The following is a 72,089-nucleotide window of genomic DNA, read 5'->3' as shown; positions in this document are numbered from 1 at the left end:
CCTTTCTCTTTACTAGCTTCTATGGGCTGGATTTGCTACATTTTATCCCGAATATAAACTAAACTCATAAAAAGTATAAAAGTGATAGATGACCAACTTAGGTATCTTAGAGCATTCACAATGACTTCTTCATCATATATTTTAAAATACATCACTAAAACTTACTTTTTCCATTTTAAATATTGACATTTAATTTATAGTACAACAATTTATCTTTTTTCTTTTTATATAATTTAAATATTATACTTTTTAATATTTTTTATTCATTTCAAATATTTTCTCTAAGTACCAATGATATCCTCATATCTTTTGATATTTGTAATATTTCCCTATATACAAAGTCATATAATTATGTTCTATTTTAAATTAATCCAAATTATAAGCTAGACCAAAATATAAATTAATTCAAAAACAGAAAAAGAAGAGATTATATGATGAAAATATTCTCAAAGTATATTATGAGAATATTCATTTTCGATAATTGTGAAAAAATATTCTCAAGATATTGAGAGAGAAGAGGTTGAAGCATACCCAAAATCTACTCAGAAAATGAGCTACAAGGAGAATTTTTTCATAAACTTTACCTCAGGCAGGCAACAGATGCTTGAACTGTGTTGTAGATTTGAAGCCCTTTGCAAATCGTGATTGTAGAAGATCGACGAGTAGTTGAACCAGTCTTGTGACGAAAGGAAGATGATGCAAAATAAACTAATGGGGCTGAAACAAAATAGAGTGGCTTTTCGGCAATGAAGACAAAAGTAAAAGGAAGGGAGAGAAATGAATTAAAACCTTATACATTTGGGTACATTGTCCGCTAGATGTAGAGAATGTACCGTAACAAACTGTAAATTAGTTATAAAATACATAATTTATGGATGGGAGTTTTGAGCTATTTTCTTCAAATTTTACATTACCAATGGGATTTTTACATAACCCATTGGGAATGCTCCAAAGCTTACCGAGCATAGGCTTGGTGAGTGACATAACCATGCAATAATCCCTATTAGAGAGCATTAAAATACAGTTTTCTTTAAAATATAAAGAATGTCGATTAAAGTAGAGATCTAATGGATGTTGTAAATCATCTTTATTTTCCAAGTAGTTACAGTAATCCCGCTACATTTAGAGAATACTATTCATACATGTAAAATATTTTTATTTATTTCTCTCTCCTCTGTATTCTTTTTTTCCCTTCATCCTAATTTCATTTCAGCCCATGTGTGACATTGGCCATGGTCATATATATTTGCTTATCTATTTGCATTTTTCTACTAGAGAATCTACCAAAGTGTATAGAAAAATGAAATTGGGTTTCTCAATTTTTTTTTCTCCCTTTGTTTATAAGTAATTTCAAATGGGTTTGCTTCTTTTTTTTTTATTATTAGATGGAGGGCGCCCACGTGGGGCTGACCCCCTCCTGCTTGTAACGCATGGCTTTAAGCCATGCGTTACTTGTAACGCATGTAACGCATGGCTTAAAGCCATACGTTACTGCCGTTACATGATACAATTGAAGGCTGGCCTTTAAGGCCAGCCGTGCAGAGGAGGACTATATATAGTCCTCCCCAATTGTGTTTTTGGCACTATCTGAAAAATAGAAAAATACTCTCTCTCTTTTTGTTCTCTCTTGATAAAAATACTTAGGCTGTGGATTGATTAAGTGTTACTCTAGTTCCATACTACGTAGTACACTTTCGCCACTAAGAGAAAACGCTTGGAGTTTATCAATCTGGAAAAACTTGTGGAGCAATTCTTTAAGTTGAGCTTGAGGTACTTTTCCGCTGTGCATTCTAACATTGGTATCAGAGCAATTTTTTAAATTGCTTCCATTTTATAATATTTTCTCGCATATGCTTGAGATTTGTATGGCGTTCTTTTTATCCTCTCTTTTTTTTTATCTGTTTAAAAAAAAATGCGCACCAGGTGGTGTTGCGAGCACCAATGCAGTGGTGCTGCGCGCACCACCGCAAGGCGCTGCTCGCACCACAGTGGTGCAGCGCGCACCATTGCGGTGCAGCGAGCACCAGCAAGGTGCTGCGCGCACCAGAGAGGTGCTGCGCGCACCAGAGAGGTGCTGCACGCACCACGGAGGTGCAGTGGCGTGCTGCTGTGGAACGGCTACTGTTCACGTGAACAGTAGCCGATGGAGGAAGAAGATGACCATTTGGTCATTTGACTTCCATGGGCTTGGGCCGTGAGGTCCAGCTCAAACGTTTTTTTTTTTTTTTTTTTTTAGATGACTCGGGCTGGGCTTGGCCCAATTTGTTTTTGGGCCATTCGGCCCTTCAGTGTTTAATAATAAAAAAAAAACTGGGCAATTTTTTTTTAAAAGCTCAACTTTATCAAGCCCATTTTTTTTTAACAGAAAATAAAAGGAGGGGATGAAATTTGCATGACTTAATATATGCTAAGATATATTGTTATATTACATGTGATTTTTTATTTAATGTTTTAGATTAAATTTGATCACATGTGAATATATAGTTATATTCATGCTTTTTTTTTTATTCCATTATTTTAAATTACATGTGATCTTTTATTTAATTTGTTATATTAAATGTGATTACATGTATATGTGAATTGAACATATGGATATGTGATTATTTTATCATCTATGAATGTGAGGCTTGAATGTTTATACATTAGTCTTTATTGATAAAATAGAAAAAAATTCCCACTAAGTAGTCTTAGTTAGAATTGTCAGTGTAAATGATAGACTGAAAAAAAATTGCAGTGACCCCAGTAAGAACTGTAAATGCACTGTATAGCCAAAAGACCACAGTGACCCCAGTAAGAACTGTAAATGCACTGATGGAACAAGAAAAATGGACTGTAATGGTCTTATATGAACCATCGTTGTAGACTGGCCCAACAGGTTACTGTGGTTGGAGTAGCTGTCTTTGTAGACTGGCCCAAAAGGTTACTACAATTTTAGTAGGTTATGTCTTTACATGTGACTAGGACTAGATGACTACTTAAGATAGTGGGAGTATGGTTGAGATTTATGATTAATTCTCCTATATTTTTTTTGAATTTGCGCGGGAATTAGGTTAGAAATTTAATAATTGGATATTGTGGCGCAAGAGATGATTCTGAAGCCTAGCGATTTTTTGATCTTGCGACATGTCTAAATTATTTTTTTTTTCTAACTTGGATGGACGCGACAGATTTCTTAGGTGTGTGTGTAATATCCCTTCTTTGCGTATTGTAGTGATATGGCATCCAAGAGTATAGTTGCCGATTTAAACAAAGGGGAGAAATTGGATGGGGAGAACTACGACATTTGGCATCGCAAGATTCAATATGTTTTAGATGAGCAAGAGGTCTTGGAGGCCTTATCCCACTCTCTTACTGAGCCCGGGGAAGAGACCTCGGAACAACACAAAATAGATCAACTAGCCTATACTCAATGGGCTAAGAAAAGTCGGTGCGTGCGCATAATAATGTTAAGCAACATGCACAATGATCTAATGTGTGAGTTCGAGATCTATGACACTGCCCAAAGCATGTGGGAGGCTTTAAAGTTGAAGTTTGGTGGAACTTCAGCCACTAGGTTGCGTGGGTTAACCATGAGGTTTGACTCCTATAAGATGCGCTCTGACCACACGATGAAGCAACATCTTAGGGCTATGTCAACCATGATCCGCGAACTTAAGTCGGCAGGAAACAACCTGACTGATGAACAGCAAGTCCAGGCAGTGATAAGATCACTGCCGAATTCTTGGGAGAATATGAGCCAGAACCTAACGCATAATGAGAATATCAAAGACTTTGATGATGTCTCGCGTCACTTGGAATTGGAGGCTGAGCGCCTAGAGGCTGCCAAGCCCAATCACACGGCCTATGTGGCTGATATCGGTTCGCGTAAGGCATCAAGGCCTAAGCGCAAGAATTCCAATAATGGGGTAGCTGCTGGACAAATTAAGAAGGTGTCAGGAACTTCTCAGCGCAGCAAAAGGGGCAAGCGCGGGAAGAACAAGTCGAAATTAAAGTGCTTCAACTGTGGAAAGAACGGCCACTTCGCTCGTGACTGCACTGAGCCGAAGAAGGTACACTCTGACTTTTCTCGCATTGTTTTTGTAACTAGCCATGTGATGGTTGCTCACTCCTATCCTATGTGGACTGTTGATTCAGGAGCGACCGAACACATAGCGCGAGATAGAGTTGGATTTGTTGAGTATCGCCAGATTCCAGCTGGGAGTCGTGATATCAAGGTGGAGAATGGAGCTAGCGTTGAGGTACTGGGACTTGGTACCTACAAGCTGGACTTGCGGGATGGCCGCACTCTTTTTCTTCACAATGTCCTATACGCTCCCGAGATCCGACGAAACTTACTTTCTGTAGTCACTCTATTAAGACTTGGTTTTCGTATTGTATTTGAGAAAAATTATGTTTCCTTTTATTTGGGCCATGTGTTTTATGGTAATGCTTTTCGACAATACGGTTTTATGATATTGAATTTAGATTATTCAAATATAAATGAGTCAATTGCTTTTCTTTCTACATCTGATAATTTGGATTCATATAAATGGCATGCTAGGCTTGGCCATATAGGGCAAGATAGAATGACTAGGTTAGCTAGAGAAGGCCTTATAGGCAATCTCGATAAGGTCATCTTGCCCACATGTGAACATTGTCTAATGGGAAAAGCTAAGAGAAAACCGTTTGGAAAAGCCACAAGGGCATCTTTTCCACTGCAATTAGTCCACTCAGACATCTGTGGTCCAATGAGTGTGAGGGCAAGATACGGAGGTGTCTACTTCATCACATTTATAGATGATTTTTCACGTTACGGTCATGTCTACTTAATCTCCCATAAGTCTGAAGCATTGGAATGCTTTAGGCGATATCTAAGAATGGTTGAGAATCAGTTAGACAAGAGTTTAAAAGTTCTAAGAACTAACCGAGGACGAGAATATCTCTCTGAGCAATTTAAAAGGCTCTGTGATGAAAAAGGAATCAAAAGACAATTGACGATACTGAATACGCCGCAGCAAAATGGCGTGGCGGAAAGGAGAAATCGAACACTACTTGAGATGGTTAGGTCAATGATGGCGCAAGCAAACCTACCAATTTCTTTTTGGGGGGATGCACTTTTGACTGCTGCCTACATTCTTAACCGAGTGCCCTCCAAATCAGTAACTTCCACCCCATATGAACTATGGACCGGCGAGACACCCAATTTGAGTAACTTGCGGCCATGAGGTTCATGGGTTTTGTTCACAATCTGTCTCATAAGTATGGGAAGTTAGGCCCTAGAGGGAAGAAATGTATCTTTATAAGGTACTCAGAACACTCTAAAGGATATGTATTAATAGGTGAACAATCTGATGGAAGTGTGACTGAGATTGAGTCACGAGATGTGGATTTCATTGAAGATGAGTTTTCAAGTAGAGGTGAGGTTGACAGAAGTTTAGAACTTCATGAGATTGTAGAACAAGAGGAAAGTGCTCCAAAGAATTTAGTTGAGAATGAGGAAGAAATTCTTCAAGCTCCTACAAATTATTTGAATCCGAGTGGGAGCACATCACTTGTCAATCAATCACAACAACCTCAGCCGCGTAGAAGCACACGTGAAAGTATTCCCCGTCGTTGTTTTGAGATTGAAGGGGAAGCTTTTATGGTAGCTCCGCATGATGATGATGAGCCTAGGACAATTTATGAGGCTCTCTCATCTTCTACAAAAGATGAGTGGATGAAAGCTCTTAATGATGAGATTGAGTATATGAAGACTAACCAGGTCTGGGATCTGGTTGATCTACCAATAGGACGTAAGACTATTGGGAACAAATGGGTTCTTAAGGTCAAACGCAAGTCGGATGGATCAATAGATAAGTACAAAGCTCGCTTAGTGGCGAAAGGATATACCCAACAGGAAGGTATAGACTATGAGGAGACTTTTTCACCAGTGGTGAGGTTTGCCTCAATTCGACTGATTCTAGCTATAGTAGCAAACATGGATTTGAAACTCTACCAGATGGACGTTAAGACAGCATTTCTCAATGGAGAACTAGATGAGGAGATCTATATGGATCAACCAACTGGTTTTGTGGTCAAAGGTCAAGAGCGCAAAGTGTGCAAGCTCAAACGATCTATATATGGCCTAAAGCAATCATCTAGACAATGGTACCTCAGATTCTATCGAGCCATTCTCTCGAATGAGTTTACGATGATCACAGAGGATCATTGTGTTTATGTCAAAAGGTCTAAGAAGAGTTTCATTATGTTGTCATTATATGTTGACGACATACTACTAGCTGGAAATAATAAAGGGTTGATAGTCGCCACAAAAGAGTGGTTATCCTTTAATTTTGAGATGAAGGATATGGGTGAGGCAGAATACATTCTGGGAGTTAAGATCTACAGAGATCGCTCAAAGAGACTTTTGTGTTTGTCTCAACAGACTTACATAAAGAAAGTCCTCGAGCGCTTTCTAATGAATGGATGTAAACCCATTGACACCCCTGTTTCAAGGAGCGAGAACTTGTCTAAAGTGATGTGTCCTAAGACTCAAAAAGAAAAGGAAAAGATGGCCCGTGTCCCTTATGCTAATGCTGTGGGTAGTCTAATGTACGCAATAATGTGTACTCGACCTGACATATGCTATGCAGTTGGCTTAGTGAGTAGGTTCCAATCAAACCCCGGACTAGCTCACTGGAAAGCGGTCAAAAGGATTATGCGATATCTCAAGGGAACTGCGGACTATGTGCTGTGCTATCAGGGTTCAGATTTGCTGCTAAAAGGTTCAGTGATGCCGATTGGGGCAGCGACCAAGATGAGCGCAAATCAACCACTGGGTATGTCTTTCTGCTCAACCAATGCGCCATTACATGGAGCAGCAAGAAACAACCCTGTATAGCTTTGTCCACCATGGCGGCAGAATACATAGCATGTTCTGCAGCAGTTCAAGAAGTTGTTTGGTTATGGAGGTTCCTCAAGCATTTAGACATTGGCATGGATACATTAGATCCGGTGACAATATTCTGCGATAGCATGGCAGCCCTCGCATATGCTAAGGACTCAAAGTATCATGGAAGAACCAAACACATAGATATCAGATATCACTACATCAGAGACATGATAACGCAAAAGGAAGTGGTTCTGAAACATCTTTCTACGAGTCTCATGGTTGCTGATCCCTTAACGAAGCCTATAGCAAGAGATGTCTTCGAGGCTCATGTTAGGAATCTAGAACTGCGTAGACTATAAATATAATTTGTGTTTCAAATGACATAAAGATGTAACATTTCCTTTGGGATATTAATACAATATGATTCAGTTTTTGTCTTTATCGTATTGTTTTTAATACACACACAAGATATGTCAACAGGCTTAGATCGGCTCACTCACACGAGCGATCACCTCTAGCGCTTAAGTAGCGAGTAGAGATGAGACATTGTGTCCCTAGGTACTTGTCCAAAGGGATAAGTAGGTTGACACAAAATTATGTCTCCTTAGTGGGAGCTAAGATGAGGTCCATTGATAGGACTATGCATGGGTTACCCCACCATCCATGTAGCCTGTAGTAAGCCAGATGCGAGTTCCTCTTTGACGCCTTGGAGACGTGCAAATAGAGGAATTCGGGTTGGACGCTTAAGGAGCGGCTAGACTAAGATCTGTACAGTGTTGATATAGACATATGCTCTTTAAGAAAGAGAAATCCACCGTAGCATGTGTTTCATACTATATGTGCTTATACGACCATATGAGTAAGTGAGTAAAATGTTTCCCTCTTTCTCACTGTGTGAGTCTCATTTCTTAAAAAATGTCCTTTACTTTTGACTATGTCACGAGATGGAGGTTGTGATGTTTGCTACTTTGGCATGCTGTCTATGACCATGATAGATACGGTCTAAAGAGGCATTATTGGAAAAGCAGTTCGACCAAAATTGAGTGATATGAGTGTAGAGGAAAGACTATTCGATATAATATCTTCGATAGTGTTTGCTGACGTCATACGAATGACGCTACATCTTGGTAGCGGCTAAAGGTTGTGAACACATTGAAATATTTGGAGGTAGTCAAGCATTGTTCTGAGTTTTTTAAATTCAAGAGGGTTCGAAAATGCTTGATCTTGATGCGATCGAATAAGTCTAGGACATGACCAGACACGTTAGGGATGTTACTATGCTGGTCTTCTCTGGGAGAGATTTGGTGTATGTACTCCCTCCTTTCTACAAATGTGCTTGGTGGTCATACGGCCTATTTATTTGTATGAACAAGATTGAGAATATTAGAGAGATGCTGACCTGGGGTCATGCCCACTGTGTGCGAGTGGGAGTTATTAGATAGAGGGGCGCCCACGTGGGGCTGACCCCCTCCTGCTTGTAACGCATGGCTTTAAGCCATGTGTTACTTGTACCGCATGTAACGCATGGCTTAAAGCCATGCGTTACTGCCGTTACATGATACAATTGAAGGCTAGCCTTTAAGGCCAGCCGTGCAGAGGATGACTATATAGTCCTCCCCAATTGTGTTTTTGGCACTATCTGAAAAATAGAAAAATACTCTCTCTTTTTGTTCTCTCTTGATAAAAATACTTAGGCTGTGGATTGATTAAGTGTTACTCTAGTTCCATACTACGTAATACACTTTCGCCACTAAGAGAAAACACTTGGAGTTTATCAATCTAGAAAAACTTGTGAAGCAATTCTTTAAGTTGAGCTTGAGGTACTTTTCTGCTGTGCATTCTAACATTTTTATATATATATATTTGAATCAATGTCAATTTTAGTTTGATTTATAAATTTGGATTAATCTAAAATAGGACATAATTATATGACATGATATATGGAGAGATATTGCTAATATATAAAGATATGAAGATATTATTTATTGGTAATTAGAGAAAATATTTAAAATTGAAAAATAATATTTAAATAATATAAAGAAAAAATAAATAAGCTGATATATGATATATTATAAAAATTAATATGTAAAATAAAAAAAATAGATTTTGATAATACATTATAAGATAAAAAAATCTATTGTGAATTTTCTTACAGACCAACAATCCACGAATAGGGATCCCGAGAAAACCATATTTTTACATAGCATGATCGAGCAGACAATTCACGTCGCAGTCGATCAATAAAAAGTAAAGTACACCGAATGCCACGTAACAACAATGAAGATTGAAGATCCTCTATGAAAGAAAAAGTACACAAAATCAAAGAGCCTTTGCAAGTACTTCATTCGTGGCAACATCGAATATACGTTGGATAAACGGATTATAAGAACAGATAGGCAAATAATCTCTCTTCTCTCAACTATATGTCACCATTTCGAATGCTGCTTAAGTTGATCGAACTACTTTGGTTAGCATATGTAATCCGTAATGACAGCAGCAAATTAACACATATTTGGAAGTTCCCATATAAGTAAAAACCTTAAAAAATAAAAACACAAAAAACAAATGCCCCTTTTGCAATTTAGAGCACTAGTATTCAGGGCTGTGCATAATGGGCCGTAAGCCCGACCCGTCCGAAAGAACCGACTTTCCCAACCAGTGAAAGACGGGTTCATCGGGTCATTAGTATGAGATCGGGTTTTAGTAAAAACAACCCGTCAATCCGTCGAAACCGAAGTTCATAAAACACCTGAGATAAAAACACTCTCTTCTCTTCAGTCTCCACTGCGGAAACCCTAGTCATTGTCACCGTTCACAATCGCCATCGCTGGTCGCAGAGGTCATCGCAGACGGGTGCGTTCTCTCTCTCTCTCTCTCTCTCTCTCTCTCTCTCTCTCTCTCTCTCTCTCGTTCTAACTTCGAGCTTTGTTTAGTGCTCTGTGTGTGCGTGCGTGTGTTTGATGGGTAAGCAAGGGAAACGGATTTACACTATGACTCTGTCAATCAAACACTCCCTTGGACTAGGAATCTACATGTTTGATCCAATCAAAAAATTGTTACCCCGAAATGGTGTTGTTTGAGGAGTTTTATCCAACTAGTAATAAACGTTATTGGGATGTTAAATTGAACTGTAGAATTGTCTTTTGGCTTATTATCTTGATTTGGGTATAATGAAAATCACATAAAAATAATGAATGCTTTGAGTAGTGAGGCATGGGAAACCTTTGGTAATCGTTTGAAGGGATATTTTGCAGGGTTCTATAGAATTTTATTGTGTATCATGCATAACTTAATTTTTATCGCTATTTCTGGATAGACTAGTTGAATAGTGAAATGATTTTACGATTTATTTGCAGTAATTTCACTGTTCTTTACTCATTAAAAAATTTTAATTTCACTGTTTCGAAGCTGCACATAGTCAGTAACCATTCCGGATGAGTACATATTGCTTCTAGTAATGCTGTATCTATTACTTCTGTTATTACATTGGAATTTTACATAAGTGTGTATCCTGTGAGAACCATGGTGGGTGTGTGTATTTGTTATCTTTATGATCAACTCTGATCTTTCATCTGTTACAGGTCAACTTGACATTTAAAATTTCAGCTGACTTGCAATCGATGTTCACTTGGAACACGAAACAGATTTTTCTATGAACCATTATCTATTCTTGCTGGTTATTTTTTTTCTACTTCTAGTTTGAATTGAAATTTTGAGCGTGGTTATTTCCATGCAGCTTATATAAGCTCCATTGTTAGTATTTGAGGTGCTGTTGGAAATTACCCTTTTTTTAATTATTATTTTTTTGCATCATGCTCTTCACCTGTAGGCATGGGTAACTCAATGCGCGAATGACAGTGATTCCATGTTAAATGACCCATTTTACAACATTATTGGAGGTTTCTTTAACAAGGCCAAAACAGTAGATTCTCCTACTGCACGCTTGATACTCTTGTGCATGTTGATTTGCACCAATTCACTTTTCTTATCTGCTGCTCAATATTCCTCCCGTTTGTCATGGATTTACTTACTGCCATCCATCTTTGTTAACCCATTATGCCGGTAGAACTCTGTACTTTGTTATTAGCTAGTTATCTTATCATGATGGATGAGTTTACATACCATTAGCTAGTTATCTTCTCATTTTTTTGGGCAACATCATGAGAATAAAACCCCCAAATATAATTAATAGACATTTGAATGGACACAAAACGGAAACATGTTTTTGGGTCTGGTGCTTTTCTTTTTTTTATTTCAGCCCAAACTATAATTGCATCTTGTCTTTTTCAGCCCAAACTATAATTGTTATTTAATCATATTAAAGTAATGAAAAATATACGTGAGTGATAGTGGTTCCTCTTTCTTTGAGTTTCTTTAAATAATAAAAATAGAGTAATTTTCAGTTCATATCCTAATATCTTGATTTTTATATGTTATATTATATATCAGCTCATATATGGATTGCTTCGAAAGCGACACTCATACAAATTTAAGAGATAATGAGACTGATATTCCTTTGGAACACCGATCACAAATGGCTTCAAATATTAACTTATCTAGTGACACGAGTCTCTCAGTCCCTCCTCGTAAAAGGAGGGCAAATAAGGACCCCACAGGAGTGTGGGACCATTTCACTAAAATAGATGGATGCCCTTTAAATGACCCAAAAGTGAAGTGTAATTATTGTCACAAGATTTACTCTTGTCATCCCAAAAGACATGGTACATCAAGTATCCTACAACATCTTGGTACTTGTAGCAACATCCTCATAGAATCAGATTTACGGATCAACAGACTATGAGTCGTGAGGGGGCTCTTGAGGGAATTGGAGATAGTGATGTCAATAACTCAGCAAATGCACATAAGTTTGATTCAGAAAATGTACGAATGGCAATTGCTGAAATGATAATTTGTGATGAGCTTCCATTTAGGATAGTAGAAGCCTAGAGATTTAGGAAAGTATGTAGATCACTTGAACCAAGGTTCCAAATGCCATCTCGAACTACTGCAGCGAGAGACTATATTAATCTATTTAAAATGGAGAAGGAGAAGTTAAGGAAAATATTTAATACGGTTGGGCGGGTTAGTTTAACCACTGACACATGGACGTCGATTCAAAACTTAAATTATATGTGTCTTACTGCACACTTTATCGACTGTGATAATTGAATCTAATTTGATGAACAAATCGGAGATCGATCAATACTTGGAACATGATTGTGAGGCACGAGCTCCAAATTTTAATATTTTAGATTGGTGGAAGATCAATGAAGTAAAGTTTCCTATTTTGGCAAGAGTTGCACAGGATGTGATGGTCCTTCCCATTTCTACTGTTTCTTCTGATTCAGCCTTCAGTACAAAGGGTCGGGTGCTTGACCCATTTCGTAGTTCACTATCTCCAAGAACAATCGAGGCACTGGTTTGTACACAAAATTGATTGAGGGATCAAATACCCATTGATCTTTGTGCCTCCTTGGATAATATTGAAAGCTTTGAGGCGGAATTGGGTAATAAACTTATTTCTTATTTACATATTTATTAAACTTTTTCATAATGTTTATTTTAATATCATTTAATAATTATCATGTGTTTTTTTAGAGTTTGATCCAAAATCAAGTTTTACTTATGTTGATGAGGAGTAACTCAAGACTTATGGTCTACATGATGGTATACTTTTCATTTTCACTCCTTTGTTAGAGAAACTAAACCACTTTGTGTTGCCTTGAATTATTTGATGTGCTATTATTGATTTGGTGTTAGACTTTTTTATAATGGCAGATATAGAAGAAGAGATGGGAAGCCGCTGTAATTTGATCATTGGATGCTCCTCAGTCCTTTATCAGTTGATGTTCATATTTTTGTAATTTAGATAGTTTTTGTAATAGATGGCTTTTGTATATTTTTTTTTATTAGTTCTAAGGAAGGACTAATTTAGATATTTTTGTAATAGATAGTTTTATAAGTTCATCTTTATATTTTTGAGATCTTACTGACCTATTTTGGGATACTACCGTTCATATAGTTTATACACAGGAAACAGGAAAAAAAACTGAAAACCCGACTCGTATTGTACGGGCTAGGGTCGGGCCAGGTTGGTGCGCAAATAGTAGCAGGTCGGGTCGGACCCAGTTGGAGTTGATCGGGTTGCAGCCCTACTAGTATTGGTTTAGGGAAAGTTTGGCTAATATGCCACTTTTTTGCTTTTGACTAATTATTCAAAACTTAAACTCTGCATTGGATTAACCATCTCATTGTCTATAGTAATAAAATAATGAGATTAAGGCAATATCTGTGTGCAATAGAGAGAGGGCCTGCAATATCTGTGAAAGGTTGGATAGATTTCTAGCAAAGCACTACGTGGTGTCATATGTTTCCCTATGCTAAGGTGGTTCATAGTTCAGTTGCACACTCAGACCATTTGCCTATCTTTATGCAGATAGAAGGCAATATTACAAAAAAAAAAAGGTACCAAACCTTTTTAGGTTTGAAGCTATGTGGATTGAAGCAGAAGATTGTGAAAAAGTTATTGTAAAATATTGGAATAGCAACACTGGACAAAGCGTTATAGGGGATGTTATGATGAAACTCTCTATGTGTAGTGAAAATCTTACAAAATGGAATAAACAGTATTTTGGGAATGTTCATATTTGGGATTGTTCATACTAAGATACAACAAGCTAGGTCCCATTTGCAAAAGGTACAAAATGGAGACCCCACACACCTGAATAAAGAAGAACACCAAAAAGCTCAAAATGATTCACATTGTTGGCTAGAAAGGGATGAAATTTTATGGAGGCAAAGATCTAAGGCTCTATGGCTAAAAGCTAGAGACCAAAATACAAAATTCTTTCATAGCAAAGCTTCTCAAAGGAGAAAAAAGAATCTGATCGTGAGGCTCAAGAATGGGGAAGGAATGTGGAAAGAAGGTGATGAGAGAGACAACATCATTTTGCAATATTTTCAAGAGTTATTTACTGCAAACACACAGAGAGGAAATATGGATTTCTTGTCGTCCCTAAATGGAAGAATCACAAGGGAAATGAATGAGGAACTCACAAAGACATTCACAGAGACTGAAGTTTAAGAAGCTCTATACCAAATGAACCCTACTAAAGCCCCTAGACCTGACAGGATGGCGCCTATATTCTTCCAACAGTATTGGTACATTGTCAAAAAATTTGTCACCAATGTTGTGATGCAAGCATTGAATGAAGGTCAGTTCCTTACCTCTCTTAATCACACATTTATAACTTTGATTCCAAAAACAAAAAGACTTGAGAGAGTGATAGAATATAGGCCTATTAGTCTTTGTAATGTTATTTATAAATTGATCTCAAAGTTCGTGGCTAATAGGCTTAAGTTGATACTACCTGATGTCATTTCTAGCTCTCAAAGTGCTTTTGTACCTGGTAGAATAATTTTTGATAATATTTTAGTTGCTTATGAAATGATCCATTTTTTGAGAAACAAAAGAACATGAAAAAATAGTTTTATGTCTCTAAAGTTAGATATGAGTAAAGCCTATGATGGGCTGGAATGGAATTATCTGGAAGAAGTCATGTTGCAGATGGGGTTTGACAAGAAATGGCTTGATCTTGTTATGCTTTGTGTCAAGACTGTTTCCTTTTCTATCCTCATAAATGGAGAACCTATGGGACATATCAAACCCTCTAGAGGATTAAGGTAGAGAGATCCTTTATGTCCCTACCTATTTTTGCTTTGCACTGAAGGACTAATCGCCTTGCTGCGCCAAGCTGAACAAAACAAACAAATAAGTGGCATTAAGATTTGTCGAGGAGCCCCCTTGGTGAATCATCTTCTATTTGCAAACCATAGTGTGTTTTTCTGTAAAGCCACCCTCCATGAAAATGCAGCTCTGCAAAGGTTATTGGAGACATATAAGGGGCCTCATGTCAAAGAATTAATAGAGAGAAAACCTCCATAGTTTTCAGTAGAAATGTTCAGACAAAGACACAAGAGGAGATTCTCTCTTATTGGGGCATCCAAGAATTCTAGCAACATGCATGACAAGTATTTAGGTCTTCCTCCCATGATTGGAAGAGCTAAACATAAAACATTCTCGGATATCAAGCATAAAGTTTAGTAAAAACTGAAGAGTTGGAAGGAAAAGCTTTTGTCACAAGGTGGTAAAGAGATCCTTATCAAGGTTGTGGCTCTATCCATTCCAACATACTCGATGAGCTGTTTTAAATTACCAGGATCTTTATGCACTAATCTTAGCGGATGATGGCTAGATTTTGGTGGAGTCAGAAACAAGAGGAAAAGAAAATACATTGAGTGAGTTGGAAAAAGATATGAGCTCCTAAAAGTGCAGGTGGTATGGGATTCAAGGATCTTAGAATCTTTAATGATGCTCTTCTTGTTAAGCAAGGTTGGAGGCTTATGCAGAATGAGGATAGCTTACATCATAAGGTCTTTAAAGCAAGATACTTCCCTCATAGTAGGTTTCTTGATTCAAAGTTGGGCTATGATTCTTCATATTTTTGGAAGGGTATTTGGTCTGTAAAGGATAAATTGGCTCAAGGTTGTAGATGGAGAGTAGGGTTGGGAGAGATAGGGGTGTAAAAATTAATCAGGAAACCAAAAAACCGGACTGAATAGGCCTGAACCGGTGGAACCGGTTCCCTTAATTCTAAAACCGACCGGTACCAGTCTGGTTCTGGTTCTATGCTTTTTAGGACCAGATCGGAACGGTTCACTATATTATATATTTAAATTAATTTTTTAATATTATATATAATATTTTTTATATTATATAATATTTATATATAATATATATAATTATATAAATTATAATTATATATAAGATAATGTTATTATAATTTATAACATAAAATTTTAATCTTGAACGTGAAAATCTATTTGATCATATGCTTTAAACATAATATATATATATATATATTAATAACATTTTATGCCCTAATAAATTCTCAAATCTCAACATATTACTTTTGATAAATACATAATGCATTAGTAATAATAATATACATTAGTATATTAATTACATTTCACTTTAATTAATTAGTATACTAATGTATATTAGTATATTAATTTGCATTTTATTAAAATCGAAAAATCAGACCGAACCAGACCGGAATCGGTAAAACCGAAGGTACCGGTTTAGGAGAGTAACCGGTGCGTAATCAATTTTCGAAAATACAAAACCAATACATATCGGTTAGTCCTAAATTTTGTCCAAAACCGGACCAGACTGGACCGGTTACACCCCTAGGGAGAGACATTGAAATCTGGAATGACTGTTGGATTCCTTGTTTTAGAAACCCTAAAATGTATATGAGAGAAGGGTAAAGCAGAGAGTACGGGGCCAAAGTGGAGGAAGTAATTGATACTCACAGCAGATGGTGGGATGTCTCAAAAGTTAGAAGAATTCTCCCACCTGCAGCAGCAAAAGAAGTGCTAAAGATGATTACAAGTCCAAAAATTCATAAAGATACACTGACAGCTTGGGCTATGGAGAAAAATGGCAATTTCAGTGTGAGAAGTGCCTATCGGTTATTCAATGAAATGTACGCTTCAAGTGAAGAGGGTGAAACTTCAAATGCTAGTGGGAAAAAATGTATTTGGAAAGATATTTGGAAGCTGAAGATTTCTAATAAATTTAAGATCTTTACTTGGAGGGCTTGCAAAAGAGGAATGTAGTGGAAGAGGAGCTCTATCAGCTTTGTTCCAAAACTACAGAGGACACAACTCAAGCTCTATATCAGTGCTCACTTTTGAGAGATAGTTGGACCAAGCACTTACCTGATTTAATAATTTATGATCCCAATCCACAGTTTGTTGATATTGCTCGACAAGTGCATGAGAGTAATAAGAAGGAAAATTTAGATTTATATATATATATATATATATATATATAATGATGCCCTAAAAAAACCATAAACTGGTTCAATAGTAAAAGAAAAAGGTCACTTACCTGTAATTAGGATGCCCACTATCCCTTTAAGTGAGGCCTAAGATTAAGGATGCATGTTCACCATCCCTTTAAGTAATTGGAAGGATGCCCCGATAAAAATAAAAAATAAAAAATAAAAAATTGGAAGGATGCCCACAACTACCGCTCCAACTGTATATGGGCTTCACCATTTCATCTTGTAATTAAGAAAATTCATAATTGACTCTCTCAGTACAAATAAATACTAATTTTACAAATGAAGAATTGAATCATTTACTCATACATAACACAACCAGCCCAGCCCAGCACAGCCCTGAAAAACAGAGGAAAACAATTAAATAGGTTTGAACCTTCCACACTCTCTCTCTTTCTAGGCTTGTTCAAATTACTTATCTTTATTCAAGTCTCAAATAAGTGTACATTCCTATAAAGAACAATCGAAGTTCAACATGTATCAGTCAAAAAGAAAGAAATTAGAAGAAAATAAAATTGATCGACGTGTATCAACCAAGATAGCCATGATTCTCATCTTCAAACAACGTGAAAGGTTTAAACTTATATCAGTGTGATTAGAATTTCTGTTAAAAAACAATTTCTTTAACAAGTTGAGTAACACCGATCAAGTTTTAATCTTGGGTAATAATTAATTTTAGCCCAATTCGAAGTGTCTCTCTCAATACAAGAAATTGATAAGAAGTCGTTCCATATTATCTACAAATTTTTTCTGATGACACGGAAGTTGCAGGAAAAACTTTTTAGTTCTCATATGTTGTAACTCGTGACAAATAAAATGGTCATATATAATGTACCAAAAATCATTAAAGAGAGAAAATAAGAATATTGTATTATTTGCCTAATAGACAATTCTCAACAGATATGTGAAACCATTAGAGGACTAAAGCCAAATTTTCCTATTCGTGTCTATTTCAATGTAAATAAAAATATGATAATTTAAATAAAACATGCTAACTAAAGCAAATGGCTATTCCAATGCCATTTCTCTTAAAACACGAAGTTGCCCCCTTTCTTGTACTCCACTGCAGAGTCGCAGACGGATTAAACTAGTTGGCTTTATGTCTTTTCATTAAACGTTTCAGTTCTGAAATATTCATTATTGTGCTAAGCTGATGTCCATCAAACTACAAAACCAAAAAAAGATAAATAAAGAGAGAGGGAGAGGAGGTGGAGGAGGATACTTATACAATAGATAATAGAAAAGGCATACACGCATAGAAGTCCTGTATATTTGTATAAAAAGAAATAATATTTATAGTCTTAAAGTGTTTAAATCTCGCATATCTTTTTTAAAAAAAGTTGGCAAATATAAAATCTATATAAAAAAAAATTAAAATTTTAATAGTATCATTTTTAAAAATATGTACAGACAGCTTACACATCCTAACATTTTATCTAGTATTACTATTTTTTATAATAGTTCATCTACATGCAGGCGATTCTGCGCATAACCAGCCGCACGAATCTGACATGGCTTCTGCCACATCATCATTATTAAAAAAAATAGAACAAAAAAACACAAACAGAAGAAGGAGAACCTAGCTCTTGTGAGACCAAAGAATAGGTATGTATAGATTTCGGTCTGGACCGGAAAAATCGACTTGACCGAAATTTTCGGTCTAAACCAGGCCGAACCAAAAATAGTACCGATCGGTTTCGCTCCCACACATTATGGACCGAAAAAATTTGGTCTAGTCCCAAGGTCTAAAAATTTTGAATCAGACCGGACCGTACTATATATAAATATTTAAAATATTTTTAATAATTTAATATATTATTTTTATATAGTAATTATATATATTGATGATGTAATTTTCATCTAATTTATTATCATTAACCGTATAAAATATTAAATAATGTATCATAAATCATGTGATAATTTATGTCATTATATGTAAATAGACAATAGTAATGAAGAAATATTAGTTCCATAATTATTTTTTATTCTACTCATATGAAAAAAAGACATTATATGAAAAATACAGTACTACTAATCAAGCCAGCCAACCATCATCGATCTCTTAAAAATATTTATTTCTTATAATTACCAATTCATGCAATTTTTCTTGAAAAAAAATATAAATTATATAATAAATAATCAAAGACTTGTATATATACAATAATACAAAAAATATCACTAGCACAACAAATAGTTATATATATAAAACCACCAACACAGATTTTCAATATCTATGAGCATGCATCATTAAAACTTAAAAGACTTTTGGTTGGAATAATTCTTGCATATTTTTTGGTCTCTTGATCAATCAATCTTTAGGAATCTGCACACCTAGCTGATGAATAGATAAACAAGCAAGCATTTAAAAATGAATGATACTATATTACTAAAATAGTAAATACATCATAAATACTCTACCATTTACACTTGATTAAAATAATTAGATAATTTTTTTAAGATACCAAAGTTGCAAGCAAGTCTTAGTAATATATGCTATCAATCAATCATATATGACATATTGTTGTGAAACTAAAGAGTAAAGAGAGATAACAAAATATATAAGATAAAATTGGCTCTTCAGCAGATCAATATTATTCACTGCTAATTTTTATTTTCTTCGCGTAGACTCATAGTACACACTCATACTTATGAGCACTAGGGTTAGTGATTCGCTTGAGCGGTATGTCAAGCGCTTATCGAGCGAAATCATGGGTTGATTTTTGCTCGAGCACCAAATCGAGTGGAAGACAAGCAAACTCACGAGTTGATCTTAGCTCAAGCACCAGATCGAGCGAAAGTCAAGCGAACTCACGGGTCGCTATGGACGCTTGCTGAGTTGCAACTTAGTTTTTTTTTTAAATTACCCTTGTTGAAACAACATCGTTTAGCTTTGTTTTCAAGCCAAACGACATTGTTTCAACCTAGGTTCTCTCATCTATCGCCCCCTTTCCCCCTTAGTTCTCTTTCACTCTCTCATAATCTCATTCGCCCTCTCAAGTCCCAAGTCTCCCTGTGTCAAACGGCGATAAGAAACCCTAGAACTCTCAGCGCCTCCACCACAGCTTCCAACTGCTCCTATTTACATTGGAAAATTTTTTTTATCTTGTGTACGAAATTACTCTTGATAATTTTTATCTTGTGTTTTCCTATTTACATTGGAAAAAATTTGGAAAATACGAAGTTGTTTAGGAAACCAAAAAGATCCATAGGATCATATGAATTGATTTAATCATGTATTTTTTGCCACCTTTTTGCCTATTTTGCTTCTAGTGATGTAATTTTTTTTGGGCAATTGGGGTTTTTGCAATTTTGAAAATTTTGTGATTTGATCTTTGTAATTTTTTTATGTTTACATGTGTTTGATTATTGGTTACGACGAATTCTATGGATACTTGTTTGTTACTAATATGTTAATTATTAGTTGTAATCTGATTTGTTTGGACTTGTTAATCTAATGGGTTATGTTTTGGCTTAGTAATTTTAGATTTATCATTTGAATGGCATAAATGCATAAGTCTAGAAAAATTTTAGATTTGGACTTGTTAAGTTAAATTTTGTATGATTATTTTTCTAAATGGACCCTACAAAAAAAACATTATGGGAGACTCTAGCACCGATGATGCTAATGAGTCAACAAAAGAGTTTAGTGGCATTCCTCTACTCCCACCTAATGTAAGTACTAAAATGAGTGGTTGTGGACCTAGTGGTAGTAGAGCTGGGTCAATAGTTTGTGATCACTTTACAAAAATACCAAAAGGTGATCCCACTAAACTTAGGGCTGCATATAATTACTATGGTGGTTCGTATGCATGTGATACGAAGACCAACGGTACAAAATTCATGAAGTACCACATTGAGAAACAGTGTAAGAAATGCCCATTTAATAAAATGGATAGTCCCAAACTACTTTAAGTTGGAAGGCGAAGGATGGATAAAGTGGTAGTGGGGGACTTGATCTCATAGCAATTAGTGTTGAGGCTTGCAGACAAGTCTTAACGGAGATGTTTATTCTTAATGAGTTGCCCCTTAAGTTCATTGAAGGGGAGGGTTTCAAAAGATTTATGTTTGTTGTTTGTCCTAAGTGGGTAGGGATTCCATCTTGTGTCACTATTGCGAAATATTGTTTTAATGTGTATTTAAGGGAAAATAGTAAGTTGAAAACTACTCTTCAAGGGAAACGAATTTCCTTTACCTCAGATAGATGGACTGAAACCTCAATTATAGATGTGTCATTGCACACTTTATTGACGATGATTGAAATCTACATAAGAGGATTATTTCTTTTTCTTTGGTTGAAAATCACAAGGGTGACACACTTGGTAAGACCATAGAGGTGTGCTTGCATAATTGGCAGCGACCGAAAATATTTGTAATCATTGTTGATAATGCAAGTTCTAATAGTGGAGCAATATCTTATTTGAAAAAGAAAACTAAGCATAGAAGGGACACTGTCTTGGGACAGCAATTCTTGCATGTTCGGTATTGTGCCCTGTTCGTGAGGGGTTGAAAGAGTATGATAACTCTATTGCAAGGGTGAGAAGTGCTATGAAATACATGAAATTCTCCCCTCAAAGGTAGAGTACATTTAAGTCATGTGTAAAATTAAAAGACATTACATGCAAATGTCATGTTTGCATGGATGTGCAAACTAGGTGGAACTCCACCTATCTTATGTTGGAGAGAGCGGAAAAATTTAGAAAAGCTTTCGAACGGATAGTGGAAGAAGATTCAAACTTCTTTACTTGTATTGGAGATGATGATGACGACGATGATGACGATGATGATTCCTGGATGAGGAGGACGTCAAAGAAGTTAGGGCCTCCCAAGAATGATGATTGGGAAAAGGTAAAGTTGTTTGTGATGTTTCTTTAATATTTTCATGATGCAACTTTGTATTTCTCGGGGGGTAAATATGTAACTTGCAACTCTTTTTTTACAGATTTAGTTACAATTCAAAATGCGATTGACATGGAATATGAAGAAGGAAGCCCCGTGATGGGATTAATGGCAACAAATATGAGGAAAAAATTTACTAAATATTAGGGTAACATTGCAAATATGAAATAGTTATTGTATGTTGGGTTTGTTCTTGAAACTCGGTACAAGATAAGATATCTTGAATTTTCATTAGAATTAATGTATGTCTATGATCCAACAAAAAGCAGTTGACTTGAGTTGGAAGGTGAAAGATGCTTTAATCCGCATATATGATTCATATGTTGAAAATGAATAAGGGAACAGTTTTGTTCAACAACAGCAGCACACAAGTCCCCCACGTAAAGATGTAAGTGCTACAGTTAGTAGACTTGAGGATAGGAAGGCACAGATATTGACCCTATTTAAGCAACGATTATAGTCGAAAAACTCTTTAGAAAGCAAGTCAGAGGTTGATAGATACTTAGCTGAAAGCTATGAGGAACAAGATGCAAGTTTTGACATTCTAAATTGGTATTTAGTTAGATATCGGGTATTTTCAAAAGTTGTACGCGATGTACTAGCAATATCGTTCTCTATAATAACCTCTGAATCTGCATTTAGTACAGTGGGTCATGTACTTGATCCTTCCCAAAGTAGTTTATCTTCGATAATGGTTGAGGGTCTCATTTGTGCACATAATTGGCTTCGTTCTTCTTCTACTCCAATCAGTCTTGGGACTTTAATGGATAAGATAGAGGATTTTGAGAAGTACCTGGATATAGGTATGTAACAATTACAAGTTTACTTCATTTTATATCTTTTATGATTTATATGTTATGTAAATTTATATAATTTATTTTGTTTTATCTTTTATGTATAAATCAACTTGTTGAGGAGGTTGGAAATTCTATGGAGGCATCTAATACAATGCTTACATTCAATGCAAATAATGAGGTGAGAAGAATATACTTTTATACTACTATACTAGTTATTTTTGTTATTAAACTAAGACATTTAATATTTGTTTGATATGTTTTTGCAGTAAAGTTGTAAAGATTTGAAGTTTTAGACTTTGAGATTAAAGACATGGAGTTCGGTTTTTTTTTTTTTAATTATCATTCAGTCATTTATAATTTCTAATTTCAACTTAGATGCATGGATTGTAATTCGTAAATTTTATTGTGTATTTTCTTTACTTTTTTTGGTTTTGTAACTTTTTTTTCTTTCATTTGGAGTTTGGATGATTAGAGATTTTTAGTGTTTTATTAGTATTTTTTCCTTTTTGCTAAATTTTTTATTTATTTATATTTTGGATGTTATTGACATTTTGTATCTTTTTCTATTTTTTTGTATGTTAATAATAATTTATACTGAAAATAGTCTCAAAATGAAGACTTGGGCCAAAACTTGACTAGTAAAGTCAGTTGGGCCGAAACTGAAAAAGTGGCCCATTGGGGGTAAGGGTCGGACCGATCGGAATGATCGGCAACGGTCCGGTCCAATACATACGCCACTCCGGTCCGGTTACCCCATCTAGTTTCTGAGGTTCCTTCTTCTAATCAGACTAAAAGATGCTTACACTCGATGCTAATTAGTGTCCACATTCCCTCCAAGATACCCATCAATATTTTAAGGGTTCTCCTGCATGCCCTATTATCTGTAGATCCAATAATATGGGTGACACTTGAATCCCACTTTCACAAAACTGTAACTCTAGATAATCTGTTAAAATCAGAAACAGTTTCGTGCGGTATCAGCGAATAATGAAAATCAGATTTCTTTCAAGAAAGGAATAAATTGAGGTCTTTCAGTGGATTATTTTACCCAGTCAGGAGTTGTCATGAGAGTTGAACAGCAGAGCACCAGTTTCTTTGAAAAGACACAAAAATTGCAAATCCTACTGGTATTGATTTCATGTTTACTAGCAACACAATCACGAAGTTTTAAATAGCTCGTGGCTCTATCTATCACCTACAGTATCCCATCGACATTGAGGGATAGACTTTGCACTGGGCAAATGAACAATAGCGGAAAGTGTTGAACGCCAACCTCTTTCACCTATATTTCTCATCAGCCTTTCAATGGTCGTCTGGTCGTCTGGTCGTCTGGTTTGAAACTTGGCAAGTCACTCGATTAAACATGTTACCGGAATTAATAGTAGTCTAATGCAAGTAGCCAGCTAGCGACAAAGGCCGATATTTTCTTTGAGCTAAGTAACCTCATTATAGAGAAATGAAATTTATAATTACGTAATATAAGTTTCGCATAATTTTTTTTAAAAAAAAAAAGTGATTAAATATAAAATTACATAAAATAAAATAATTTTTTAATGATAGATTCTATTTTTTAAAAAAAAATTACGTGAAACACGGCTTGCACAATTCACAATTATATTTAACATTATTTTCTAATTATATATATATATATAAAATATATTCACGATGACAGCTTTATGTAACATTATTGTGACGTCTTTTCATGGAGAAAAAAAAAAAAAAAAAGTGTTAGATATCTCATTCTCCACGATCTTTTCGTTATAATATTGAGTTTTTAGCTATTCGTGAACGGATAGCTAATGAGGAATTAATTACAAATAAAAGTAAAATTCTTTTTCTATAAAATTCATGAAAATAAAGTAAAATTATTTAAGAGAATATAAATAATTAAAATAGCTGTATTTTGATGAGACACATCGACATTTTAAGGTCGTGAGAATGAGTGCAATCTTTTTATTGGAGGAACTCATGTACTCATAATTGCTACCATTGAAATGACTCATATTGCGCATCCGCCTTATTCAACGCTAATGCATGTAACGTTCATACGTTCCCCCCTTCTCATTGACATGACACAGAAACAAAATGACAGAAATGACCCCCTGAATTTAAGCGTATCCACTGCAATTTTGGCCATTTGCGTGGGACATTTTACATCAACATCCATGACCATGCATGCATGCATGCATGCGAAGTAACTTTAAACAAGTACCAAACGATTACATAAGAAATTGAAGACACTTAAAAGATCGGTTTGGATATATAAAATTATTTTATTTTATTATTATAATTTTTTAAATTTTTACATAAAATATAATAAATAATTTAATTTTTTTAAATTTTTAAATAAAAATTATATTCTAATAATATTTTATTTAACTTTTAACAAAATATATTTCTTTTAACTGCATACACAAAGGAGTTCTAATAATGGATTAAACCTTCTATATATATATATATATTCTTCGTTTCATCACCCCCAATAAACCAGGTATATAGGTTCAAAATGACCAATATGGCCCTAGCTAACTCGAAATTCAATCAAATCCACGTTCGTCGAAGAAGAAACGCCGGCCATGAGAGAAGGTCCAGTAATTGGTTGAATTCTATAATTCAATTCAATGGTAGTGATGAGTTGAGTTCCTCCAATAAAAATATTGCACGTTTTTTCACAAATAAATATCCGTTCACGCGCGAGTAGTAAAGAGCTTTTCTGCTTTTCATTTTCAACGCACTCTAATTTTATCTTTTAAAATTCGAGTAATTTTATTATCGAACTGATATAAGAGCGGATAATCTGTGTGATAAAGCAAAGTATTTCACGTCAAATTTTAAAATTTATTTTTTAAATTAAATTATAATACATAAATACTTTACTATATGTTCCAACACCAACTTGATAATATGTGTTTCGTACGTACTAATTTATATTGTGTTCAATCAATAATGAATTTTATTACTTTTACTATCCGTAGACGGATAACTATTTGTGAGGAAACGTGCAATATTTAATTTACAGTTCTCCTAGGTACAAGCAGGTGGTGGACGAAATGGCGGACGAAGCTCATGTAGAACTGTTGTTGTCAGAGTTATTTTAAAAGAAAAGTAGAAAGAAAGAAAGAAAACGAAGAGAAGAAGACTACCAGTACCAGATCCCCTTCGTCCATCTCCCCCTTTGTCAATTGCCACTCTCCATGAGCGCCACAACCATTTGCCAATCTCAAACCCTTCTTCTTCTTCTTTTTTTCTCTTTTCCCCATTTCTCACATCCACCACACTTTTGGTTTACTCTGTTCTTCTATAGACACTTTCTTTCTCGAGCCTACACGAAACTGATCTATTTGGTTGCCCGGAAAGTTACGAGGATAAAAAAGAAAGTAAAGTTTCCGGTCTTTTTGGTGTTCTTTTAACTATCGGGAAATCCCCTTCAAACGATTGCAATCCATCGTACGTTATCCTTAGCACTACAATCAGCATTGTACTCGAGCAATCTTCAGCTCGAAGTGAGTACCAAACAACAAGATTTAATGGTGTAATTCCATTCTGCATTAATAAGACAGCACAAAATTGAGTTTACGATCAGAAATCCAAATCCCACTTTTAATTTGAACTCTTCAAAAATGGATCACAAGGTAATAAGAAAAAGCACATTTGCTTTGGTTTCAATAATGGCACCATGACCAAAGTAACTGTGCAGCATCATTGCATCCATTCTTTGCTGCCATGTGCAAAGGAGTTTCTCCATACTGCAAAGCACATCAATTTGACACTCAAGAATCAATAACAAGATCAATAAGCTGTGAGCATAGGCTTAATAAATCCCAAGCATCGTTGTAATGTACGCACTTTTTTCAAAAGAAAAACCAATTATATTAATACTTACCATGTTCTTAGCTTCCAACTCAACCTTATGACTTGTCCCTTGCCGATCAAGAAGAAATTTGACTATCTCAACCCTGTTATAACCAGCAGAAACATGAAGTGGCGTCTGTGTCATCTGAAATCAAGCAAACAAAAGGAATGCATTAAATAGAAGAATAAACAACTTCATATAAGATCCAGGTTCCAGAATGGATCAACGAACACGATGAAAAGCAAACCAGATTTCTTCAACTCTTTAAAATAGAAGCAGATATACATAAGCAAAAGAAAAACTCAATAACAAAAATAAACGCTATGCATTTTAATCTTTTTTATTAACAACATTACTGCCTACAATACATGGCTTCCACTCCAACGTTTGCTGAAGTTACTACTCATCTGTTCCATGTTCATCTTAACTATTCTAAACGTGCTCATTTTTATGCCTCGAGACCCTATTCAGCATTGACAGATTTTCTAGTGTATGCAATCATTGCATTACACACATTATGAAACTCTAGTAGATTTACCTACTAAGACCCTCTGTATCCAATGCACAGTTAAAAAATGACGATTGAATTATAGAACAATAATAAAGGCTCAATGTAACCCTTAATGCGCACTGACATGAAATTCATTCGTCCCAATAGATCCATTCGCATTTCTATTCTTGATATCAATAAAAACATCAATTTTGTTGTGCCTGTTTCCTCTCCAAACTGAACCACAAATATGCACCGACCTGCCAAACGCTCTCGACACTAACAGGTTTAATAAAAAAAAAAAAAAAAGCATCTGGCCTTAGGCAATGACAGTCTGAATTTTCTTGAGAAACTAATACAACTTCCCTTACCCACCAAAATACATTCCCCTTGGATCAAAAGTATATGTTAGTCGAGCATAGGGCTCAAATGCGTTCAATTCGTTCGATTTTCATGACACAATTCGCTTTTCGAAAAAAAAAACCATCAAATTGAAAGTACACAAAAGAATTACGATTTTGGGCCAAAAGAAAAAACCCAACTCGTATAAAGAGAGAGAATGGGATCTTAAGACAGGTTGATATGAGACGGGTTGTCTCGGAGTAGCTATTGAAATCAAAGAAGGTCACCGGACTGAGCGTAGCCATGAATAGTGGTTGGCCTCTACATGCCTATGAATCGGGACTCTATCTCTCTCCAAAAGAATAACAAAATAGAGATAATGGCAATGAGAGAGAGATAGAGAAGAGAATGGAAGAGAGAACTAGAATCGACCGCCTGAAGAGGAGAATGGAGAGAAGGCATTCGGAGAAGAGAAGCGTAGAAGAGAGAATGCAAAACTATGTGTTTCAGTAACTTTCATTTCAGATCCCGCCCAAAACTCATTTACTAAAAGTAAAACCAAAACGAGCCGTTTCATTAAATCTTTTCAAGTCAGCTTTGGTCGGTGTACTTTGGTGTGCAAAAATGCTTGAAAGAAGAGTTTTCCTTTAATTTATTAGAGGAACTCAACTCATTACTATCATTGAATTGAATTATAGTGTGCCTTACTTAACATCATTCATGCATGTAACGTTCATACGTTAACCTTCCTCATTGACATACATAAACAATACGACAGAAATGATCGACGAAGTTCAAGCAAGCATATCCACTTCAATTTTGGTCATTTTAGACATTTTTACTATAACAAAAACTATCTTTTTCGATATTAATAATCGTCGCAAATAATCCCTAATATCGCCATAATTTACATCTACATCCATGACCATGCATGCAAGGTAATTACTAATTAATTTAAGCAAGCACTAAACGCTTACAATATACGATAACGCACTAATTGATTAAAACTGTCATCACTCTTCGTTTCATCACCCCCAATAAACCAGATATATGGGTTCAAAATGACCAATATGACCCTAGCTCGGAATTCAATCAATTAATCCACGTTCGTCGAAGAAGAAAAGCCGGCCATGAGAGCAGAAGGTCCAGTACTTGGTTGAATTCTCACTGCCATGCTCCTGATATGATCCTACTTGAGGAGTAATGATGAGAAGACAGAAATGGAAATTAAGAACACGAGAGAGACAGTAATGGAGATGAAATGTAGGAATGGAATTCAGAAATATAACTATGGCTTGGGATGTTCGAGGCTCCAATTCCTTCAATAATTTTAGACAACATACATTCCAGAATAATCTCCCCACAGACTACCACCTTCCATTTATATACTCCATGAAAACAGAGACTAGCCAAACCGTAAAGGCCATGGGCCAACTAACAAAAGCAAACTATAACGCTAACGGCTCAAGGACATAATCCTGACTCATCTATACGAACACAAGCTAAGACACCAAGACTACATAACATGAGCCCCTCAGCTCCACCCAGACACCGGACCCTAAGCTCCTAACAGCTCCATGCTCTGTTATCCATTACGGGATGAAACGACGAATACCGTCACGATCTTGACATGGAAGACCAACAAGTATTGGGTATAATCGGCTGAAAGCGCAAAAAGAAAAATTATAATACTATCGATTTAATTTAATTAATTCCTCTTAAGCAAGTCCCTGTAACGAAGAAGAGAGTCGAGCCGCTGCAGCCGCAGCTGCTGCTTAAACCTTAAAATAAAATCATCGGCCTTCACGTCCACCTCTTCGTCATCCTCCAACGACGCCGTCTCCTTCTCTTCGGAGCTCCCCACCGCCAATTTCTCACTCGCAGACTTCTTTATCTTCTCCACCGGCCTTTCCGGAGCTCCGACGACGCCCTTGTCCGACTTGCTCCGCCTCACCAAATGGTCTGCGTCCGTGGTCAGATCCGTAGGGTGATGAAATTCGATTTCCCTGGTGGACGAGTCGGATCGGTAGAGAGAGGAGAGGTTGATGGACTTGAGGCGTTCCAACAGGCCGGAAGTAGACCGGGCGATTTGGGTCGGAGGATGATCCGGAACGGGATACGGGGTGTTGACGTGCTTAGGACCCGTGGGCAGGAGAAACTGATCGGCGATTGGGTCTTCGTTGGGTTGCTTGAACTTGTAGAGGGAGAAGTTGATGGACCTGACTCGTTCGAGAACGGACGGGACTGGACCGAGTTGCTGCTGTTCTGGTCTTCTCTGAGAGCCGAATCGGTATCTGAGAAAGATGGTGGCTATGATGAGGTTGAGGGGGAGGAAGAGATAGGCGGGTGTGAACCAACTGGTTATGAAAGCCCACGTGTAATTCATAGTTTGCCTTGAACCACTTCTGCGAAGCCTCTTTCCTTGGAATTACCACAGACAATGAGACTAGAGATACAGAGAGTAGAGGAAGAGGAGTTATTTGTCAGAGAGGAGAGGTGGTTGAAACTTGAGGGCGGTATCTTGGATTCGTTATAATATAGTAATGGAGTCGTGCAGCACCGTGGTGCAGCACGAGAAATGATAAATCTACCGACAAGGGCAAATAGTTTTTTTTTTTTTAAATATATATATATTTATATCTTTAAATATTTAAAAAAAAATATAACAACGTTAAAAAATATTTATTTAATTATTAAATAAAAATTAAAAAAAAAAAGGTAAATCGATAGAGTTTCTCAAGAAAAATCCTTGGTAGACTAAGGTCTTATTTGTATTTAGTGATGATCTCATCTCATCTCATATCTTCTCATCATAATAATTTTTTAAAATTTTTACAAAAAAATAATAAATAATTTAATTTTTTTAAATCTCAAAATAATAATAATATTAAAAAATAATATTATAATAATATTTTATTCAACTCATCTAAAATTAACTTATCTTATCTCATTATCCCAATGAGCCATAAGCATTATCCATAATAATGATACGTGTATATGTCGCGTACTTATTTTGAATAAGAGTATAATCTATTATTAAAAATTAATTTTTTTATATAAATTTTATATTTACTTATTTTTTTTAAAAGAATGTGTGATATTTATACTATTTATAACTGTAAATATTTTTTTTTTTTTTTTTTACCGAACCTCCTTTTATATATATAAAAAAAAAAACTTTTTAAAAAAATACATAATTTTAGGAATGAAGCCGTCGTCGTCTTCGTTAATTTTAATGATGTTTTCGACTTGGACAAAAACAATAGCCCTCAGAGTGATCAGTCAATATTACAACAGTAGAAACGTAAGTAGTTGGAAATTCGATCTGGTTCTTATTGAGGCTTGAATTTAAAATTCTATTACAGTATTATGTAAAATTATTATTTATCTAAAAAATTTTAAATTTTAATATTTATATTTATCTTAACAGATAATTTCCAATTAGATTGTTGTATGATTAATAGTGGATGGATAAAGAAGAGAAGGTTCGCGAAATGATGATGCCCTCTGATATACGTTAATATGATATCTTCTTACAATTGCTTTACTTCAATCAAATGGAAGCAAGCGATCACTAACTTACGTATGTATGCTCGGGCGTCTGGATGACTACTCCTTTAGCATGTAATTTTATGTGGTAATATGATCGAGTTAAATGCTTAACAAAATTAGTATCTATGCTGCATGCAATTAAAGAAAGGAATTAATTATAATTTACAACTTGAATTGAGAAGGGGGATTGTCCCTAGTAATGGGCCCGACCTAGCAAGCCTAGCCCATGGGGTACAGGTGGGCCTAAGAATAGCCCGTCAAAACAAAATTTATGGGTGATATTTGCATAGTGAGGTGCGGGGCGGGGCACCTCGTGCCCCGCCACCTCTTGTCTCGAACCATGCAGATGGGGGAGGGGTGGGGGGTAGCGAGGGGCAGGCCCCACTAGCAAAATCTGTATAAGAATGGGATGACCCAAGTCGAACTCAGAGGGACAATGGCCCACAGAGCCCACAAGGAGGAGCAACACGCATGAAGCATTGGGTTAGGACAGGGGGCTTAACACCTCAACTGACCGATGAGTCGTACGCGCAAAGTCAAGAACACCCAAGTCCTCAAGCGCCAACGGTTGGACAAGACTTGGGAGGTATGAGCACCTGACCAAGGTCACGCCGCATTAATAAAGGACGGAGGTGAGCACGTCACGATAAAGGCCCAGGGTTGTTAGCAGTCACCACGATTAGGCATGGCTGGCCTATCACCTGGCAGGGAGTTGGTAGAAGGACACAACCTCGGTATTTATATCATCTATAACTGTAAATATTATTTTTCCTTTTACCGAACCTCCTTTTATCTATATAAAAAAACTTTTTAAAAAAATACATATAATTTTAGGAATGAAGCCGTCGTCGTCTTCGTTAATTTTAATGATGTTTTCGACTTGGACAAAAACAATAGCCCTCAGAGTGATCAGTCAATAATACAACAGTATAAACGTAGGTAGGTGGAAATTCGAACTGGTTCTTATTGAGGCTTGAATTTAAAATTCTATTACAGTATCATGTAAAATTATTATTTGTCTAAAAAATTTTAAATTTTAATATTTATATTTATCTTAACAGATAATTTCCAATTAGATTGTTGTATGATTAGTGGATGGATAAAGAAGAGAAGGTTCGCGAAATGATGATGCCCTCTGATATACGTTAATATGATATCTTCTTATGAATTGCTTTACTTTAATCAAATGGAAGCAAGCGATCAATAACTTACGTATGTATGCTTGGGCGTCTGGATGACTACTTCTTTAGCATGTAATTTTATGTGGTAATATGATCGAGTTAAATGCTTAACAAAATTAGTATCTATGCTGCATGCAATTAAAGAAAGGAATTAATTATAATTTACAACTTGAACTGAGAAGGGGGATTGTCCCTAGTAATGGGCCCGACTTAGCAAGCCTAGCCCGTGGGGTACAGGTGGGCCTAAAAATAGCCCGGCAAAACAAAATTTATGGGTGATATCCGTATAGTGAGGTGCGAGGCGGGGCACCCCCTCCTCGCCCCTCGCCCCTTGTCTCGGACCATGCAGAAGGGGGGAAGGGTGGGGGGGTAGTGAGGGGCGGGCCCCGCTAGCAAAATCTGTATAAGAATGGGATGACCCAGGCCGAGCTCAGAAGGACAATGGCCCACAGAGCCCACAAGGAGGAGCAACACGCATGAAGCATTGGGTTAGGACAGGGGGCTTAACACCTCAACTGACCAATGAGTCGTACGCGCAGAGTCAGGGACACCCAAGTCCTCGAGTGCCGACGGTTGGACAAGACTTGGGAGGTATGAGCACCTGACCAAGGTCACACCGCATTAATAAAGGACGGGGGCGAGCACGTCACGATAAAGGCCCAAGGTTGTTAGCAGTCACCACGATTAGGCATGGCTGGCCTATCACCTGGCAGGGAGTTGGTAGAAGGACACAACCTCGGTACGAAGCGACACCACAAACAACCTGACAAGAGACCACCTCCACCATGTATAAATATCACCCCCCCTCGGGGGGAAAACTATCTCGCACATACATTGATTAGAAGCCCACACAAAATCCAAACTGACTTAGGCATTGGAAGAGAAGCCCACCACCTCGAGCCTACATTTATCCCCTTCATTGCAGGATCGGATCAACCCAGAACGGTGGAGTTGCTCAGGCTGTGAAACTCGACATCAACAGTAGCGTCGTCTGTGGGATCTATCCTATAAAAGCATGTCTTTCGCATGTCGGCAATGACACATTCCTAGACTTCGCGAAGAGAAGAGAGTCGCATGATGGAAGTGAGACTCGTCGAACTGGGAGACACGATAAAGAGACTTATGGAAGAGGTGGGAAGCCTCCAGCAAGAAAATGTCGTGTTACAAAGAATTGGTAGGAGGAGTGGAACCCAACCACAATGAACATGTAGAGTCGCGATGCGCACCAGAGGTCATTATGGCCGAAGAAGAAAGGCACAAGATGCACCTTGAGCTCTGGGAGCTTGGGGACAAGTATGCGGAGATGGCTAAGAGAATGGGCACGACGTCATCTGTAAACCAGCTACTCATTAGCACAAACCAACCGTACAGTGCAGAAGTCATGGTTGTCCCTCTCCTGACAAAGTTCAAGGTCCCCAGATGGAAGCGTACGATGGGTCCAGGGACCCGCTAGAACACTTGGAGATGTTCAAGGCCTAGATGACCCTATATAAGCTCTCGGGAGAGGTCACTTGCTGTGCCTTCCCACCGACGCTACGAGGGGCAGTGAGAGCTTGGTTCGGATCCCTACCCTCAGGGTCTATTGACAACTTCTACGAGTTGGCCCGCCTTTTTCTAACATAGTTTATGGCCAACCAGAAGAAGAGACACCCGGCCGCCTATCTCCTGACTATAAAGCAACGTGACTACAAGAACCTAAAGTCGTATCTCCCCTGATTCAATCGAGAGCATATGAACATGGATGACCAAGATGAGAAGACCAGCCTAGCGGCCCTGCTAGGGGGGATCTGGCCGCGGAACCCGTTCATGACAAAGATCACATGAAAGACTCCTGCAACTCTAAGAGAGTTCATGAACCGGGCCGACAGCTTTATCAACGTCGAGGATACCCTCCGGGGATTGACAGCTCCTTAAAGAATTGAGCTGGAACAGGCAGACAAGAAAGCCTCGAGGGCAAAAAGGTAGAAAAAATCGTGAAGGGAACAAGAAAGTTGCGTAGGAGGTCAAACGAAGGAATGAGGCACCCGCTCGGACACTTGGCGGACCACGCGTGCATGCAAGTATGGCCGTATAGGGCGAACACACTCTGAACTCGCGAGAAGGGTCTCAACAGAGTCAGGGGAGCTGCAAGTACTACACCTACCACCAGTCGAACCGGCACCGGACCGAGGACTGCTATACACTGAAACGAAGAATGGAGGAATTAGGGAACATGTTGGAATAGTGGCGTCAAGATGACGATACACCAAGGTAGCGAGCAAATAAACGCCTGAGGCCAAGGAAGAGCGGGAGCCCGAGAAAACAAAAGGCTAAGAGGGGGGACCAAAGGAGTTTACGATACGAAGCCCAGTAAGGGCGATTACCCTGATAGGAGAGATTTGCACAATTGCCAATGGGTATGCTAGAGGTGGGCCCACCTCATCGGCACGACGGGCCCACGCCCGCAGGGCATAGTATAAGGAGGTATTCACGACGGGAAAGGTCGCTGTCGACATCAGGGGACAGATGAAGAAGGCATCCTTCACCCCTATGACAATGCCCTGTTAGTCACCAGACAAGTCGCCAACTTCACGACACGGAGGGTCTTAGTTGACAATGCAACTCAACGGACATCCTGTTCAGGGAGGCTTTTGTCAGAATGCGGATCAATCCAGAGCGGTTGCGCCTAGCCTTGATGCCGCTCAAGGGTTTTATGGGAGACATCATCCAGCCAATGGGAGCCATAACCCTATCCATCCTAGCTAGGAAGGCCCCCAAAACCTCAGCCACAATGGCCGATTTTCTAGTGGTAAAGGCCCCATCCTCATACAACGCGATACAGGGCCGCCTAACCTTGAATAGTTTGAAGGCAATAACATCCCCATACCACCCTAAGATGAATTTCCCTACCAACGCGGGGGTGGGGGAGATCCGAGGCGAACATGTGTTGTGTTGGGAATGTTTCGCACAGGAGTCGAGGCATGACGGTAAGGTAGGTCAGAACTCTTGAAGAAGCACGTGAAACTGCTAGACCGCCCACACCGCCCGCCTTGGCCGAATGGGACGACGAGATCCGAGACGAGCAAGCGCTGCGGTAGGCGAAGCCAAATGAGCCCCTAGAGCTGGTCTCTGTGGACGGGCAAAGGCCTGAGCTCACCGTACATGTGGGAACTAAAATGGCTTCCGAGTTGAGACAAGCCATGAAGCGGCTCCTCTTCGAGCACCAAGATATCTTTGCTTGGGGTCACGAGGAAGTGCCCAGGGTCAATAACTCGATCATCAAGCATGACCTTAGTGTGGACCCTATGGCAAGGAAGGTCAAGCAGAAATGTCGGAGCTTCAGCGTGGAGAAGTACGTAGCCATAGCCAAAGAAGTAGATCACCTCCTCACGACCGATTTCATTAGGGAGGTCCACTACCCCAAATGGTTGTCCAATGTGGTGCTGGTCAAGAAGGCGAGCGGGAAGTGGAGGTTGTACGTCGACTTCACCGACTTGAACAAGGCCCTCCCGAAAGACAACTTCCTTTTACCCCCCATCGACTTAATAGTCGATTCAACGGCAGGCCACCGACGGCTCATGGATGCGTACTTGGGATACAACCAGATTCAGATGAGCTCTGATGATGATGAGAAGACGACTTTCATCACCAACCGGGAACTCTATTGCTATAAGGTCATGCCGTTCAGTTTCAAAAATACTGGTGTAACGTATCAGCGGCTAGTCAACTGAATGTTCAAAAAAAGGATTGACCGGAATATGGAGGTGTACTTAGATGACCTGCTGGTCAAGAGCAACAAACCCGAGCAACATTTATCCGATCTCTAGGAAGCTTTCACGATACTACAACGCCATCAAATGAAACTCATCCCACTGAAGTGCGCCTTTGGGGTGGAGTCGGGAAAATTTTTAGGATTCATGGTCTCCGAGCGAGGAATCGAGGCCAGACTAGAGAAGGTTGAGGCAATAGTAGGAATGCCCCACCCCCGTGCAACCTTCACGACGTACAGAGGCTGCTGGGAGCCACCGAAGTCGAAGTAAAGGCTGATTCCTAGGTAGTTGTCAACCAAATGTTGGGAGAATTTGCCACAAAAGGCAAAAAGTTGAAGAAATACCTCCAACAGGTGCATAAGGAGCGCGACCACTTTCACTACTTACGCATCCAGCAAATCCCGAGAGGAGAAAACCAGAATGTCGACCTGCTAGCAAGGACCACCTCGAGACATAAAGGGCTCCCCTTTCCTGAGCATACAGTGAACCGTACAATCGTGGTCCCAGCCATTGGGATGGTGGTTTCAATTATCTCGTTGGCACCACCCGATTGGGCCATGGACATCATGAAGTTCCTTGATAAAGGCGAGGTCCCAGACTAACAAGAGGAGGCACAGAAGGTCAGGAATGGAGCTGCGTGATTCATGCTGCTATGAGGAATTATGTACAAAAAGGGTTTCTCCGAACCGTTCCTAAGGTGCATCTCGCCACAAGAGGCCCAGTACACCCCAAATAAGGTCGACCGAACACATTTTGTCGCCTAACTACTATTCACAAGTACAACTTCCATAAACAGACAGATCCTACAACAGAAAATAGAGCTACTTGCTTAATGCTAGGGCAAGGTTGGCTCTTCCTCCTTGGGTATCACTCCTAGGTTTATTTCTAAATCAAAATATATGGTTTCAATATCGAAACCATAGCATTAAGCAATTATGACAAGATTGCTAATGAGAAACAATGCTCGTGAATATGTAATGTGCAGTTTCATGTATACAATTTAGTGCATGGCAAGGAATCACTCTTTCAAGCAAAAATACATGTATTCATAAATATGTTGAGGAATCACCCTTTGTGTTAAACATGGCAAGGAATCACCCTCTGAGGAATTATCCTATGCACAAAACTCATTACATATATATAGTTGTACGTGTCGCCAAGGCGATCAATCACCCTTTTCTCTAGCACGTAAGACTCATAACACAAATCACATAGCAGTTCACAGTTATCACACAGATATTCATCACACAGGCATTCGTTGGCTGATGAGCCAACATGGTGTGAGCTGTTTCACCGTTTGAAATCGAAAAATCTCTCCCACCCAATAACATGGTGCAAGTCAACTCACTTGTCCCCAACATAGGTCGACTCTCACACAGAGATATACACGTTGCACTGAGGAACGTCTACACGGCCAACCAACTCAAAAATACCAACACGTGATACGCCTAAAGGATTCTTCATTCTGTCTATCAGGTGAGGCCAATGCGATACCGCCCAACCCCAATCATCCATGGGGACTCTCTGTATCCGCATGAAGCTCGTGAAGACATCTCGTAGGAATGGTCTCATGCCATGATGATCAACACGCGATAGTGTTACTCTCACAGAGATATAGATACTCACATAGAGATAACACCGAAACAAATACATTTAAATATCAGAAAACACTAAGTAAAATTTTCTTTAACATAATGGGAGAAACATTTATTATTTCATGATCAGAAATGGAGAGATTACAAAGTATGCATATGCCTAAATTCCATAAAATCCTCACACAACATTTACCCTCATTCCTCGGTACTGTCTTAGAAGCTAACATACCTCACAATCTTAGAATTATGGCGGCGTTGCGCTACTCATTTGTTTATCTCCTTTGAAGTCACTAACTTTCTTCAAAGAATATGAGTCCAATGGCTCTCAGGTATTTATGATCTCAAAAGTGAGATTTTGGTTTTTACCTTAAACCTTTTACAGCACAAGTGCATCAATATGTCCTGACATCCTTCTGACTCCATATGTGATTGAATAAGAGTCTTTTAGTCTCGATTGTCCCACTACAAGATGACAGAGACAAACTGGCAAGGCATGGTCTGCACGTCCTAACAGTCTGCCTTATGTTCAATCCTTAGTCTCTTTCCAGCATAGGGCCTCCCAAGTAGTATTAGACCATAACTCTAGGTTTAGACGATATGATCCGCCAGGTTGCAATCCTTTCAGTAGACCCACTCCGAATGTGACTTTTTAGATGGAGTGTGAGCTACTGCATACAACATTGGCACCTTCTGAGCGTTTCCGTGTAAATCCTGGAAAGCTCGTATATGTCAACAATGGTCTTGTCCCTGATCATTACTTGCCTTCAGCTCGTTCTTCGCCTTTGTACGCTAGGTGACTTTTTAGAATCAGGAGTCTCTTCAACTTCTCGTTCTCGCCTAGGTGCTCGCTTGCCCTTATGTTGGACTCACTGTTCTTAATGTCGTACCGTACCAGCCGGTACGACCGATATTTGCCGTACCGACCCAATGGCCGGTACATGTATTATATATGTTTCGTACCGGCCTATATTTCGGCATGTACTAGCCGATATTTCGGCCTTTAAATTTTTTTTTTGATTTTTTCAAACTACAAGCTTATTTTTTGACCCCCAATTCAGACTAGATTATTTATAATTTATATATATATATGTATTTATATATAATTTATTCATATATAGACTATTATTTTGGAATATAATTTTTATATATATTTATATATATAATTTATTCATATATCGACTATCTCGAAACAGTACATGTAACGGTACCTGTACCGAAATATTTCGTTCCAGTGCCTTGACTGGTACGACATCCAGTAAGGTATTCAAAACATTAGTTGGACTAGCTACAATCTCTACAAACCATCACTACCTTGTTTTCCACCTAAATCGAGGAATGATCATTTTTACCTTCCACTCGACAAGGAAAAACTCTCTTCTTCACCTTCCTTTCTGCTCCTACATGGTGGTCTACCCTCTTTTGCTGACGCGGTCCTCACAGAGAGAAATTAAGATTATCAGGTCTGATAGAGGAGGTGAATACTCTTCCAATCAATTAGTTTAATATTGTGAGGAGAATGATATTATATATAAGAAAACTCCTCGATGTTCTCCTCATTCCAATAGTGTCGCTGAAAAGAAAAATAAAACCTTGGTAGATATGGTCAAATGCATACTCTCTAGTTCTGGCCTATCCGAGCAGTGGTAGGGGGAAGCAATACTTACATCTTGTTTTATTTTTGATAGAGTACTATTTAAGGGATCTAATAAGACACCATATGAACTCTGGAAGGGTATAATGCTCGGCATTAATTTCTTTAGTGTTTGTGATTGCCTTACGAAGGTTAATGTTCTAAAAGTCAAGAAAAGGAAACTAGGTCCCAACACAGTAGATGCAATATTCATTGGATATGCTAGACATAATTCTACATTTAAGTTTTTAATTATCAAATCAGAAGTCCAAGATATTGATCCCAACACCATCATAGAGTCTAGGGATGCAACATTCTTTGAAGATACTTTTCCTTTCAAAACCAAAGTAGAAAGATCTTTGACTACATTAAGTTTTCCTTACCCCAGTAGTCAATGTATCATTTTATCTAATCCTAAGAGTTTATTTGGATTAGAAAATGAACTTGGAATAGGTAAACAAGTGAGAAAGGAAAAAGACTTTGGACATGATGTTTATACTTATTTTGTGGAGGAAGAACCTTTGACTTTCAAGAATGTCATACTTTCCATTAATTCAGCATTTTGGAAAGAAGAGGTAAATAATGAGATAGAATATCTTAAGACTAATGGCACATGGTACTTATGTGATCTTTATCTTGGATGTAAATGGATCTTTAAACAAAAATTGAAACTTGATGGTACTATTGATAAATTTAAAACTCAGCTGGTTGCAAAGAGCTTTACACAAAGAGTGTGTATCGATTATTTTGATATGTAATTCTCCGCTTAATAGAATAACCACAATTCGTATTAAAGGCGTAAAGACCTTTTTTCTTAATGGCGATCTAGAATAAGAGATGGACCAGCCAGTGGATTTTGTGGTTCTAGGACAAGAAAGAAAAGTTAGTAGACTTCTTTAATCTCTCTATGGTTTAAAGCAAGCCCCTAAACAATGGCACCAAAAGTTTGATAAAATAATTTTATCTTATGATTTTAAGATAAATGAATGTGATAAGTGTTTATACACTAAAATAGTTTATGGTGCATGTGTAATGCTATGTCTTTATGTTGATGACATTCTTGTCTTTCGTACCCATATAGATATTGTTCTTGATGTTAAAAAAAATCTATCTAAGAAATTTGACATGAAAGATATGGAAGAGGCACAAGTAATTCTTGGTATTAAATTAATGAGATCTCATAATGGTATTAGCATAAATCAATTTCATTATATTGAAAAGATTTTTAAGAAGTTTGACAGATGTAAATGCAAACCTGCTAATACTCCTCTTGTTCCTCGTTTGCATTTAAGTAAGAATTTTGAAAATCTTGTGTCACAACTGAGATATTCTCAAATTATTAGTATGTTGTTGGACATTTCTAACTTTCCTGGACTTGGTATTTCATATGTTGTGATTAGACTTAACAGATTCACTACCAGGCATGATGATTCTCATTAGAAGGCATTGGATATCATTCTTAGATATTTGAAAGGAACCATGACTTATGATATCCATTATTCTGGACATCTTACTATATTAGAAGCATACAATTATGCTAGTTGAATAACTGACACAGTAGATCGTCAGGAAACGAGTGAATATATTTTTACTCTTGGTGGAGCAACTATGGCTTGGAGATCTTTAAGCAAAGTGTGATTTCACAGTCTACTATAGATGCTGAATTTAAAAATAATAGTCTTACATACTACCGGACATGAGATAGAGTGGCTTAAGAACTTATCAGAAATTTCACTAGTTAAAAGCCAATGCAAACTATTTATATTCTTTGTGAAAATTAGGCTATAATAAATGTTTGTAATAATAAACACTTCAATCATAAGAGGAGACATTTGAGTATCATACATTCTACTACAAGGTTCACCTGATAAATAATGGATACCTGACTTTAGAATATGTAAAATCCTAAGATAATCTTACATATCTTTTGACAAAATGAATGGCAAAGTCTAAGGTTATACATACATCAAGGGAGATGGGACTAAGCCCATTAATTAGGTCAATGGTAGTGGCAACCCAACCTTCCTAACTAGAGATTTCAAGAAGAAAATTCAATGGAAAGAACAAGCTACTTGAATGACTAGAGAATACAATTAAAATATTACTATTGGTTTATCCATAGGGTGTGAATACTAAAAATGCAATGACAAAAGAAAAAGCAAAATGCTTTGAATGAGTCCAAGATTAAGGCGATGTATTCAATTGCATGTACCCTCAAAGGATTCACCTATGTGAGTGTGGTTGTGGGGCTGCGGTTTATGATAATTGGGTTATTCCCTAGAGCGCTCATAAATCCAAGATACGGTATACGACCTTTATGCACCACCTTGATAGGAATCTGATATATGTCATATTATGTGTGTGGTGTATAGAAGCCCGAGTTAAAAGATTCGGGTTCAAGACTTGGTTTATCATGGATCTTTCAGATAGAAACACACTAACACTAGGTAGATGTTTATATTATGTGGGGGATTGTTGGTTTTTTTTTTTTTATTATTATTATATATATATACACACACAGGGGTGGGGGGTTTGAACATGGTTCTCCCATTTGGAGACCAGGTCTTGTGCCATCTTGTCCAAAAGACCTTGACAGAAAATGAGGTTAAAGAAAACGAACATTTTTGTATCTTGAGAGTAAACTGTTAAGAATCTTATTGCATGTTAAGATTTGAAGGCGACAAAATCTACTCCAAGAAAATCGTCCATCACAACATGTCTTAACACTGGGTTCTCTCTTTCTAATTTCTTCTTGTCATTTTATTTTATTCTTTGGTTTATAAAGCATTTGCACATATACATTTTAGGAAAATTCTATAAACCACACTACTATCTCACTTTCATCACATTATGTAAGATGTGTCACATTTATCACTATGGGATGATCCTTTATTAGATGATTATTTATCATCTAATGATGATAAATATGTCACATCTTACATAGTGAGATAAAAGTAAGATGAGAATGTGGTGTATAGCATTACTCAAAAGTTCTGTTGATGGGATTGATGGATATGTGACCAAAGGATTAAAACAACTTAAGTTAAGAGTATGGGGATGAAAAAAAAAATCATAATTAAACATCAAGGAGTAACTGGCTAACGGTGAAATCACATGAACAATTTTAACATTTAACCAATAAATGAATGAATCCATCCCATGAAAAGATACCTGATGTAAGTCCAACCCTTTCTAGAGAATCAAGAAGAAATATATTAGCAAAATGTAAGAAAAGATTCATGAAATATGTCCCAAGTTGTCTGAATAAATGATTTGATTGGAAGTAAGCTGGATATTTTGGATAAAAGAAATAATATATACAAATTTTAAATATGGGACTCGCGTTTTAATAAAAGATTTGTACAAAATTTATATATTTAAGACTTGTAACTAATATTATTTTTTGAATTACTAAGGAGTGATGGTGGGCTGATGACCCGGCCCATGATCAGATATTCAGCCCACAGACTCTCATTCATATTCGGGCGTAAACGCCTCTCGACGGAAAAAAAAAAGGCACACCGCACACTGGACAAGATACACGCATGTCTCCCCCAAGAATTCTGCTCTGTGGCGACGTTCTTGGCCGCCTCGACCAGCTCTTCAAGCGCGTCTCATCGGTATCTTTCTAGCTCACTGGGCATATAGGAATGCATGTGTATTCCTAGGTTTTTTCTTTTTCTTTTTATTTTGACTCATTGCACCGAGTTCACTCATCTTAGGTCAACAAATCGGCGGGCCCTTTCGATGCCCTGCTTTGCGTGGGACAGTTCTTTCCAGACTCGCCGGACCGGCTGGACGAGCTCATGGAATACATCGAAGGCCGGTCCCAAGTCCCTCTCCCCACCTACTTCATCGGTGACTTCGGTGTCGGTGCGGCTAAGCCCCTATTAGCGGCTTCCAAGGACTTGGCTAACCAAGGGTTCAAGATGGACGGCCTTAAGCTTTGCGAGAATCTGTTCTGGTTGAAAGGCAGTGGCAAGTTCACTCTCCATGGTATGCTTCCTATTTTGCTATTGTATGATTTTTTTTTTCTTTTTTTTTTTATTTGAAGAATTTAGTTGCTAATTTCATTAAGCTACGTAGTTGCAGTTGTACTCTAATTGTGAACTTATCAAATTAGTCCATATTTTAGCTTTATTGAGGTCACAAATTCAATTTTATACTGCTTGCTCATTTAGCAACCAAAAAAGTGTTTTTTTTCTCGAGTTTTTTTTGTTTAGTATTGTTAGTGGCCAAAAGAATATTAGATTGACGTAAGTTAGATGGAAAAACGTTATGATATAAAAATTAATTCGTTCCCGTTGGAAATGAGTTGTCCCTGCTTTGGTCAGTTGAACTAGTTCCGTTGATTACGTGCTACATTTCGCCAGTGTGGATTGGAATGAAAAGCTAATAACCTGTGTATTTTTTACAATCTCATCATGTTGAGATTCTCATTTGAACATCTGGCTGACTTCCAAATCACATGGTCCTTTTCGAGGACAAATGTTGATCCTTTTTTTTTTTTTTTTTTTTTGATTATTTATGAATTTAATCACTATAGTCAACTGATTTCCATGCCTCATTTATAGGTTTATCTGTGGCATATTTATCTGGTAAGCGTTTGTCAGATGGTCAACAGTTTGGAACGTTTACTCAGGATGATGTCGACGTGTTGCGAGCTATAGCTGAGGAACCTGGAATTGTGGACTTGTTCCTAACATATCCTTGGTCTGCTGTGAACGAGAACTTTTCTGTAGTTCATTGTTTTATATGTAATGCTAAATGCTACTTGCTGGGTTTCTACTGTGTGGTCTGTTTGGTTGACTTCTTTAATTAGTTACCACTAATGAATGGCCAAGCGGAGTTACAAATAGAGCAGCCACATCTGATCTTCCCCATGGATTCTCAGATTCATTTGGTGGTGAGTCGATCATTGCAGAACTAGTAGCAGAGATAAAACCACGGTATGCGATACTTGGGGATTCCTGCATGGGTCGTTTTCCATAAATGTAGAACAAAACTTGGTTGTTCCCAATTGTATTGAAAAAACTTCTCTTTGGAATGTGTATCCTAGCATGTTGTATGTTGCCTCAACCGTTTTCTGGCCCTTATAGAACATGTGATAACCTTTTACTTTGTATTGAAGAAAGTTTAAATGTTGGTTTTACAATTGAAGTCTATCTTCTGTGATAGCTATCACATTGCTGGTACTAAAGGCATATTCTATGCTCGTGAACCTTACTCTAACGTGGATGCTGTGCATGCGACCCGCTTCTTGGGTCTTGCTTCTGTTGGGAATAAAGATAAACAGGTCTGTTTTTCTCATTGTAATTTTTGGAAGCATTCATTAACTTTTTAGCTGTAATTTAATGGTTTTAAAATGTTCCGAGTTGTTAATTTGACCCTTTTCAACCTCAAAATTTAATTAAATACTAGTTACTGTTTTATTAATGCTGGAAATTTCAGGTAAGGTTTTTTCTTTTCTTTTCTTTTTGTTAAAAGAGATTGCTATGGGATTGTCTATGATATCAGAGGAACCACTTGACTACTGCATAGGCTAATTTTTAAGATCACTTGCATTTATACCTAATTTTTGAGTTATACTTGCTGCACTTTAAAAATTGCTTCAACTCATAATATCTTGGAACTGTTTTATGCATGTGATGTTCTCTCTTGCAAGAAATATCCTTTATTGGTCTTTTCCTGACTTTCTGCTTTTAGATATAGGTTTTAGGCATTGCATAACTATTTGTCTGGAACTTGCTCCACAGAAATTTATTCATGCGATTTCTCCTACTCCAGCCTCTACCATGTCAGCTGTTGAGCTTAGCATGAAGTCCTCAAACACTACGTTGTGTCCATATGCATATTCAGAGCATTCAATTCAAGCCAACGAAGCCACAAAAAGGCCTAGTGATAGTGTTTATGACTCACAATACTGGAGATATGATGTCTCTCAAAAACGGCAGAAATCTGGAGCTGGAGACAGCGAGAAGCTATGTTTTAAATATGTATCTTCTGGGTCTTGTCCACGAGGGGAAAAATGCAACTTTCAACATGATAGTGCTGCAAGGGAACAATATCGGAGAGGTGTTTGTTTTGATTTTATTAACAAAGGGAAATGTGAAAGGGGTCCAAATTGCAACTTCAAGCACAGTTTGCAGGATGAAGGTGATTCTCATAGGAAACAAGGATCTGAAAATGCTAGCACTAATAGGTTGGTGTCTGATTGATGTAATAATTACATATCTTAGCCTTTTGTTCTGTGAAGATGTTTGGATCATTATTTGTTCATAGTGAAAACTGACTGGCTTCTTGTTTTTAAGATAGATAAATCTTATATTATGTCATATACATGTACATATGCACTTTTGATGACTCCCAATATTTAGTTTTATAATTCTTTCTTATAACATGATCTAGTCTTGTATGCTCACTTTGATTTCAATGGAGTTACAGGTCGAAGGAGTGCTGGTTTTGTTTGTCAAGTCCCAATATAGAGTCACATTTAATCGTCAGCATAGGAGAGCATTCCTATTGTGCTCTGGCTAAAGGTCCACTTGTTCAAGACCATGTTCTAATAATACCTATCGAGCATTTGCCTAATAGCATTTTGCTACCCCCAGAATGCGAAAGTGAGGTTCATAGATTCCAGAATAGTCTCAAGAAGTATCATAAGCATCGAGGGAAATCAGTTGTTTTCTTTGAGTGGGTTTCAAAACGTAGTACTCATGCTAATCTTCAGGTACAGAAATCTCTTGTATAAGTCTTTTTATTAGATGCATATTGTGTTAATACTTGGGAATTGCTGACAATCACACACTGATTCCCCCCATTTTTGCATTTAAGTAAAGGTGCTCTTGTTCTTTCTATTCCTCAGCCTGAAGAATATGAACTTTGTATTGTATTTTTTTTTCTTCATATCTCATCATGGGAATATTACTTATTCCATATGAAACTTTGTGTAGGCTATTCCTATTCCATCATCCAGGGCAGCTGCTGTTCAAGATATATTTAACTTAGCTGCTGAAAAGTTGGGCTTTAAATTTGTGGCCTTGAAAAGTAAGTTTCTTGTTCAAGTGTGTAGTTGAAGTTTGTTACATCAAATTGCTTATGAAGACTGCCCTGGGTCATTTAAATCACCCATATGCCCGAGTTTTCTGCCACAACCTTGTTTGCCACCCGTGTCCCAATGCATTGTTTACTGATGATGCAGCTGTTTATGTACCCACATTTGTGTGTATATAACAAAAATATATGACAACCGTCAAATTTTGAGTTCTCATTCCCTCCCCCACTCCACAAAAAAAAAAGGAATCTGAATTTCTTTCATGTCCTGGTGCCTCTGGTACCTATGCATATTGCCTTTTCCTCAAAACTTCTGTTGACTGCACCTTGGCCCCTATTTTTTTTTGGGGGGGGTGTTCCTTGTACATGCAGTTTTGAGCCACATCAACTACTTGTCTTCCACTGTATCTTAATTCTGTTATTCCCTTGATTCAGGGGATGAGAATTCCAGTGGAAGAAAATTGTTGAGGACACAGTTTGATAAGGATTTTAGCTTCTTCTATGTTGAGCTCCCTGATGGCAAAATATTGTCACATTTGGTTGACGAAAACGAGAGATTTCCTGCTCAATTTGGACGTGAGGTAAGCTACCTAGTATCAGTATTGTTTATTGGTCTGAAATATACATAATTTTTCTTCTATATTCCTCAAAATGTGGGATTAATGAACTCGTGCAGTATGTACAATAAGTAGGCATGCCCTAGTGTGTTCGCAATATCACCTAGATGTGTGTGGTGCTAGCAGCCAGGGGAAGCTAGATGAACTTCAGCCACCATTGTTTGACATTTTGGCTAATAAATTTCTTTATTTACATTATATGTAATTTTGGTGAATTGGCTACTCACATCATAATGGTGCTTGAGACTTGAGGGTAACTAAGAGATGAATCAGATGTCTATATTTTTGTAACAACAGTCAAGTTTTGTGCTGCTTTCTTCATTCTCTAGAACAACTGTCGAGTTTTGTATTTCTTTCTTCGTTCTCTAGTGATACTACAGCCAAAGACCTTTTAATATGCAAGTCAGGTTTATTTTGATTTCTAGATGCATCGAGGAAATAATATATGTATCAAATGATTCATCTCACTTTTTATGCTGTGGTTGATCTTTGCTAGTAGTCACAAAAATTGGGAGGAGAGAGAGGGGGAGGGGAGGAATATAGTTGATTTATCTTGTAATCATTAAGTTTTGTTGTGGTGTGGCTATTACTTAATTATTTCTTCTTTTGGTCAAATAAGGAAGTGGGTCCTGGCAAGATTTTATTTTCAGGAAGTAAGCTTAAATATTGCTTGAAACTTAGATGGAACATGATCTTCAGAGTTTTTTATTGTTTATTTTTTATTGGCACTGGGTGTCCGGAAACAAAGTCTTGACTAATCTCGGGGGTGCACATGCCCTCAGGTAGGAGTTTTCTGCAAGTGCACCTCAGGTAATTCAAGGGAAATTCCCCAGTCCGATGGCCTCTAGAAACTGTTTACACCTAAGGATTCGATCTTTAGACCTAGAGTGAGCATACCACTGAGACCAAAGCTCTTACCACTTGAGCCAACCTCTAGGGGTTAGAATTATAATATGATATTTAATTACCTCTGATATAAGACAAAATCAGCTACCTGTGATATATTTTTACCTATGATCTTCAGAAATCACCATAGTTTCTAGGATTGCCAGAAATTGATGCTGGTGCTCAAGTCTTTCTTCCTTGATACCCTATTTCATTGTATTGTAGCCCAAAATGGTGCTTTTTTAATATATATTTCTACTTTTCAAGATTATTAGCACTTTTCCTTTTGTTAGTTAGGTTGACCTCTTGTATACTTCCTATGGGCTGGGGTGACGCTGTGTTTCATCTCATTAAAATTTACTTATATGCATGAAAAAAAAATTATAAAATGATATATGACAACATCATGTAATCAGATGGGGACGCCTGTGTGTCAGGTTCCTTACTCTTTACAAGCTGCAGAGTTATTCCCCGCATTTTTTAATATTTGAGTAATTTTAGACTTTCTTACCTGTGTTGGTTGAATGGTCTTAATGAGTAATATGCTGTTTGCATTCAAGATACTGAAGTACAATACTTTTCAACTTATCTGTTTATTATAAAATGTTAAGAGTGGAGAGCTCGTGCAGATCAATATAACGCACATTTTATCAGAATTTCTTTGGTTTAAGTGCAAAAGGCCCTTCCATTCCCCATTCCCATCTCAACCTCAAGTAATGTATCTAATTGGCCAAACAATGGTTATCATTTTCAAATAGGAGTGGAATGTACGAATGCATCCATTCTCATGGGTGATGGAACTGTCTTGGAAAGCCTCATGAAATGTTAATGGGCATGATGTGTTGCAGGTTTTGGCAGGCTTGCTGAACATGGCAGATAGGGCCGATTGGAGGAATTGTGCACATAGCAAAGAAGAGGAAACAAAGATGGCAGAAGATTTCAAGAGGGGATTTCAAGAATTTGATCCAAATAAGTGATTTCCCAGTAACAGAAGCCAGAACTGAGACAGCATCCATTGTATTGTAACTGCCATTTACCTCTAAGATTCTTTATAAGTTTGTGGCAGATGTTATCTGCCTGCCTTAAAAAGGTACTTGTTTACTTCATTATTTTACATCAACAGAGCACTTAGGTCGATAGATAACATTGATTTCTCATCTGAACAGTGCGAAGGTGATTTTTGTGGTGTCCTACATGGAAGAACACACCTGCTTAAATGCACACTGCACCTTGAATCAAGTGGTGTCAAGAGGTATCCTCAACATTGATTTTGTTTTAAGTTGAAGAGGAGATGAGAGAAGTCAATGCACTAATGTCTAAAATGTGGGGAATGTTGTTATATCGGCTTTTAGTTTTCACATTTGGAGTTCAGATGTCTGCTGCATATTTACAAATACCACATGTAGTCTTATCCCATCAGCTGATGTTGTTCTAACTGCTGTAACTTAAACTCGGAAATAGCAATTATTTCTGCATCTATGTTTCTACCTCTCTACCAACCATTACCTCATCCTTCCAAATTAGTTACGGAGGCAAATTGACTTCGAAATTTTCATAAGGGATTGAGAAGTTGCACAAAAAATATGATTATTTTTGGGGCCAAGTAAATAGTGAAATTGTGATCAGATGTTGTTTTCTTTGTTGCAATGATTTCAATCTTTGACATTATCCAGGTCTGACTTGGATGACCGAAATTATTGCAACACCGTTTCTGCTTCGTCCGGCCGGGCTCCACCAGAAATAGGAGGTCTCAATGTTCACACCTGCACGGTCATGGGAATCATAATGATACCTATCTCTTGATAGGTTCCTTGAGAGTTAGGTTTGGTGGGAGCCCTGACCCAAAAGAAACAAGAGTTAGAAAAAACAAAAACAAAAACAAAAAGGAATTGATTTGATAGGAACCAATCTAGCAGCTGTGGGGAAGATTCATTCAAAGGACGTCTCTTTTCAGCCTTAACAAAGGCAAACAAAGCAATAAAGAGATAAAAAAAAAAAAAAAAAAGAGGAAGCCATATGCGAATAATGGAGCGGAAGTGCCAATTGCATATTTGCACGTGGCCGGACAGAAGGGGTTGCAAACTTTCTTAGGATGGTCCCTTGCCTCGTTAATTAAGGTTTCTTTTCTTTTTCTCAGGCAGGCAGGTAGATTAGATCAGTGGCCTTTGCCCTCGGTTGTTGGTCCTATTACAGTAAAAGCTACATGTGAAAAGCTTTAATAGTTTCATCTGCTAGTTACCAAGATAATACGTGATAGAATACTACCCAAAATGATACCTCACTTGAATTTTTTTGCCTGATGATAAAAGGAATAAAACTGGAAGGAGAGAAATGGGGTTGCACGAAGTATCCATCACAATCTATTCTAGAGGACTCTCTTGTCTCATATCTCACGTGCTCACTAATAACCAATTTTTTTTTTTTTTTTTTTGGTTCAATTTGTGGGGCTAGCCCATGTGAGACAAGTATAAGGTTCTCTCCTCAATCCAATGGTCCAAACCATAAAATTTTTCTATATAGGAGGTGTTTTTTATTTTTTTTTTGTTTTTTGGTTTGTCCATATCCACGTGATGTTTCGTCATTGTCGGATTTGATTAGATGACAAAAGACATATTCACGGATGGTCTTTGCTGTAATATCCTTTTAAAAAAAATCATGGTGTTACTTTTACTTGTACTAAGTTTTGCTTTACTTTTAGTGTTGAGCCCCAAAGAGTTGATTTTGCTGAGGGATAAATCATTGTAGGAGTGAGATGCATGAATGGTCTTAGCTAGTGCGCCTCGCTTTGTAATCCAACATCTTTTATCGTTTTTTTATGAGTGGCTAATAAAAGCTCTGTTCTTTTTGGGGCAATTGAGTTAAAAAAAAAAGACTGTCTCGTGGGGGAGTAGATATGGCTGATGCTGATTGCTAAACCATGATACCCATATATGTTAGAACCATGAGATGTTATTCTTTAATTTCTTACGAAGTTTTTTTTTTTTTATAAAAAAAAAAAAAATAGAATTCAAGAAGTTGAAATACCTAAATCATGAAAGAACAGAAGGTGATGTGTCAGAGTCCAGCTTTTTGACATCTGCCATGCCACATTTTCATAGTCGCTATCTTCAGAATGGCCAACCGAAACAACTGAAAACCAGCAAGTAAAATGGGACAAGCAATTCCCACTAAACAAAAATCAAAGGTTTCAACTTTTTCAACCCCCGAAGTTAAATGTTGATTCAATTCCCATTAACGCCCACTTAAGTGTTTAACTCCAATTCTCCCAATAAAATATTGACCAGAATCTCTCTCTCTCTCTCTCTCTCTTCCCTCCCTCCCTCCCCTAGCCCACCCAACTACATTTTCTCTTTCTTAAAGTGTGTCTGTTACATAGCTCTGTGACGCTGTGAGTGGTTGTGTTTCATAGGCCTTTCTTTTGTGGCCTGTTCTGCGTCGGCTGGAATCGTATTCACCAACATATGTCAGTGACAGTGAGAACGGTTCTATCATACATGGAAACCTCAAAGCTCTGCAAATTCCAGAGCTTGAGTTTTGAGAACACGATTGCTTGGATTTCTTTCACCAAACCCATATCCGTGTTTTTCTATAGGCTGAATACTTATTGCTTGGCTCTCACTATTTGTGGGTCTTCTTTAAATTAACATCCTTTTTGTTCTTGCTTCAAGCTATCGAATCCTTCTTTAGTAATTTATTCATTTTTTTATTATTGTATTGCGGTTTTATTTTCTTCTTCTTCTTCATCATCGGGAAGGTTGGATTAGAGGTTTTGATAGTTGGTGTTCTTTCTGATGGGGATGGGGATGCTGGCCATTCTCCAGCTGCTGAAACTCTGTGTCATTGGCTGTGCTTTGGTTGTGCGAGGATCTACAGGTTAAGTTTTCATTTTCAAAGCTTTTTACTTTATTTTTGGGCTTCAAAGTTTTTTAGTCGTTGCAAGTATGATACAACCCATCTGATCAAATCATCAAATTAAATGTGGATTTGATTAATCTTGTGCTTAAGTAGCATTTAGTGACTACGGTTGATGAAGTTTCTTGTTTCCAGTTTAGTTTATATGATCAATGATGCGTAGAGTCTGAACGTGTTGCTCAATTCTGTTCTCAAATAATGTTTTAGTTGATTGATGGAAAGTATAATAGGTTGAGATAAACTGTTCTGGCCACCAGCGTCTTCATCGATCTGTACAGTTTATAATCTTGTAGAATTATTTACCATATTTCTCTCACTTTAGTTTTATAGCTAGAGTTTACACCTAGCAGTTTCAAGCTGAAGTTTCCCAGGGAATACCAATAGCTAATATTGTACTAGTCTGTTTTTTGAAATCCCGCATAATGTCATCAAGTACTGTTAAATTAGCAACAGTTTGTCTTAGCCAGGCTACACCGGGGAATGTTCTGTTGAAGCTTTATCTGAGGAAATGCCTTCCATCTAGGAGCTGCTTATTAAAACTCAAGCTTATCTCTCAGATCTCATTGATATCTCTGGCATGGTGATGACCAGTGGGATAACATCTTCATAAGTTGCTTGTCTACTGGCTAAATTACCCAGTCCTCTTCCTTTGGTTATTTTCATGAGTGACAAATTTCTGATGAACCCTAATTCTCATACTGAATGGAGGCATAAGAATTCTCTCGTAATTTATTCTTTCTATATACCACATAGTTGATCACCACTTAATCCTGTATTTAAAATTCCTGCTCCTGTAAATAAAAGTGAAAGAGCAACCTTTCCCTTAATGTTACCAAAGACTTCATAAACCGAGTCCACATGTCATCCTTCTAGTTGACACTTCTGAAACTAGCCACAGAGATTGAATTAGGAAATTTACATTCATCAGTAGTGAATAATGTAAAAGATTTAATAGTATGTCAAGTTATTCATGGCTTGTTGAGTTACCTAACAATAACAATAGCCTTTAATTATCTTCTTTCAGACTCCAATATATCCCCATCTCCAGCAACTTTTTATTTGTCTCCTCCAATAGAAGGAACACCTGGTCCTGATCATCATAGAAAGTCGTGGAGAAGCAGTGCGCCAATCTCATTGTCACAGCCGGATGGTAATTCTTCTAACCCTAGTATGTCAAGTTATTCACGGCTTGTTGAGTTACCTAACAATAACAATAACCTTTAATTATCTTCTTTCAGACTCCAATATATCCCCATCTCCAGCAACTTTTTATTCGTCTCCTCCAATAGAAGGAACACCTGGTCCCGATCAACATAGAAAGTCGTGGAGAAGCAGTGCACCAAGCTCAATGTCGCAGCCGAATGGTAATTCTTCTAACCCTGGCACTATAGAATGTTTATTGATCATGAGGCCATCTGAATAAGCTGCTAGTTTGGAAAAAACAGGGTCAGATTCTCATGACCCTCCACCACCTCCTACATCAGCCCCAGTGCCCCAAATGATCCAATGGCTTGTACCATCCTTGTCAACAAGTACTCCAACTGTATCGCCATCATATAGGACAGCTCCCCCACCTTTGAATGTCCTAGGAAATGTACCGTCCATGCCACCTAGTGCTCCTAAGGGGAAGATACCAGTTATTAAGACTCCTGTCGCAATGCCAGTTGCTGCTCCAGGTAGATAATCTGTTAGGGTTCTGTTATGTTCAGTGCCCAGCTCAAATAAGTTCTAAGTTCGCTGCTTTTGTTTTAACATACTGCTCCAGTAGCAACTCCTACACAGAATCTCTCTCATAATTCACCAAGTTCTTCTCAAAGGAACACACCAGTTAATAAGATTCCTGCCTCATTGCCAGTCACTGCTCCAGGTAGATAGTGTACTAGGGTTTTGTTGCACCGAGTTACCAGTTTAAATAGGTTCTAAATTGGCTTCTTTTGATGTAACATACAGTTCCAGTAGCAGCTCCTTCACAGAATTTGCCTCAGCATGCGCCAAGTGCTCCTCAAATTAAGACACCAGTTAATAAGGCTCCTATCTCAAAGCCAGTTGCTGCTTCAGGTAGACAGTGTACTAGGATTTTGATGCACTGAGTTACCAGTTTAAATAGGTTCTAAATTGGCTGCTATTGTTGTAACGTACAGTTCCAGTAGCATCTCCTTCACAGAATTTGCCAAGTGCTCCTCCATGGAAGGCTCCAGTTGAGAAGAGTCCTGTCTCAATGCCAGTCACAGCTCCAGGTAGGTACTAGGTTTAGTTGCACCTGGTTACCAGTTGAATAGGTTCTAAATTAGCTTTTCATTGTAATCTACAGTTCCTGTTGCAACTCCTTCAACGAATTTGCCACGAAATTCACCAATCAGCCCACCAAGTATGCCAGGAACACTTTCACCAAGCTCTCATCAAAGAAATGCAGTGGATAATATGGCTCCCATTCCAGAGCCAGTTACACCGGGTATGTGACCAGTGTTTTCATGTCATGAATAGGTGTCCAGCCAAAATGTTTTCAACCGGCCCTTTTTTATTGAATTTAGTATCCACTGCATCACCACCATTGGGACGATATTCTTCTGCAGACCACCCAAGCGTCCCAGAAATATCACCATTTCCATTACCTGGTGCAGCTTATTACGTTCATTTTTTAGAACTTAAACTTTCTACCAAATTATCAAGGTGAACATTTAAATCGAACTTATCGTTTCTTATTTGTGTCATAACCATGCAGCACCAGCTATATCACCAAGTAGCGAATTGCCAGAAAATTCACCAACCATCCATCCTGTTATGCCTGGCAAATCCCCATCCATATTACCAGGTGCACTTTAGGGATAAAAAAAAAAAAAAGTGTAATCAATTTTTCAAGATTTTAAGTTTTGGGAATTTTTATTATCTTTCTTGTGCAAATAGTAAATTTAATCATATGTTAAAATGGAAAATAAATAATAGATAATTAAAGTTACAATTATCACAAGAAAAATAATATATATAATTAAGTTTAATAATTTTCATTCAAAGTTAGTAGATTAGTTTACTTTTTTCCAACATGTGTATTTATTGCTTTCTCAAATCATTCTTTTAGATTCATAAAAGGTTATTGAATTTTAGACAAAGTTAAAGAGTTTATAAGATATTGCTCTTGATGGCCAAGGTCTATTGCTCTTGATGGCCAAGGTCAATCTGGGACAACATATAAAGTGCTCCTAGTCCCTCTCTCCACTCAAGAAAAGTTTATAAGGTTTTCCATCATTGAAATAAAAACAAAGACAAGTAAAGGAAGAGGAGTCAAGGTGCTCAACCAAATTTTAGAGATCAAGGTGCTAACAATGACATTTAAAAATTGTATTTAGTGTATAATAGCTCAAGGCATGCTGACTTATTTACATGAATTAATTTTCATTTAATAAATTTAGTTATTCTTGCTGCGATAGTTTAATTAATATTACCTATCAGAAACAGATTATTTTAATTAATATTCGAGCATGTACCTTCTCGTATAAAGCCCAAACTCCTTTTCAATAAATGGGACCCAATGCTTGAAATATATTACTGAAGCATTGGATAATGTGGAATCACAGTTTAAACTAAGGAACATTATTCTGATACCGTGTCAAGTTACTAATTTTTCCTAAAGATCGAGCTGATGGACAAACTGATGGGAAGTGGTGAATTTAGTCATTCAATTCATATTCTAAAATGTTCATTTGCTAAATTGCTTCAAAATCTTTTACCCTTCAAATAAAGGATTCATTTCATATTTTTCCCCTCTTTTTTTGTACTTTTTGGGAATTTATATATTCATAAGAAGAGATGCATGTAAATTTATGTCCTTAGGATACAGTGATCCTCCACACCAGTTTCACATTAGGAATATGAAAAACAAAATAGAGTAGGCAGATAACATGACAATGACAAGGACGTCGAGAATCTAACATAGGGCGTTTGTAACACCCCAATACTTGAGTTTCACCTTTTGTGCTTTTTAATAGAGTAAGTAATGAATTAGTACTTATAAAACATTCCACATTTGAAATATGAATGACCCTCATAGAGTGAATAGGTTATAAAGATAGAATGGGTGCTAAGTCTTTATGAGATTATAGAGCAGATGTGGTTAGCGGTTTTTCCGGGTCATAACATATTCCCAGTGTGGGGCTGGGGTGTTACAGATCCAAGAAAGCTGACAATTTACCTTCCCTTTGTTATCTTAAGCTGATATGTAGTCCAATATATGGTTATTAGAAACAAGGAAATCACAAAATATGCATGTGTGTATACAGACATACATATATCTTGAGCTGATATATAGTCCAACACTCTTGGGATAAGACTTTGATAGTTGAGTTGTGTGCATAACCTTAAAGAAATGTCAGAGGTTTCATAAGGTAAAAACCACATGTAAACAAAGCCATACGCCTGATTTTTTCACAACTTATTTTTGTTTTGCTCTTCTCAACAGTTGCTTTCAAACACTGTTTTCTGGAATCTTGGAATCCCATTTTCTGTCAACCCATCCTCCACTTATTTTATATTTTTATGTTAGTTACTAAAAATCTGGCCATTTCATAGAAATTCATTTTTTTTTGGCCAATATATGCATTTAAGTAGCTTATACAATTACCAATAAAAAAAAGTAGCTTATACAATTGTTTTCCAATGGTTAGTTCTCATGTTTGCTAAAGCTCTCCACATGCTGATCAGTATTGTGTTTGTTTGGACCCATGAAGTGCAGACCCTGATGCCTCACCTGCATCAACTCCTCCTCAAAGCATTGGTTGGCAGAGGGATAGAGTTCCTGAGGCTGCACCCCCACATGAATTACCTACGCCAGTACCCATTGTGGACCATTCCTCTGCTCAAAGTATGCAGAAAACTACATATTTCAATTAGGCGGTAAACTAATATATGTTCATCGGGTGGTAAAACATCTGTTAATATTATTTGTAGGTCCTTCCCCCATTGTAGCTCCTTCCACACACACAGATATGAGGCATAATAATGCTCCTGCACCATCTCTTTTATCTCCTAAAGTTCCATCACATAAAGGGCATCATTCTCCCGCACCTTCACCTTCAACTTCAATGTTTAAGCATCATCGTACAAGGAACAAAAACAGCAGCCCTGCTCCTGCATCATTATATCCGTTTTCTCCTCCCACTTCAAAACAGCAAGGTCTAATATTTTACCAGGAAACTTATTCTATATTTTATGTTTTTTCTTTTACATCAAGGACATCACCTATTACTTCTCCTTATATATGCAGGTCCAGGGATCTCTCCAGCATTAGTTCCAGTAGCTGAACAAGCACACTATGCCCCTCCTCCCTTAAAGCCAGGTATAGCCGTGGTGAATACTTTTGTGAATTATTCCAACTAGAGAATCAGAAATTGTTTTAACTTTCAACCGACACATGGCAGGCTCTTCAGTTCCCCAATCCCAATATCCCTTTCCTTCACCTATGAGCAATGTTTCACCTGCTCCTTCTCTGCCTCCAAAGGCTGCATCTGGTCATACGAAAGGTAAGGAAAAATCAAGATTCTTCATTATTTGTTAATTATTTGAGTATATTAATTGAAGCTCTCATCCCAATTTTTGTCAAATTAATTTCTTGCCTGTTTGATTTACCTGATTGATTATGTTTGCATCCTCAAGTGCCCTTTCTTCCCCTAATGTTTCTCCTGGGTCTTCGGCGAAGAGTCCAAAGATACCACTCCTGCCTCCACTTCAAGCATTCCCACCTCCACCTCCTAATCTTGGTAAGCAATCACTTTATCTTATACCCTTGAGGATTACTAGTGTCTCTCCACCTTTGCTGTTCCAATAATGTAATTCTTTTGACTAAATCACACAAAGCTTCTTCATTTTTGTAGATTGTTCAGCAACTATTTGCACCGAACCCTATACAAATACTCCTCCTAATGCACCCTGTGCCTGTGTCTTGCCCATGCAAGTTGGATTGCGCCTTAGTGTTGCTTTGTATACCTTCTTCCCTTTGGTCTCAGAGCTGGCTAAAGAAATTGCTACTGGGGTTTTTATGAAACAAAGTCAAGTTCGCATTATTGGAGCCAATGCTGCTAGTCAGCAACCAGAGAAGACTATTGTTCTTATTGACTTGGTGCCCCTGGGGGATAAATTTGATAACCCCACAGCGTTGTTGACTTTTCAGAGATTTTGGCATAAACAAGTTGTTATAAAAGCTTCCTACTTTGGTGACTATGAAGTACTGTATGTACGATATCCTGGTATGTAGTAACACACACTCTAATAATTTTTTACAAGTGCTAGGTCTACAACGAAAATTACAAAAAGAGAGCTTACAAACTAAGGTGTCTTGATGTGGTATGGCAGATTATAAACTTTTTTCTATTGCAAGATAGATCTGGCATACCAACTCAATTTGTAAAGCAATCTTTTGTAATTATCTTTGTGGATCAAACATTTCTCATTATATTTATCTAGGAATTTATATAGAACTTCTGCATTTTTAGGTCTACCCCTATCTCCACCTTCACCTACGGGCATTACCATAATAGATGGTGGTCCGTACCCTGGTCTTGACAATAACGCAAGGGCAAATAAACCCCTTGGGGTTGATGTGCGGAAAAATCGGCATAAAGATGGGCTTAATGGTGGGATAATCGCTATTATTGCTCTCTCAGCTTCTGTTGCAGTAGTCCTATGCTTTGCTGTTGCTTGGGTATTGCTCTTCAAACATAGAAACCATGTTCCAGTGTCGACTCCACAGGCTATGCCACCTTCCCTCATCAAACCATCAGGTAATCCCAATTATTAATATTATAAAACTGGATTTTCACTTCAGTACTTCTAGGTTGTTGAGCTTTTAGACAAATATAACATGCAGAAGCTAGACTTATGAAGCCTTAAGATATGGCATACAAGTTCTTCTCATATCTAAAACGCAGAAGTGGTCATTTGGTTCAATTGTCATCTATTAATTAGAGGATTCATACTCAAAATTGGTTTCACCCAGAAGTTTGCTATGTTTGGTTACTTCTTTTTTCAAAAAGTTTATGCTTTTATTCAACTCCAATCCAAACAATTTTTTAACACCAAAAAATTTTTCTATTGCTCAAAAAAGTTAATCTAATAATTTGCCTAGGTTTCAATGAAAAAAAGTATAAAAACTTTCACAAAAACCAAAATAAAAACACTTGAGATAAAAATTTTGTCCAAACAACATTTGAATATACTTGCCCACTTTCACAAACCTCAATACACCACGTGTCCCAAAAAATTTTTATCCAAAAATTTCCTTTTTCCTACCCACTTTCACAAAACACGTCAAAAACACTCAAAACTTTCTCAAATTTTTCACTAACCAAACATGCATGCCCATTCAATATAACAAAAGAACATATTTCGCAGGGCTTGGTGGCTCTTTGACCGGAAGTGGGCCCAGTTCTGTGTCATTGTCATTTGGATCTAGCATTGCACCTTATACTGGATCTGCTAAGACTTTCAGTACAAGTTACATAGAGAAAGCCACTGACAATTTAGATGTTTCAAGAGTACTTGGGGAAGGTGGCTTTGGACGTGTTTATAGTGGTGTTCTTGAAGATGGAACCAAAGTGGCTGTCAAAGTTTTAAAGAGAGCAGATCAGCAGGGTGGTCGGGAGTTCTTAGCTGAAGTTGAGATGCTTAGCCGCCTTCATCATCGCAATTTGGTCAAGTTGATTGGTATATGTACTGAGGAGCGGACCCGCTGCTTGGTATATGAACTCATTCCAAATGGCAGTGTGGAATCTCACTTGCATGGTATTTATTTTGCTCTGTATGGATTTTGTAGTTGGTTGTTCACTATTTGTAATAGTTGAACTCTTAGTGAAAAATGTTGATATTTTTGTCACTTTCCTTGGTGGCAGGAATTGACAAGGAAACTGCTCCACTTAATTGGGCTTCCCGGGTGAAGATAGCACTTGGCGCCGCTCGTGGTCTAGCCTATCTGCATGAGGATTCTAGCCCTCGTGTCATACACAGGGACTTCAAGTCCAGCAATATCTTGTTGGAACATGATTTTACGCCAAAAGTGTCTGACTTTGGTTTGGCTCGAGCTGCCTTGGATGAGGAAAACAGGCATATATCAACACGTGTCATGGGAACTTTTGGGTATAATCATTTTCTTTGTAGTATCAATTTCCTCAATACAATCTTTGCATATAGATAGAAACTATACATCTGTGAGTGGAGTACATAGAGACTAGTATCTTCCAGATATACACACATGGGAGCTGGCTATCAAGCATACGATTTGGAACATTGTTTATGTTGCAGGTTCATGGTGAGTGATTAATGAGTCTGTTTCTTTGTCTGTACTTGGTTGTCTTTGAGAGGAAGTATAGCCATTACTTTCCAGCGATCTAGTGAGATTTTGTTAACCTAATCTTAAAATGGTAGCTTAATCTGTTGTTAAGTTAGAAATCATTGGGCCTAAATCAATTTCTTAAACTATCCCACTTGCCACTAGCACCACTCCACTAGGTTGGTTATTCTTGTTTAAAGCAATTCCATATGCATAGCAGTAGTTAGTAGTTGTCTAAAATGTTTTTAGATGCCCCCACTAGTTTGCTTTATTGCCTTCTTTAATTTTGATGAAGCTGTTCTCCTCATTTCTTTCCAGGTATGTGGCTCCAGAGTATGCAATGACTGGGCATCTTCTTGTGAAAAGTGATGTTTACAGCTATGGAGTTGTCCTTCTTGAGCTTTTGACTGGGAGAAAGCCAGTAGATATGTCACAACCACCTGGCCAAGAGAATTTAGTTGCATGGGCCCGCCCACTTCTCACTAGCAAAGAAGGGCTAGAGACAATTATAGATACATCTCTAGGATCCGATGTGTCCTTTGATAGTATTGCCAAAGTAGCAGCCATTGCTTCCATGTGTGTACAACCAGAGGTATCACACCGTCCGTTCATGGGTGAGGTGGTTCAGGCGTTAAAACTAGTATGTAATGAGTGTGATGATGCAAGAGCAGGTTCTAAAAGCTCCAGCCATGAGGATTTGTCAATTGACATGGACACTGGTGTCAGTACTGGCTCAGGACACATACCAGATCCTTTGCTAAGCCAATACTCAGTTCCAAACTTCAATTCCGGAATTGATACTGAGAGGGGACTGTCAGTATCAGATTTATTTTCGTCAGCAAGATTTGGGAGGCAGGAATCTGGTTCATTTAGGAGGTACTCTAGTTCAGGTCCTTTGAGAATGGGAAGGGGCGGGCACTTCTGGGAGAAAATTAGGAGATTGTCTGGGGGCAGTGTGAGCGAACATGGTGGGGCTACATTCAGGTTATGGCCAGGTTCACATTGATGTTGAAATTCTCTTTTTAAAGGGTTGTCACTCTGCAAATTTTGGAACTCAGATTTTATTTTAAAGCACATCCAGGAGTTTGATACCTCATGCAGAATATCACAAGAATGGCTTGCTAGGGCTTGGAACTGGGATGTAAGCAAGTTATGAATGAACTTTCTGTACTACTTTTTGGCCATAAAAATGAACTTCTGGAGGCAATTGCTTATCTGGGAGGGTGTAAATCTATAATTCAGATTAGAGGTAATAAGCTTTTTCAAATGGTGATGGGTGTTAGTCTTGGACAGTGAGTCCATCCTCATAGTTGCATTAGCAATAATTCTAGATCGAGGCTGCTACAGCATTGTTAAATTGATCCACTGATGTGTATTTGAGAAGGGGGGGGGGGGGGGGGGGGGGGGTGTGGTTTGAACGGAAAGAAAGGTTGCTCTATGAAGTGTATAGAACATTTTTGTCTCGAGAAATTCATCCGTTCCCCACTTCCAATGCTGTGAAATACACAAACATAGATACATCCATGTGTGTGATATAGGCACATACGTACATGAATACATACGTACATACTCATATAAACAAATACATAGAAATCCCATAATCAGTTTATATTTCAAAAACTTGCCTCACGATCAAAACTAGTAGTTTATGTCGTGTGATGGTCGTCCAAGACTTTAATTAGGAGGGAAATCCATTCTACACTAGGTGGTTTGACAACTTTCGACCATTTGCGACTACCAAGGCATTGTACAAAAAAAATCTCAGACATCGTTTAAAACGGAGATGGTCTCTCTTTTCTTTGGAACCAGAAAGCTCTCTCTCTCTGCAGCTTCGCCTTTGGAACTCCTGCCCTCCGGCCAAGACTGCCCCGTTATCCTTAGTTTCCGACCAACCACCGTCTTCTCTTTGGTCTTCTGTTGCATATTTTGAATATTTTTTAACTGTTGCATGATGAAATTTGTAGCTCTAATCTGCTGCTGCCCTTCGGACCCCTACTAACCACCACACGCCAGCTATAGCAACTCCCCTCGTTGTCTGCAGCTTTCGACCACCCCCAGTCCCGTCCCCAAATGATGAGCACGTGAGCCACACGCGTCATCTCTGGCACTCATTGATCTCATGCGCCTTCACTCCCTTCTCTCAAAAAAATAATAAAAACCGCAACCCTCCACACCCTTAAACACCTGCCATGCACAACCCTTGCAAATTTATCTCGCCATTGCGTTGCTAACCAACGTACCACCGCCACCTACTCAACGGTGCATGTCCTACACGCGATGGCTACCGCCGCTGCTCACTGCCACTAAACCACATCCAGAACCAGCCACCGACCCCTCCTAACTCGTCCAGTGCATCAGATGCGGGTTGTTTTTTGTTTATTCTATGTTTTATTTGTGTTTTTGTGTAGGTTCTTGAAAGTTTAATTTACATAGATTTGAACTTCCCCCTTCACTTTACGAGAGCAGGTACGTACTTTCTTTTGCCAAGAAGTAATTTTATCCACCCTTCCTCCATCTCCAGGACTGCACAGAATCTGGGATTGGAAATCCTCAACTATCGTCACGATACAGTTATTGCGAGAACCTCCTGCAATAGACAACGTGAAAATTAATGAAAAAATAATAATAAAATATTAAATATTAGTGAATAATAATAAAAGATATATTAAAAAAATAATAATAAAATAATAAATAATAATAAGATATACAAAACTAAAAGTTAAAAACTGGTGTTACAGCAGCCAACTATCAATCGCCATTTCTCAAATTTTTTTTTATTTCTTGCATTGTATCCTTTCGGATTGGTTGTTTGGGAACTCCATCTGCTCCTAATGTATCTCTATTTTAGTTATTAATTAAATTATCTAAGAAAAAAATATCAAGGTAAATATGATAAGAAACAATAGAAAACTTCGTTGAATGGCAGCATCGTCGCATATGACACTATTTGGCAATAATTTTTGCTATAAATATCATAATTGTGCATAACATCCCAATTCACTAAACTCTTTTATGCGAGCATCATGCTACACCAGCTAACCATTGTTTCAACCCTATATTGGCCTTTTATTTCCCTTCAAATCGATAATTTAATGTTTTTTTTTGCCTTTTACAAACTATTCTTTCTCATTTTAGTAGTAATTATAATTATAAATCTAGCCAAATTTATGAAAATATTCTTATTTAATTACATATTTTAATATTTTTTAGCTATTATTTATTATGATTCAAATGAATGCAGGAGACACCTAGTTCGTATGATCATAATGGATGAGCTACTATTTCGGTTTGTTGATGGCAAAGGTTTCCAAGCATATTTTAAGTACTTGGAATATAGGTTTAACTTTTCGTCTTGCCACATGGTGGCTTAGGAAATATTACGGTGTTAAAAAAGATTTGTTGAAAAGCCAATTGGTGGGTCAAAGAGTTTGCCTCACCATCGATATATGGACATCTGTCCAAAATTTTAATTATGTCTTTGACGGCACATTGTATAGATTGTGATTGCAAATTACACAAAAGAAATCTAAACTTTTGTAGAATTTTCGATTACAAGGGTGAGACCATTGAGAGTGCCTTAGTGGCCACAATAAAGGAGTGGAGGTTAGAGTGAGCTGTCACAATAACGGTTGACAATGCCTCTACTAACGATGTCGCTTTAGGGTATCTTAAGAACTATCCTAGAGAGGTCAATAAATCAATCATGAGTGGTGAGTATTTGCATGTAAGATGTGCTACACATATTTTAAATCTTATTGTGACTAATGGTTTGAAAGATCTTGATGATTCAGTTGCAAGGGTTAGAAGTGGGGTAAAGTTTGTGAGATCTTCACCTACTAAATTTGAGAAATAAGGTTGTTGTGAGGTCTGCAAGTATTGAATGTAAGAAGAGTCTTTGTCTTGATGTTCCTACAAGATGAAACTTAACTTTCTTGATGTTAGAAATGGCCTAAGAGTATAAGGGTGTCTTTAATTTATTAGGTGACGAAGGCATTCAATATATCAAACATTTTGAAGATAACGGGGGATTAGGCAAGCCTAGTAATGATGATTGGGTAGTAGTTGAAATTTTTGTGGACTTTTTTAAGCTTTTCTACGAGGTCACAACCATATTTTTCGATTCTTTATGCCCTACATCAAATGATTTTTATCAGTAAATATGTAAAATAAAAGAAAAATTGGATGACATGTGAGAGAGTGACCAAACTAGGCTGCGAGAAATGATATTGAGCATGAGAGTTAAGTATGACAAGTATCAGAGAGATTTGAGTAGGATTAACATTTTCCTATATATGACTGTTATTCTTGACCCCTAATACAAAATTGATGGCATGGTATATAGTTTGAGATTGGCACATAGGAAGGCATGGGTGGATCATATTGCGGTAAGGGTTAGAAAAACTCTTGATAGATTGTTTGATGAGTTTGTCAATATTCAGGGGTGGTAGTATTTCAGCACCTACACTTACCGCACCACCTCCTCCCAAAGTTGAGATAAGAAAATGTATAGGTTAGAGTGGAGTGAGAGGTTGGAGTACGACCCCCTGGTTCGTCATCCTGTAGAGGCCTAGTTGGAGCTGGATAGATACTTGGCATTGGATTTGCACTCATTTACGCAGGACTTTGATATCTTATCTTGCTGGAAAATCAATATCGTCAAGTTTCCCGTCACTGGAGAGATTACCTGCAGTATTTTGGTCATCTCGATTAGTACTGTAGTCTCAAAATCGGCCTTTAGCACCAGATGATGCATATTGGATCCATTTCGGGGTTATTACCTCCAGCCACTATAGAGACATTGATTTGCACTCAGAATTGGATTAAATGGACCACAATTCATATTCCTGATGTGAGAGACTTTGAGAAGACCAACGAGTAGTAGGGTGGTGATCAACCTGAACTCGATAATCATTCTTAGTTCATTGATTTGTTTTTGTTATTATTTTAATTTATTTATATTAATCGGTACTAGTTTCAAATTTATTTGTTGTAGGATCAACTGTGATGCATGATGGTAGTTCTACATCGGCAGCAATATGACTTTCTGTGTATTAGACTCACCATTGTTATTGGTTTGTATAATTTGTCCCTTAATTATTTCTTGTATTTATATAATATTTGTATTCTAATTTTTTTCTTGTATTTTTTTTATCTTTTATAGTCTTAATGTCATATGCTCAGTCATAATCTCGAAGATCTCATCTTGGTTAATACTTTTAATTTTTATAGTTTTTATATATCTATATAATGTTTATATTTATAATTTTTTGTTTTTTGTTTCTTGTTTTTTGTTTGTAATTCTAATTTGTTTTTCTATTAATGTTTCAGGTTTTATTATCTCACAGTCTCATAGCACAACTCACTCACTTTCCCACCATCATGACCACCCCAAATTCTAATATTTGGAACAATGCAAGATGATATCATAAGTCAATTGTAATATTGCTATAATTTGTTAGTTAATTGTGTTATTATTATTCATTTAAATTATGTGAAAACGTGAAATATTTAGATTAACTTGTAATAGTTTAGATTAGTTTATATTATTGTAATAGTTTAGGATTATTAGTTGCAACTTAAAAGTATATAAGTTTTTAATTTGTATTATTTTAACTTTTTTTAATTTAAACATGATGGTTAGAATTTAAATTTTTAGCTTTTACAATGGTATTTATGAGCCCAAAATGACTCAGAAATAAGTTCCATTTTTTGGGCTCAAAAATGTTTTCATGACATTTTGGGCCCAAAAACATGTTTTGGACCCACTTGAGCCCAGTTTGGGCAAGGCAAGGGGTGAATAAATAAAGTGTCCACCCCTCCCCCTAATGTGTGGGCGAATTCAAGGAGGGTAAACCCCACCCCTTATCCATGCGGGAAGGGGGTCCCCTCACCCTGAAGGGTGCAGATAACACTCGTACATCTTCTCTCTCTAAAGAAAACTCTCCCTACTTTTTAAAAAAAGATTTAAAAAAAAAAACACTCATTGGAGGAGAGTCTTCCACTACTTCTCTTCCTATTGTAAATATAGTTTGTTTTTCCATTTATTTTTTTCCTACTTTTCTTTTTATGTCAAAAATGTCATATCTATCGCTTTCTAACCACTCAAATGATAATAGACGCACCCCACCAAGAATACTCCAGGTATTCTCAGAATACTCCACTATTATTCATTACTTTATTAATACCTTGCACCTACTTTTTACTACTATACATTACTTTTCACTACTATTCAATATTCTATTATTTTTTTAATTACTTTTTCACTACTATTCACAACTCTTCTCAACACTTCTCACTACCCAAACGTACCCCGGCCACTAACCTACAACCGTAGGTAACGGTGTTCCAAATGAAGCAGCGTGTGAGCTACACGCAGCTCACGCACTAACCAAAACCATGTGTTGTTCATGCATTATCGCACATTGGCGCATGTAATAGTACATGCACCGTATAGCTTGACTCCCTGGCCTCAAATATTCATGAAAATGCCTTTGTTGCCCTTGCACTGCTGGCATGTGAGCTTGACACTGGTATAACGCCTGCAACACCAATGAACCGCCAGCGACCTTGTCATTTCAATTCTAAACATCGTGGATGTGAGAATCTCCAACAAACACATCAAAATAATTGTTTGCAACGCCTCAGTTATGGCCTTTGACCAAAACTTTTTAGTCTACTTATTGAACAATAACAGACTGCTTAACGCGAACTCTCCTTAACTTTACGAAGGAACAGGAACTCAAATCATTCATCCATTGCATTTTTTTTCTTTTAACTACTGCAAACTGTGTGTAATGTGGCATTATTGTGGGCACCCCACTCCCTACTCTTATACTCTGTTATTAATTTAATACAATTTTTATATAAAACAAACAAACAAATAAATAATTTTTCATAATACTTACGCACAGGTAACTTTTCATAATAATTTTGCCTAGAGGGCCTAGAGGAATAGTCTACCAACTTTTCATAATTTAAAAAAGAAACACGTAAATGTGGAAGATAAATGTTCTTTCTGTCTACAGCAAGTAGAGGACTATGCACATGCTTTGTTTTATTACACTGAAATAAGACAACAATGGAATGTTTATCTCCCTGAGTTGCAACAAGCTGAACATGGTTTATCTTTTTGGGATTTGGCAAATGTTGTGAAGGAAATAGGCTCTAAGGAAGCTCTCTCTAATTTTGTTTCAATAGCTTGGGCCTTATGGTTCCAAAGGAATAAGTTTATTTATGAACATGTTTCTCATAATCCTGAAACATGATCCTAGATAAGTGATTGTGTATGCTTTGTCTTTGCAGAAAGCTTATAAAGATGTGCATGTTTTTTATGCTGAGTGTAAGGAGGCAAAACAAATATGATACTAGAACCCTCCTCCATTTGGTTTTTTGAAGTTGAATGTGGATAGGGCAATATTTTTTTTATCAACAAAAAGCTGGTGTGAGGGTGAGATAATAAAGGGGATGTTATTGTAGCTTCCAATAAAGTGGAAACTTAGATGACATCCCCAGAATCTGTTGATACTTTAGCATTGTTAAGAGGGTTACAGTTTTGTGCTCAATGGAGTGTGCCAAAGCTGATTTTGGAAAGTGACTACTTAGTGTTGGTTAATGAACTATTCTCTTTGTTTGAAAATTTCTCTGCTCTAGAATTTCTAACGCAAGATATCGGAAACTATTGAATGGCTTTCAAGAGCTTAAAGTATCACATGTTAACAAATTGGGAAATGAATCTACTCACTGAATTGTGTTATATACTGAAATGTGGTGAGATTATGTACCATCTTTTATTTTCCAAGCTATCTGGTAAGAACATTTTGTAATGCTTTATTAATGATATTGATGTTTCCTATAAAATAAATAAATAGAGTTTTTCTACACTTAAGCCGCTACAGTAACCAACACCACACACTGCTTATGTAGATTTTTTTTTTTTGCTACAATAAAATGCGCCCATTTTACTCAAAGACAAACCTCTTGATGTTTTTCCCAAATCAGTCCATTCGAATTTTTCTCCCTCCAACTTCAGCGTCCCCTCTCTCATTCGTCCCGCCGCTCTTCTGTTGTCGTCACGGTGTTCGCGATGGTATTTGTTTACCCATTCTTTGGTAAAATGTTGTGTCGCCTCTCTCCCTCCTGATTTTTTTTCTTGGTTACCCATTCCGACGATACGATTGTTGGGTGTTCGCGGTGGCATTTGTCTGTTGTCAGCATGCCGTCTGCCATCTCCAAGGTGTTCACGGTGGCATTTGTTTACCCATTTTTTGGTAAAGTGTTGCGTCGCCTCTCTCCCTCCCCATTTTTTTTTTTTTTTTGTTTACCCATTATGACGATTGTTGGGTGTTCGCAGTGGCATTTGTCTGTCGTCCGCGTGCCATCTGCCATGCCGTCCTTCGTCTACGTTGTGTTGTTCCTACAAGGTCACCCATTTTCATGAGATCCATTTTACTACTTTTGTGAGGTACATTAATATACTCTTTGGTTGGATTTCTGAGATGTTTCTTAGTCTTATATCTTAGGGAACCTGATCTTAGTTGGTATTGGACATTGCACATCTCTATGTGGCTTGTTTTAGTGCAAAATAACAGGCAATATCTCATATTTTTCATGCAAGGGTTGTACAAAAAGTTTTTGATGTCATACTTGTTGGTTTGGAGTTACTTTTAGGGACTTTTCTGAAAAAATATTGGTAGGATTTGCATCTCTTTATGGGCAGGGTATCATCACTCCAGTTGAAGTGAGAGGTGTGTTTTATGAGAGGGAATCTCTGTATTAGGTTGAGTCCATTCTATGTAGTGGTTGAATCTAATTCTTGGGAAATTGTGAACTAGTTATAAAGAACTGGTTGTGTTCATTGGGAATTAGTTGATGTATCACACGATATTCTTGCTTTCTGCTACAACTGCTTTGTTAAAAAAGAAGAAGGAAATGAAATTCTTTATAAAGTTGTAAATCAACACTAATGTTAGACTAATGTTTTTTTTAGCGTAATGGACAAAGAGGAAGATAAAAGGTCACTTAGGCCTTCTACATCAATTCCACCGACTCAGGTATGATACATTTGTCATTCATAATGCAAAAGTCTCTCGAATCCAACTAGTTAATGTATTTTTATTTGTGTATTGTAGGTCTCTCTCTATCCAGGTAATGCTTGCTACCCGCCATTTATGATGCATCCAAATGCATATCTGAATTCATATACGTACGCATGGGGTAGCCACGTACATTCCATTTTAAACTTTCAATTTTTTCCCTTAAGTGTATTGTTACCCGTTCTAATATCGTGCATGATTGCAACCTCCACCAATTCCACATTTTCCAACAACGTTCATCTACCCTCCATCGACTAATACGGAGTGTTCGGACCGTGTTCAACAAATGATCCAAGTACATTCCTTTATAACTTTTTATTTTTTGGATGGGTGCGTTGTTACTCGTTCTAACACCGTGCGTGATTGTAGCCCCCATCAATGGGACCGTTTCCAACAACGTTCATCTACTGTCCGTCAACTAATAAGGAGGAGTCGGGCCATGTTCAACAAATGAACCAGGTAGATTCATTGATGATCTTTTTTTTTATGCATGCGTTATTGCCCATTCTAACATTGTGCCTCATTGTAGCCCCCACTAATGCCACATTTTCCAATAACGTTCATCTACCCTCCATTGACTAATGCAGAGTGTTCGGCCCGTGTTTAACAAACGATCCAGGTATATTCCTTTATAACTTTTTATTTTTTTAGATGGGTGCGTTGTTACCCGTTCTAACACCATGCATGATTGCAGCCCCAACCAATGGGACCGTTCCAATAACGTTCATCTACCTTCCGTCGACTAATGCGGAGGAGTTGAGCCATGTTCAACAAACGAACCAGGTAGATTTATTGATGATCTTTTCTTTTTCTTTTTTTTTTTATTCTTTTTTATGTGTGCGTTGTTACCCATTCTAACATTGTGCTTGATTACAGCCCACCAATAACATATTTTCCAACAACGTTCGGCTACCCTCCGTCGACTAATGCGAATGATTCGAGTCGTGTTCAACAAACGATCCATGTATATTCCTTTATAACTTTTTATTTTTTTGGATGGGTGCGTTGTTACCCGTTCTAACACTATGCCTAATTGTAGTTCCCATCAATGCCATAGTTTCCAACGATATTCATCTACCCACCGTCGACTAATACCAAAGAGTTGGGCCATGTTCAACAAACGAACTAGGTAGATTCATTGATGATCTTTTTTTATTTTTTTATGCGTGCATTGTTACCCGTTCTAACACTGTGCCTGATTGCAGCCTCCACTATGCCCTCTGTCAAGTACCAGAGATGAGTTGAGAAGCTATGAAAAGACCGCAAGTAATGTAGAGACTGCTCCATTTATATCTAAAAGTGAAAATAATGTTGGTAATGATGTAGAGACAGAAGCCGATGAGATAAATGAAGAAAATTCTGGTAATGACCGAGTTGAGGAGGAGCCCAAACCTAGTATGGAGTTTTCTACTGATATTGAGCTTATGGCCTATTACATGCGATATGCCAAGCAACAAGGTTTTGGTGTTATAACACAAAGGACGAAGATAGATGCAAATGGGAGGGTCAACTATTTGACGATTGGGTGTGAACGAGGCGACAAGTACTATCCTAGCCATAGTAATATCTCGAGGCCACACCCAACTATTAAGACGGATTGTAAGACAATGATAAATGCTCACTTGGTGGAAGGTACTTGGGTGGTGACTACTGTTGAGATTGCACATAATCATGGTACTGTTAGCCCACAAAAGTATTCATTTGATCGCACAAATGTTTAGACAAATACAGTCAAAAGATGCTTGATTTGAACGATAGAGCAGGTATTCGGATAACAAGAATTCCAGGGCACTTGTTGTTGATGCAGGGGGTTTGAGAATCTACAGTTTCAAGAAAAAGACTGTCAAAATTTTATTGATAAAACCAGACAATTAAGGTTGGGTAAGGTGGCGACGAAGCATTGACTGAGTACTTCAAGAGGATGAGATTTTAGAATGATGGTTTTGTTTATGTGATTGATGTGGATAAGGAGTTGAGGCAGATAAATATGTTCTGGGCTGACGTGCGTAGTAGAGCAGTGTATGAGTATTTCGGAGATATTATCACCTTCGATATGACATATCTAACAGATACGGTATGTTGTTTGCACCATTTGTTGGTGTAAACCATCATGAGCAGTCTATACTGTTAGGACCTGACCTAATTTCAAGCGAGGACACAAGTACTTTTGTGTGGCTGTTTCGAGCATGGTTGGAGTGCATAGATGGTCGTGCTCTAAAAGCGATCATAACAGACCAAGATCGAGCAATGAAGAGTGCTATTGCATTGGTATTCCCACACATTCGTCTATGGCATATAATGCAAAAACTGCCGGAAAAATTGGGATCTCACGTTGCCTTCAATGAGGGATTAAAGACTATCATCCAGAGTGCCCTATATGATTCATAGACATGTGCTGAATTTGAAGAGAAGTGAGGGCAACTTATTCAGAAGTATGAGCTAGGTGAAAATGCATGGTTGCAATGGTTGTATAATGAGAGGTCATTCTGGGTACCGGTTTACCTTAAGGGAGTATTTTGGGCTAGCATGAGCACAACACAAGGTTATGAAAGCATGAATGCTTTCTTCGGTGTGTTTGTGCATTCAGGTACGACTTTAAAAGAATTCGTCAATCAATTTGATAATGCGCTGAGGAAGAAGGTGGAGGTTGAGACAACATCTGATTTCAATTCCTCCAACCAAACCATTCCATGTTCATCCGCATTCTGCATCGAAAAGCATTTTCAAGCCGTGTATATGAATACGAAATTTAAAGAGGTCCAAAAAGAGGTCTGAGGTAAAGAGGTCCAAAAAGAGGTATGAGGAATGATTTTATGTAACTGCTAATTATCAGCAAAGAAGGTTGCATTTCGACCTACGATGTTTTGGATAAAATTACCACTGAGGATGACCATGTCAAAAGCATCAAGTATACTGTTTACTTTAACGATGAGGAGGTTGATGTGAAATGCACATGTGCGTTGTTTGAGATGAGAGGGATTGTCTGTAGGCACGCATTGAATGTTTGTCAGATGAATAAGATCCATGCGCTACCAGAAAAGTACATCTTGGATCGATGGAGGAAAGACTTAAAGAGGAGATACACAGTGGTAAAAAGTAGCTACGATGACTTGAGGCAAAATGCAGACTCACAGAGGTATGACTTTGTGGTGAAACGATATGTGAAATTAGTAACCCGTGTATCGTTGAGTGATGCCCATGTTACTGCATTCATGCGCCACTTGGATGAGTTTGAGAATGAATTTAAAGGATTAACACTTGAGTCCGGTTCAACCAAGGTAATAGAGACTGTGGTCACGGATAAGGGTAAGAAGATATTAAACCCACATGTTGTCTGAGGGAAAGTGAGGCCGCCAACTAAAAGGAAGGTTCC

General features: G+C 37.5%; 4 protein-coding genes across 6 annotated transcripts; 2 read left to right on the top strand and 2 right to left on the bottom strand.

The window, feature by feature from the left end:
- Window positions 1–25,946: 25,946 nt before the first annotated feature.
- On the bottom strand, window positions 25,947–27,448 carry LOC121250492 (poly [ADP-ribose] polymerase tankyrase-2-like). Of its 3 annotated transcripts, none has more exons than XR_005937797.1 (3): window positions 27,332–27,448; window positions 26,335–26,448; window positions 25,947–26,197 (listed from the first exon to the last, which is right to left on the bottom strand). XR_005937797.1 is itself a non-coding variant. In XM_041149624.1 (3 exons), exons 1-3 carry the CDS (start codon window positions 27,439–27,441, stop codon window positions 26,114–26,116), a joined length of 303 nt encoding a protein of 100 aa, XP_041005558.1. In that variant the 5' UTR covers window positions 27,442–27,448; the 3' UTR covers window positions 25,947–26,113. The 3 variants fall into 3 exon arrangements, 1 of the variants encoding a protein (XP_041005558.1); XR_005937798.1 differs by having other exon boundaries at window positions 27,369–27,448; XM_041149624.1 differs by having other exon boundaries at window positions 27,337–27,448.
- Window positions 27,449–28,844: 1,396 nt separating this feature from the next.
- On the bottom strand, window positions 28,845–29,522 carry LOC121249461 (pathogen-associated molecular patterns-induced protein A70-like). Its single transcript, XM_041148171.1, has one exon. It carries the CDS (start codon window positions 29,520–29,522, stop codon window positions 28,845–28,847), a length of 678 nt encoding a protein of 225 aa, XP_041004105.1.
- Window positions 29,523–42,335: 12,813 nt separating this feature from the next.
- Window positions 42,336–48,873, top strand: LOC121250491 (zinc finger CCCH domain-containing protein 64). The gene is made up of 11 exons (XM_041149623.1): window positions 42,336–42,463; window positions 42,566–42,839; window positions 43,418–43,547; window positions 43,673–43,792; window positions 44,022–44,139; window positions 44,600–45,045; window positions 45,288–45,573; window positions 45,797–45,890; window positions 46,332–46,477; window positions 48,247–48,488; window positions 48,565–48,873. The coding sequence occupies exons 1-10, from the start codon at window positions 42,389–42,391 to the stop codon at window positions 48,373–48,375; spliced, it is 1,818 nt and encodes a 605-aa protein (XP_041005557.1). The 5' UTR covers window positions 42,336–42,388; the 3' UTR covers window positions 48,376–48,488; window positions 48,565–48,873.
- A 1,664-nt stretch (window positions 48,874–50,537) lies between these two features.
- LOC121250493 (receptor-like serine/threonine-protein kinase ALE2) lies at window positions 50,538–60,891 on the top strand. Its single transcript, XM_041149625.1, has 20 exons — window positions 50,538–51,271; window positions 52,335–52,460; window positions 52,528–52,674; window positions 52,756–52,986; window positions 53,076–53,177; window positions 53,261–53,368; window positions 53,452–53,547; window positions 53,622–53,762; window positions 53,884–53,925; window positions 54,033–54,122; window positions 56,037–56,165; window positions 56,252–56,476; window positions 56,568–56,639; window positions 56,722–56,829; window positions 56,962–57,060; window positions 57,175–57,546; window positions 57,793–58,080; window positions 58,691–59,080; window positions 59,188–59,431; window positions 59,943–60,891. Exons 1-20 carry the CDS (start codon window positions 51,190–51,192, stop codon window positions 60,628–60,630), a joined length of 3,780 nt encoding a protein of 1,259 aa, XP_041005559.1. The 5' UTR covers window positions 50,538–51,189; the 3' UTR covers window positions 60,631–60,891.
- Window positions 60,892–72,089: the final 11,198 nt, after the last annotated feature.

Source organism: Juglans microcarpa x Juglans regia, chromosome 2D (genome assembly GCF_004785595.1).
Source record: "Juglans microcarpa x Juglans regia isolate MS1-56 chromosome 2D, Jm3101_v1.0, whole genome shotgun sequence".
NCBI lineage: Eukaryota > Viridiplantae > Streptophyta > Magnoliopsida > Fagales > Juglandaceae > Juglans > Juglans microcarpa x Juglans regia.
The sequence above is the reverse complement of the archived record's forward strand: the minus strand, read 5'-3'. Positions and strand labels throughout refer to the sequence as shown.

What these genes read in the sequence shown, in the direction of transcription:
- LOC121250493 (XM_041149625.1), top strand. Translation starts at nt 51,190, where the DNA reads ATGGGGATGGGGATGCTGGCCATTCTCCAGCTGCTGAAACTCTGTGTC. An exon ending in ACCTCCACCTCCTAATCTTG is followed by an intron (nt 57,061 to 57,174) that starts GTAAGCAATCAC and finishes TCATTTTTGTAG; the next exon opens with ATTGTTCAGCAACTATTTGC. An exon ending in ACTGTATGTACGATATCCTG is followed by an intron (nt 57,547 to 57,792) that starts GTATGTAGTAAC and finishes CTGCATTTTTAG; the next exon opens with GTCTACCCCTATCTCCACCT.
- LOC121250492 (XM_041149624.1), bottom strand. Translation starts at nt 27,441, where the DNA reads ATGGCTACGCTCAGTCCGGTGACCTTCTTTGATTTCAATAGCTACTCC. An exon ending in CATTCTCTCTCTTTATACGA is followed by an intron (nt 26,449 to 27,336) that starts GTTGGGTTTTTT and finishes GCTTGATTTCAG; the next exon opens with ATGACACAGACGCCACTTCA. An exon ending in AGTTGGAAGCTAAGAACATG is followed by an intron (nt 26,198 to 26,334) that starts GTAAGTATTAAT and finishes TGTGCTTTGCAG; the next exon opens with TATGGAGAAACTCCTTTGCA.
- LOC121250491 (XM_041149623.1), top strand. Translation starts at nt 42,389, where the DNA reads ATGTCTCCCCCAAGAATTCTGCTCTGTGGCGACGTTCTTGGCCGCCTC. An exon ending in GTAGCAGAGATAAAACCACG is followed by an intron (nt 43,793 to 44,021) that starts GTATGCGATACT and finishes CTTCTGTGATAG; the next exon opens with CTATCACATTGCTGGTACTA. An exon ending in CTGCTCAATTTGGACGTGAG is followed by an intron (nt 46,478 to 48,246) that starts GTAAGCTACCTA and finishes GATGTGTTGCAG; the next exon opens with GTTTTGGCAGGCTTGCTGAA.
- LOC121249461 (XM_041148171.1), bottom strand. Translation starts at nt 29,522, where the DNA reads ATGAATTACACGTGGGCTTTCATAACCAGTTGGTTCACACCCGCCTAT.